Source organism: Mirounga leonina, unplaced genomic scaffold, assembly GCF_011800145.1.
Source record: "Mirounga leonina isolate KUSES-001 unplaced genomic scaffold, KU_Mleo_1.0 Mir_53, whole genome shotgun sequence".
Taxonomy (NCBI): Eukaryota; Metazoa; Chordata; class Mammalia; order Carnivora; family Phocidae; genus Mirounga; species Mirounga leonina.
Window position 1 is genome coordinate 17140313 of NW_023270807.1, and position 72089 is coordinate 17212401.

Consider the following 72089-nt stretch of genomic DNA (forward strand, 5'->3'; position numbering starts at 1 on the left):
TGTGTGTGCAAAGACATGAATGCCAGGTTACCATTTGATTAGGACAGGCAAATAAAAATAGAAAAGGGCACAATGGAAATTAAATCACAGGAATAACTTCTTAGAAGTTGTTTTTCCCTTGCAATTAGCTGCCCACACCTCAGGATTTCTTGAGGGGTCACTGTGGGCTTGAAGAGTAAATATTCCTTGGCAGTTGCTTTGTATTTTCTCCTACATGAGTTGTTTTTAATGGTTAAAGCAGTAGAGTGCAGCCCATATATAGAGAAAGTGACAGGTGCCAGTTTTGTTATTAAATCCCAGCAGCAGAGCCTCTGAATTTCAAATGAGGACCCTTATTGGCTGCATGTGTGAGGGGTCAGGGGATGGGAAAGCGTGACCGAAGCAGAATGGGTTTCACTTCACTGAGCTACTCCAAAGTCTTCATTAAACATGGACATAACATTTGCACTTGTTTTGTTTGTTCTAGACAGTTTGGATAATTACCCTCTGAAATGGTGTGCACCCATGTAGATTTGTGTATTTATCAAGGGGAGGGGGTGTTGAGACACGGGGAGAAGGAGGACGAAGGTTCATTGCACTATTTATTTTAACCCTTCAGTGATGATGATTGCATTTCTCAACCTCCATACAGAACCTCATCATTCGCTCCTTAAAACTGCTAGTTCAGGTCATTCAATTGAAATTTTATTTGATTTGATTTAGCTTTTTCCAGTTCTAATTCCTTCTTCTCCTCCCCCCTCCTCCCGGCGGGTCTGAGGACCCCCATTGACTTGGGAAGGAACTCTGCTCTCTACCAGAAAAAAATGAAGGGAAGAACTCAACCTTAAAGAAAAAAGGACAACCAGCTTGTGAACCCCTCTCCCCCAAATAAAACAGGCTGGGCAGAGATGGGAGGAGGGAGCAGAGACCATTGTCATCATGTTGTTCTCCTTAAAAGAGTGGATTAGGAAGGTCAGCAATTCTGAGAAAGCCATTTCTAATGGTCTGTACACAGGAGTCAAGATCAAGCACATCTTGGTAGCATGTCTTAACATTTCTTCATCAGCTTTGCTGTATTTATGCACTCGATTCACAGATCATTAGCTCCCTTCCTACCTGAGAAGGTAGATAATCTTGATATTTCTGTACAGTGAAGGCAGAAAGCTGAGGCAGCCAATCCTATAATGCCACCTAACCAAAAATCCTAGTCACCATGACAATTATGCTGAGAACGGGAAGTTATTTCTGCAGAGAGATTTTCTTTGTTAGAACCATGACAGAAGAGAGGATCCCATCATAACACCTTACATTGCAGAGCACTATTAATTCTCTCCTATATATTATCAAAGGTAGATAGATGGATTTAACATTATTAAGAGCTTATTATGTAGCAGATACCATTCTAAGTGCTTGACACCTATTAACTCATTTAATTCTTGTAACAACTGCATGAGGAAAGTATTGTTATTATTGTAATTATTTTTTAAATGATGATTCTAAGACATTGAGAAATTGGGTATTTTGCCTAAGTGACAAAGCTAATAAGTAGCTGAGCTGGGATTTGAGCCCAGAAACAGCATCTGGCACGGTGGGATGCAGTGGGAAACCAAGGGCTTAGCGACATGCCTTCACTGTCCAAGTACTAAAGCTGGACGAAGCGTCCTGACAACTTGCTGTAGATTTCCCCCACTGGTGCCATCTGAGGATTGTATCTCTGGAAAGAGCACCTGAAGAGCCTGTACTCCCAGGTGACTGGGCACAGAGAGCAGTCCTCTTTCGTGGAGCCACCATACGCCATACTTGGGACGTTGAGTGGCATGCACCAAGGGCCTGTGTGTACATCATGCTCTACTAGGTACTGTGCGCAGTCAAACCAAGACACAGTTCTGAACGTAGGGATCTCACAGTCTGCTAGGAAGCCAAGACACGGAACAAATGGGACACAAAAGTTAATGGAGTTTTCTTTATTTCAGGATGTGCCTACCTGGTGATTGAAAAGAAAGATTAACCAACTGATTATTTCATCTCACAACCTGGTGCAACTTTTGAACCTTAAAAAAGGAATTAACTGACCTCATTGTTGAGTGTTGAAAATCTTAGAGTGAAGGGGAGTCAGTATCGATCAACAGTACTTTTTGAGGTCGTGCTTGCCGCCCAGCACTGTGACTGACATGTTAAAATACGAAGACTATTGGAGGCAGATTAGTTAGCGGGTGGTGGGTGCACACTATCTTCCAGAGTGTGGATTGATCCTGTGCCCTCCAGCAATCAGCAGCTTGAGAATATTGTTCAAAGGAGGTGAGAAACTCTACCCACAAATAAATATGGGCACAACTAATAGTAAAAAAAATACTGTGAAGGAGAATTTCATATACATTAGAAGAGAAAGACAAAATGTGCAACTCAGAATTTGAATCAGCACTACAGATGTTCTCTGACCTGAGGTCAGGGGGTAAGACATGTGCCTTTCTTGAGCAGGACACCACGTCTTTTTTCATACAACCCAAGATGATGTTAACTTGTAAGAAGCTCTATATACCCTAGACTAGTTGTTGTCAACTGGCTGGTATTTCCCCCAGGGGACATTTGGCAATGTCTGGCGATATTTTTGGTCACCACCCTTCGTAGGGTACTTGAGACATTTAGAGGGTAGAGGCGTGGGATTCCACTACCCATCCTCCAGTGCACAGGACAGCTCCCACCACAAGGAGTGATCAGTCCTGATTAGCGATAGAGCTGAGGTAGAGAAATCTCGATCTTGACTACAAATATCCTGAAGACAAGCTTCACCTGAACACCAAGGCTAGTAGTAGAAGGAATAAGGGAGTCAGAAAAGTGTTTAATCTACAGTAAGGAGGAAGTCTAAGTGTATAAAGGCCCAAACCCTGGGATAATACTCTTCCCACATTAGTCAGAAGGAAGGCTTTGGCCATATTAGGAAAACAAGTCTGGCAGTAAGTTAGAAAGTCTGTAAGAAAAGCCCTAAAAATGCATAGCCTGGCGACCCACTTCTCTGAGTTTTATAATAAGGGATAATTGGAGTTAAGGGAAAATATTTAGCAATAAGAAATTCTTATTACCACACTGTTTTCATAATATATGTGAAGACCAACCTAAATGTTTAACAACAGGGATGGCTTAAATAATTTATGTTCCATCCACATAATAGAGTATAATGCTATCATTAAAATTATATGGGAATATATTTAATGACATGAAAATATGGCATGCTCACAAAATTCTATTCAATGAAAAAAGAAAACGCATGTGTTTTTGTATGTGGGCACTGGCAGGGAGGGATCTAGGTTAAAAATTTTTGTTTTCATGTTTGCACTTTCTCATTTTTGGTACTAAATAAGTACTGCTGTTTTTAACAAACAGAAATGTTATTTTTAAATATAAGAGTAATCTTAAGAAAAAGAAGGTCTAGAAGACATTGAAGAGAATTTTATGTCACTTTAATAAATAATTAACAAGAGGTATGAATAGACTGAGGAATCTGAGGGGAAAAAAAGCATTTAAAAAGTCTGGGGAAGCAGTAACATTAGGCCAAGAAATAATAATGAGTGCATTTAATTACCCAAACTTAGATGGACAGAATATAATAAGAGTTGGAGATGAGATTTTCACAAAGGACAAAGGACTGTTTCCTAGAATAGGCAGTTCACAAGCAAAAAGAAATGCACTCTTTTGACTATTGCATTAAAGAGCTGATTCAGAAGGTAATGGTAAATGAGTCTGAAACTAATTAAAAAGAATCTTTTCTGAAAGGGAAACCAATCTGATTGTTGTTAGGACTTATAAGTATTTAAATAGCATTGAGAAGAGGAATAAATTCAAGAGTTAAAAAAAAAAAAGAAACCAACACAAAATGTGACCCACTGCAGGATCCTCTGCCTAGAATCCTTTGAATTGCAAAGGGTCATCTCTGGTTTTCTGAGCTTCCCTCAGTATCCAAGTGGCTAACTGCAATGTTTAGACCAACCAGCTAAGAAGTGTATGGGGGCGGCTGGCTGGCTCAGTGGGTGGAACATGGGACTCTTGATCTTGAGATCTTGGGTTCAAATGCCACATTGGGGGTAGAGATTACTTAAAATCAAATAAAAAAGAGTGTGTGGATCTGTGCATATAGGCAAGACATGACAAGAAGAGCACGAAGGCTGTATAATGCATTAACTGATGATCCTGTGCTATTAGTTACAACTCAGGGAAGAATCGAGATCTTACTATAAACATATTTCTATAGCAAAGGGGACCATCCAAAGGTTGGCAGACAAGAGGGACTATTCAAATGTCATCTTCCTTTTGCTTGACTGCGTGAGGTCTCTGCAGCTTGCACTCTTTGTGCCGTTCCAGTGTTGGAACTTCTAGAGAGGCCTGTTGAAGTTAGGAAAAAATCCAGAGGAAGCCTACAAAGTGGATTGGAGGCAGAGTCACAAGGAGCAAGGAGTATAGGAAAGGAGGAAGAAAGGGAGCAAGAGTGGATGCTAATAATGTTAGTTTTCCTTCCAGGTAACAGAAACTGTGCTGGGCCTTTTCAGAGGATACCTTATTTTATCTTCATAGCTCACTTATTTGGCAAGATAAACTTGATACATTAATCCAGTTTTTGTCATTCTCAATTCATTGCAAGACTATAGTGTATCTTTGTCCCTCACTTTCTAGCTGTGTGACTTCAGGGGAGTGATTTAACTTCCCTATGTCTGGTTTCCTAATCTGTATAGCAGGTCTGATGAGCTGCATACAAGGAGTTGTTGATATCTGTGGCCTTGTTTGCTAAAACCTGGCTACTCTAGAATGAGGTGGCCATTTGAAACTTGAATTTTGGCCTAGCCTTCCTCCCTCCCTAAAAAAGACTACTTCTCGTGGTGTCTCTTGGACATGACATGGAGGGGCAGCCTGAGTTATGTTTCCCATGTTCCTGTGTTTGTACACGTGAGACAGTCTGTTAGGCTCTGGCGGGGGGGGGGGGGGGGGGCGGGGGGGGGGGGAAGTCTTCCTCTGTCTGAGCCAGGAGCTGACACAAAGGTGAGAATGGAGCTAAATTATTGTTCCCATCAGCATTTGTTTTTAAATTGAAGGGAGTGGCAAACTCAGAGAACCTTGGCTGAGGCACACTTAGAGGCTTATCGTTGCAGCCTCAAAATACGTAATTTTATTAAAAGAAAATATGAACCTAATGTCTTCAAATGTTTCAATTATTTATCCACCACTGTTTCAACTTGTCCTCTGATGTTGGCCGTGAATCAGATGCAGATTTAAGCAGTGTTTTAGTGATTATTATGCCAGCATTAGCTTTTCTTCCATATTACAAACCAAATCGAAAGACATTTTTTTCTTGTTTTTAATTTATTTTTGTTATATGACAGGGTTGAAAAAAATAATGTTTAATGAAGGAAAATAAAAGCCTAACATAGCTCAATTAAAGGGGGTTCAGAATGAGCCTCCCCAAAATGTGTCACATTGGCCCATGGGTTATTTTGAGCTGAAGGCAGTCAGGGCTCAAAAGACTCAGGAGGAGCTTCTTACCTCCTCCTTCAGGGCTTCTGAGAACTTAGATGGAGGGCCTGGTCTTGTAGGAGGGCTCTCCAGAGATAGCTTGTTACAGAGAGTAGAGGCTAGGTGTGGTAAGCTGGAGGAAGCTCAGCAGGGCCTGGAGCTCAAATTCCTCTGTGTGTCCCATGTCTCCACATGGTATAGCAAACACTTGTTTACTAAACATTTGTTCTTCCTATTTTCCTGTGAACTGTCTTTCTTCCCTTTGAAGCCCCAGGCCCCTATCCTATTCCTTAGCTCAGGAGGCATAGAAACCTCAACTGCCAGACTTGGCCCTTGAGACTCCTATCTTTGGGGCTCCTGTACATACAAAATTAAATTTGTTTTTTTCTGTTAGTCTGTCTTGTGTCAATTTGATTATTAGACCAGCCGAAGAACCAAGAAGGAAGAAGGAAAAAATTTTCCATCCCTACATATGCATCCCTGTCAACGAAGTTACAGAAAAGAAAAAAAGAAAAAAAAAAAAAATATATATATATATTTGCACTCCAGAAATGTAGGCTTCAGAGACAAAACCTGTTTGGAAGGAGGCAAGCCTCAGTGGGCCAAAGAGGTTGAATTCCTGCCTCAGAGACTGACTTCAGCTAATTTTTTTCAGCTATTCTATGCCTGAGTTTCCTTATCAGAAACAGGGTATACAAAATTCTGTTGTACCTTACATACTATTCTCTTTAATTAGATTTAAATGATTGTGTTTTGAGGCTTTAAAGTATGATTAGCACTTTGATGGAGCTGCACTAATCCATAATAATGTTTTAAAGTACTAGACAGAATTACCTGCTAAATAGAGAGGCAATTAAAATCTTTTGCCTTCTTGTACTTGAACTAAGGATTTAATATGGATACTTCCTCTTCCATCTTTAATTCTACTCCTCTCTTGAGGATGCAAATGTAGCAGAATTGGTGGCATTATTTGATATGTGGAATAGGAGAATCTCCTTTTTTTGGCTAGAGAATTGTAGACTCTGAAGGTTGGAAGAGGCCATAGAAGTCAGGTAATGCAACCATGGGACCTTCCATTTAGACAGTGAAAACTGACTTACAGTTCTAGGGAGGAAGGCCAAGTTGGCCTAGCCTGCATCTTCACAACTTTTAAAGCAAATAGTTCTTTGAAAACTGTTTTAAATAGAGCACGCTTATTTAAATGATTATCTACTGCTGCATAAATTATAGTATTTTAACCATAAACTCATCTGCAAGCTAAATTAGGTAAATGATGATAAAAGCCCTGAAGGAAATATTTATTGTACTTTAAATCTTAGTTAATCGAGATAGAGGAAAATCTCCTAAGAAATCAGTAATTTAAGAAAAAAGCAATGAAAGGCATTGACCCTTTTGATAAATCAATAAAATGTCAATTAAATGCCTCCTGGGTCAAAGCATAGTACTGGCTGCTTCTGAGAAACAGATGCAGTGTGATGCATACTTTGTCTCCAGGAAGATTTTCCCAGGCATTTTCAGACAGTATTTTCAGAAACCAAGGCCTTTTTGTAAAAAGTGGAGGAGTCACTTCTGGGGCCAAACGATATATCCAAGAAGGCACCAGGCGCCTTGTTACCTGCCCTGATCCAAGAACTTTTAGGGGGAGAAAGGGTCTTCCCACTCTATCATTTGAAAAAGATTGCACTCTTTAAATATAAGTTTGAAGATTATATAATGCCTTTATTTCAGAATACTAAAATATGTAATAAAATATTATCACCCTATATACATACTTTTTTGCATTTCTTTTCACTGTTTCCTTTTTACGCAAGGTCATCATAAATTCCTCAGAAGGAAAAAATTTTGTTTGCTTAACAGAATTTTAAAAAGCCGCAAGTTATGGCCATTCCCCCGCCCCCTTGGACAGTTTGGTGAAGAAACCAACATACTGTTTCTCTTTTTAGGATTTATTTTGGATTGGAAATCCAAGAAATTTAAATTTCTCTTTGCTAATTAAAATTAAATTTCTTTCAACTGACAAGGATTTACTAAATGTCTAGAATGGATTCAGAACTGAAGTTTATAGCCAAACATAGATAGGGCAAGGTAAGCACATACAATAAATTTGAAACATAGCCCTGCTCATAAGGAGTTTAGAGTCTAGTTGGGCAGGCAAGAGGAAAACCCAAGAAGTCACAGTGAGTAAGAAGGAGTTTCTTTATGGAAAAATGCCCTTTCTCCAGCTAACGTCTTGAGGTAAGGATGATTAAATAGAGTATAGAATGAGTAAGCAATCAGAAGAAATAAGTCTTCTGGAAGAGAAATAAAAGCATTAGCTTATAAGGGTTTTCCCCACATCACAAATAAAATGTTAACTAAAGAGAAAAACTAGTATCTTCCAAAGACTTGGCTGCCAAGGGGCTTGGCATTTCCATAATGGTACGGAAGGAGAGACATATCTGATTTCCATAGTACTTTGTAATTAATTTGGTGCTCTTATGGAAAATTAATTGGTTTTTGGATAATGAAATAGAAAGAAATATTCAGACTCTGGCATATTAAAAGAAATTCTCTTTAATAGACACAATGTCAGCCTGATAATGTGGTCTTGCTCCCTCAGGTGCTCAGATGCCGTTTCAGGGTAGCCCGAGAGAGCCTCGGTGGCTTAACAGTTAAGCAAGCTTCTCCCTTGCAACTAAAGCTAAGCAGATTAATTAAAACTTAAAAGCATTATGATTTAGTTATGAATAACAGTTTGCGGTGACAGAGCTCCCCGTCTATAATTCACCATAACAAAATGACACTTGGGCTCGCTGCTGCTATAATTAGCTTTTGATATACTATTTCTTGGAAATTTCTCTCCAGCCACAGCCTGTGTGTGTTTCCAGATGTCCTGCACATACTTAAAAATGGTAAACATTAATTTATAGGGATGACAGCTGTGGGTCAAGTTTGAGGTTGATTGATAATTCCTTATTCAAATGTGTGCCTCTGCTGCTTCATCTGTCATCCCCTATTGAAACAGAAAGCCATTCTACCACATTCCTAGTTAATATTTCATCTTTTTTCATAAATTACCTGTAAAGGCAAAAGCAATAGAATTTAGACCTTTCTCTACCATATGGCGTGGAATATTAATGGAGCTGAGGGTTTTTAAAAATGATTTTGCAGCCAGGAGGGTGGTGATTTGTTAACCTGACACATTTGTGTTTGCACAGTGCTAAGCACACAGTAGGCACTCAATAAATGCTGCCCAGTGGCTGTGAGGGAGCTCAGAACACTTTCTAGATGATGGACCCTCATTCCTCCAAGCAGCCTTCCCATTTTGTAAACTAAGAGACAGCAGAGAAGTTTTTCTAAGGAGGTGATAAAGGGATTCATCTCTAGGTCACACTCAACTTGAGAGCACAGAAAATGACCCGTGCTCCCAGAAAATCTGTTCTTTCTGATTTATTTATTTGGTTCGACTCCAAGTACGCATTTTGCCACACCTCCTTTCCCTCGGACTCCCCATATGGAGTCCGAATAGATTCCTGAAACATAAAGGAAATGTCAGTCAGTTAGCAAACAGTTTTGTCTATAAGGCACAAAGCTGGTTGACTGACCTTGCCACCCAACTGGCTGATGTTTTTCCAGTTTTGAAAGGACGATTTTGCAGGATTCAGGTACTTTGGGTACGTAGCCATGATCAGGATGCCTGAATCCCTGCTATGAAGGTGTAGGCTGCAATGCCAGGACAACAGAAGATCTCATCAGTGCATTACAATATGCAGTGCACCTGGTTATTGGGTCTTACCCAGACTGCATATCTGGAAGATGACCAGTTTTGACCAACTCTAAGTGTTATGGCACTGCATAGCCAGCCGCTTAGCCTGTATTACATTAGCCCAATTGCATGAGTAACTCTTACTCCAGCTCAAATAAACAAGGGACCAGGCCCTCTTATTGTGCTACCAGAAAAAAAATTGAGCTTTAAAAAGATATATGGCTTCCTGGAAACGAGGAATGCTTGCCATTTACACTTCATAGTCACTTAATTATGAATATGTTATTCTACAAAGCAGCCCTCTAAACCAGAAAATGTTATTTTAGCGGATCCATATGCAAAATGAGGAAATTAAGATGCAAAGAATTTTGGTGACTTGCCTAAGGTCAAGCGTAAATTTGCAAGTGAACAAAAAATAAAATTCAGTGAGTTTTTCTAAAGGTTGAATTGCATGATTTCCAACAAAAGTATTGACATTATTAAGTTTTTATCCTCTCTGAGCTAAATGCTCACAGAACTCTGATTTTTTGACCAAGGCACCTAATCACAATGGGTATTCATTCGATTTTGGGTGGACAAGTGAGTAGAACAGGTAAATTCATAAGGTAAAAGTTTTTTGTTTGTCTTGTTTTTGTGTTTTGGGGAGTTTATAGACTCTGCTCAGATGGTTGGAGAAATTGGCATGTATGGTTGTCATGGAGTTGATAGTGGGACCAACTGAGTATCTCTCAGGCTGTGTGTGATGCAACCCTGGGACAAAAGGACAAGAACTTTTTAATAGTTATAGTGTGTAATATGCAACATTGGGTAATAATCATGGCATTTTATTTTTAAAATATTCAAGATTCATAAAAGAATCGGTGATAAATTTCCAATGCAAATCAAAATTTTAAAATGTAGAAGCCCGTTCTAGAATGGTCAAGTAAAAACAGAAATTTATAAACATTTCAATATTACAACTATAATCATTTTGATAAAAATATTAGTTGCTAAAATTTAATAAAAATAAATCATATAAAATAAGTGGATCACAAAATAAAAAATGTATCTTCAAAATGAAAAATAGAGTAACACTTGACCTTTTAAATTAAATATTGCAATCCCATAAAAAAGGCATTACCGATATTTTTAGGTTGTTGTTTTTTGAGAAAAACTTTCCATCTGTAGAAGCAGTTTTTCATTTAACACTCGTTATAACTACATTAGTAATAAGCTAAATACTTTAAACTTCAGATAATTTCATCTCTTTGTCATCTGTGAGAATTTTCTGAACAATTTGTTTTTGAGGGGGAGGACTAAGGACAACAATTTTAAAAAAATAATATCCTTTTATTTTGTTTTCAGTTAAAACTGTCAGTTGTCTTCTTTAGTCTTAATGTTCAGCTCTGTGTTTAGTTTTAGTATTTATCTTTTTCTAAAGCTCTGTTACTTACAACAATTTCAGCAGTCCTGTTGTTCATTGTCTAGTTTGGGGGAAGTCTTTGAGCTGGAATAAGAGTTACTCATGCAGGGTGCCTGGGTGGCTCAGTTGGTTAAGCGACTGCCTTCGGCTCAGGTCATGATCCTGGAATCCCGGGATCGAGTCCTGCATCGCTTCTCCCTCTGACCCTCCTCCCTCTTATGCTCTCTGTCTCTCATTCTCTCTGTCTCAAATAAATAAATAAAATCTTTAAAAAAAAAAAAAAGAGTTACTCATGCAATAGGAGTTTCTCTTTGTCGATTCTCTTTTTCCTTTCTCCTCTTAAGAATTATGGAGTTAAAGAACACTTTCTAAATGAGGGAAACATTATCTGATGCAAAATGTTAATTTTGAATGTGTGTGTGGGTGGGTGGGTGTGTGCACGTACAAAGAGAGTAAGAGAGAGGGAAACCTCATGTTGTACGTGATTCAGATTTTGGAGTTTTTCTGTCCCTTCAAAACCGATAAAAATCTCTGGTGTCTCATACTGAAAAACCAAACTCTGCCAGGTAACTGAATATTGTGGAGAATACTGTCTGCTACTCCACACAATGTCCTTTTTTGTGGACTCAAGAAGGATGTTCTAACTTAACACTGGGAGAAGCTTTCTGCTTCCTAGCAGCTGCTGAAATGCTACTAATATTTTGGAAACTTTGAATTATGCCTCCTTTATCTTTGGCCATTAGTGAACTCAGAGTTCATTTGCCATCCATTCTTATATACAAGAGTTTCTGACGTACACCTTGGTTTACTAATTTTATCCCATTTCAGTTACTTTTCTACCCTAAATTTCCCTTTGCCTCTTGGCATTTTTTTTTCCCTATGATACAATGTCCATTTGCTAGAGGCCTCTGTTTTTGTTTTTTATTTTGAAAGAGAAAGCAAAATAGAGAACAAAAAGATGAAAGAACTAAAGGAACTACAGAGGGAGGAAAATTACAAAAAGGAAAGTCTAAAATGAGCTAAACAGTTATGTAGTTAATTTGGACTGTATAAAGAGCTAAGCAAATGGTTGACACACCACCACTGCTTTCTTAGCAAATCAAATCTTGGGATTCTTTTTCAATGTTCTTTTTTGCTACCTCTTATGAACTTATTCTGATACGAGTTCCTGGTTGGCAAGCACAGCATCTCATTCATCTTTGAATATCCCTAGCCCTCCCTGATGTCTAGCACTTTGTCTAGAACATAATAGAAACTTTGTAGGTAGGCTCTGAGGGAAACACATTATTGCAGTACCCAGATTTTCAGGATGGTGTGAAATATTTTGGTACTTACTTAACTTGAGTTATTTTACTTATTCCACCAGAAACACAATAATCAGGAGAAAAAGAAACATCTAGTGCCTACGGTGGGGGTAGAAGAGGATTATGTCGATGATTTTTCTTCTGCATGAAAAGGACACAGCTCTTTCAAATTCAGCAGCTGAGTGGATCCATATGCCTTCCAGGCAGAATGTAGCCGGGGTAATGCTACAGATAATGTAATTAATTAACCCTTTTGTAGTCTTAGGATTTCAAACTTCTAGGTAATGGCATTTGTATAGTAATTTCCCTTGGTTCTATATAAGATCTTTAGTAGAATCACAAAATAAGATTTGCATTTAAATATAAATGGTGGAAGTAAGGCAGTGAAAGTTATTAAAATGAACACTTGATAAATTTGGATAAAAGTGGCTTAGTACAATAAACTATATCTTACATGATCATTTGTATTCTGGAAATCATTGGTGAATGCCCACGGTTGTTTAATCTTTGCTTTGTCACTTCTGTTCTGGTTTGGTTTGATAATCAGCATTTCTTTTTAAATGAATGATGATTTCAAGCTCTTGGAGAGAAATAACTGTATTTCACAGAAGTCAGTAAGTTTAAAATGATTTAATCACTCTAGAATGTGCTCAGAGTACATCTGTAACAGGATATGTGTGCATAGAGAGACCCAGTGAATGAGTGACTTGTTGAAACGAAGGTCATCTAGTCAGCCTGTCCCTTAATGAGACTCCAGAGTGGAGTGTCTTCTGTAGGCATGGCAGAGCACAGTGCTAAATGCATAAAGGAAATGCAGGGGCCCCAAGCAGAAAACGGTGAAAAACCAATCTATGCAAATTTGTTAATTTATAGATATTCTTAAAGTGTGTTAGTCTTGAAAGCTGACCACGAAGTTTGATATATACCACTGAGAAATATCACATAATAAAAAGATCCCCATATTTGAAAATCACAACAAATTGTTCCTACGCTCCGTCTCTCCTTTTCCCCATCCTCTCTCCCTCTTGGCTTCTTCCTCCCTGCTTCTCTTCCATTTCCATTCATTCAACTCTCTAATCTTGAATAGAACATATATTTAAATAATTCTCTTGCTTTTAGATTACAATTCTACCCCGTCTGAGACAGTTTTCTTCCTTTTTCCCTTACAAGAGGATTTTTTTTTAACCCCTACTCTTCTCTCAATTATGGAAATCAGTAGTATCATTGTGTCCAGTATTCATCTGTATTGATGAAATTAATAGTAGCTGTTTAATTTTGAGCCTTTAAACAGATACATTAGAGAATTTGCAATACAGTTTTCCCCAAATGTCATTGCAATGCCAATTAAAAAAAAAAAGGATGGATAGACTGAAGACAATAGTAAATAAAACCCTGCTATTTCACTTCTGGGACTATACTCTTTTCTCAGCCTCAGGTCTTTTGCTGAAAATGAGATTGGTTGCCCCAGTTTAGTTTTAGAAGATAATTTATAACAAAAAAGTTGATGATAGGTGCATTAGTAAACAAGGACAAAGAGGATGTAGTGGATGGAAATGCTGGAATGACGCAGTGGCAGAAGGTGTGCAAGGCGAAAGGGGAGGGATGTTCTATCAAAAGGTGCACTAGATGCTTCGTTCTAGGAGAATTTAGTACATGGAGCAAGTTGATTTCAGCTTTACACTAGTATCAGATACATTCTTAGATGTAAATGTATTTTTTCTTTATCAGTGAAACTTTCAAGTTCGGTCATAGAACAAGATTGTGAGTCTGACAAGAAACAGAAACAATTCTCATGCATTTGACAATGGAAGGCACAACTGTCAAGATACACAGAAATAGGAAATTTGGGGCTTTCGAAAAATATGGCCCAGGTACAGACTTTGTGAGATAATGGTCTACTTGAGCTAGCCTTTGTAATCACTTCTGATTGTGTAACCTCCTTATATCCTGTAAGTTTAGGATTTGGGCTAGCTAGGGGTAAGCTGTTATAAATAGAAAAGAACATTGCTTTATAACATAAATTTTCACATGGATTTACTTGGGTTGAGTCATACTCCATGACTCCTTATATAAACATATATGCTATTTATATTAAATCCTATCTTTAAAGCTAGAGATATCTCTGCAGATACAGATAGAAGTGAAATGTTTCCATTCTTGTTCTTTTGTACTTTCCTTTGGGCATCCTGTTGTACTTGGTCTTTGTCAGATTGGAAGCTCTGAAAGCATGTGGTCCAAGTGGGAGGTATGTCTCCACTCTCCTCCCCAAGAGGCTGGTATCAAGCCACATGCCCAGGGGACATCCAGTAAACAGAAGTTTACTGCTACAATGGCAACCACCAGATACAAAGATCGATAGGATAAAAAACTAGTCCCACGCCAGGCACTATGGTAATTTTGTTTTAATAAAACCCCAGGGCCAGTAAGGTGGGTTGTATGAGCAGGAAAGACTGGAGGAGAAGGAAAATATACCTGGTTTCTTATATGGATGAAACTTGTTGGATGTGGAAAAGCTCTCCTCAGCACCTTTTGTGGACTAAGCACAAAAGACTGAGAGAAGTAGATTACATTTCTCTTCAAATACACAGATTGGTCAAACTCCTTGCTCTTACAGCACCCGAGAAAACAGATGCGGTGTACTGCCTAGCCCCGAACATGGCCAATTACATGACCCTGGTCCCGAGTCTGAGTCGGTAGAAATGCTTTTCCACTCCAAGGATGACTTAAACAGTTTGCAACTTGTGATCCAAGCTCCTTGGCTCTACTTATCCATTTTCTTTTACTTTACTTTTACTTTATTTTTGAACTGTTACTCAATTTGCATTTAGAAATCAGAGGCCTGGGGCGCCTGGGTGGCTCAGTCAGTTAAACATCTGCCTGGATCGAGCCCCGCATCGGGCTCCCTGCTCAGCGGGAAGCCTGCTTCTCCCTCTCACTCTGCCCTCCCCCCGCTTGTGCTTGTGCTCTTTCTCTGTCAAATAAATGAAAATAAAACCTTTTAAAAAAAGAGAAAGAAAATATTTGGTTTAAAAAAAAAAGAAATCAGAGGCCTCTTTTATCAAGGGGAACAGAGGCATGGCGGTTGGTTATTGTCCTTCACATTCTCCAACTAAATGTAATTTCAGCACGTGTTTTGTTTTACATTTTAACACATACACATTTTGTATAGGGGAATCTAGCTGATTTATAAACCCCTTTGGGGTTTTTTAACACTTAATTCTGTAAGAAAAGCTTGTTAGTGGTTTTAGGGTAGAATTAAAAAAAAAAAAAAAAGAAGTGGGGACATCAATGATAGGTCTCTCCTGCACTTCTGAAGGATTTTAGAGCCATACCTAGTTTTCAGATCTGTGAACTTCTAATGTTCTCTAGACCTGCCTTGAATGTGTGCAGAATAATAGCATTCAAGCTACTGATGCCATGGCTTGCCGGTCTGTCCTAAGGAATTTTTTCTTAATACCTAGGAACTCTGTGGACCATCAGAAATTTTCTAGTCAGTACTTGTTTTTTTAATTATAAATTTGTCAAACTGTAAGGCCTTCAAAAAAGAGGTCTCTGTCACATTTTTCTAGTTTCCCTTTCCTTCCTTACATTTCACTGTACCAATATTGTGTTTTCTTTACCTTTCTTTCATTCTTTACCAATCCTTCTTTATATTTCCTTCCCCAAACTTCTCCAACTCAATGTATCTTGTGAAACAAGGCTACAGATAAGCACTTTAATAAATAGAACTAAACAGAAATATTCAGAAATGTGGCTGATGATAAAGTATAATATGTATCATAACAAAATCATAATTTAACTAGACAAATTGTATTATACCCCAAAATGTGATATTATGCTGCTACTGATATAATGATTATAAAGAGTTTACTCTATAGAGGCAAATGTTCATTACATAATAAATTGTTATAGCAACTATGAAACTATGGATAAATATAATTTCAATTACATACAAAAATACATATATAGAAAAAAGGAATGGAAGATAGTGCACCAAAATATGCAAAGATTATCTCTGACTGTTGGTATTATTTTATAAATATTCTGCCAGGAGCATGGATTTCTAGCATAAATTACTGACACTGATTTACTTAGAACCTACTGGGCACTTGGTACTGTGCTAGGTATGCGGAGTTATTATGACATTTAATCCTCGGCACACCCTATAAAGTAGATATTAATCTCATTTTACATAGAAAAGCCCAATCTCAGAAATGTTGAGTAAATTATATTAGGTCACATACCTAGCAATAATAATTATTATCCTCATTTTACAGGTGAAAACACCCAGGCTCAGAGAGATGAATTAAGTTGCTCAAGGTCATCTTGCAAATAAATAGCAGGACAAGTTTGAACCCAGATCTTTTTGACTCCACATGTCATGGTGTTTCCAGTATATCACTGTGCTCTCTAAAACCAGACAAACAATGACAATGACAACAAAAAAAGTACATTAAGAAGTGTAATAAAAAAAGAAAAGGATATCTAGTAGGAAAGAAAAGGAGTATTTTGTCTCTGATTTCTCAGCTAATTAGTTCTTGCTGAGCCCTCTGACCCTTGTCGGGAGATCCGGATCTGTGCAATATGTGTGAAAACACATAGTAACCTTTCATAGTGTCTACCTTCCAAGAGTTTCAGAATTCACATAGCAAATGTTTTCTGGTGTCTCACTTAGTAAATGTCTTGTTGTTGTTGTTCTACTTAGTAATAATCCTCCTTTGACACAAGTTACAATGCAAGCAGAGAGAGTTGAAAAGTTTGTATCTCTTGTCAGTCTGCAAGTAATGCATGCCATGAGATTATATTTGTATAATGTTTTTTCTTGGCTCATTGTTTCCTGTCTGTCGTTGGGCTCAGAAAATGCATATAAAAAGTGCAAACATTACTGGCATAAATATGGTATGTCACCAAAAACTGCTGTGGAAACTCAAAAGATAGATAAGAAATAATGAGGTTTATAGATTCATTAGCATTTGAATGATGAAAACATGTATATGTGTTAGTCCTTTGATCAATATTGCCCTGGAGGGAAAGTACTGTATTTAATTGTCTTTCCCAGACCTTCCACTGTGGACATCTGGTTGCTATGCAGTCCTGTAGCAGGACATTTCATTGCCTCGGTGTTGTAGAATTCAAGTTCCTATTTTATTACCAGTGATGGCATAAGTTACAAGGAAATGTGTGAAAAGTCTTGGTCAGAATGCTAGAAACATTTTCAGGAGGGCATCTCTTCTGTTCTGTCTGCATTGGCCCGACTTGACTAGCATGCATGTCCTATCATTCTAGGTAGTTGTTAAATTTGAGTGATTTTATTAGATATGTTATATACGTATGCGAGCTGTTTCATTAGATGAGTTTCCCTGCACTATGAGTGCTTCCTTTTTGTAGATACTGTTCATTATGCAATTACCCAAACCATTTGCAAACGTTGCTTGTACATAGAAGGCCAAAGCAATGTTTTATTGTGGAAAAAATCAAGTGCATTAGAGTCAGACTGACCTGGCATCAAATGCTGATGTCATTGTTTTCTAGCTGTGATATTCAAGCAGTTATTCAATTCATGTATGCCTCAGTTTCCTCATCTGTGAAATGGGGACATTAATACCTAGCTCATGGAATCTTGAAGAAAATTAAATGAGTAACACAAATAAAAAAGCTTGACTCATTATAGAAATTCTTTTCTTTTTTTTTTTTTTACCTCTTCTCAATGATCTGTACTAACAAAATGGTTAGAGTGAACTAGTATATGTAGTAGTAATCTAAAACAAGATTTGCTACAAAAACATTATTTTTAAACTAGAAATATAGTATATGACTTTTGTGGGGAAGGGGCAGAGTTTTGCCCATTTTAAGCTTGTACTAAAATTATTTCCCCAAATGCTGGCCAATTGATGGAGGAGAGTGTGCTATAGAAACATACACAAGACTTATGGCAGCCTGTGGCGAGTGTGGGATATTACATATGCCCTGCACAAAATATAAAGTGCATATTCTATAAGTGGATAATTGAGAATATCTTATATTCGGTTTCCTTGCTTATGACCTGGTGGCACACATGAAGGATGGGGTAATCCAGGAGTTAATGGAGGGCAAATTTTAAAATGCCCGGAAACATATCTTCCTATAGAGAAGGATGCCAGTGTCTACCAGGTTTCTGCTTGTTAATTTCTGTGGTTGCTGCTACTGGGGAAATTGTCCTCATTTGCATTGTCTTTCAGTGACCTACCTGGAGGCAAACACCTGCAGACACTTTATGTTCACAGAAGTATCACTTGGGACAGAGACCCACATCCATTCAGTGCAACCAACTATGTTAAAATAACATTATGGGCAAATATTTCAAAGCTTAACATTTCAAACGATCGCTTCAATATCTATTTTACCCCCTCTTATTGCTCATGAGTAATATATATTGCTGCCAACATAACTTCTTGGCCTCTCCTTTGCCCTGTGTGTTTTTAACTTTGCGGATGGAATTCTTACAGTTTTAATTGTAGGAATTCAATTACTACATTCACTTTTTTTTTTTTTACAAGAGAGAGGAAAGAGTCCCTGGTGAAAGAATGATTTGATTTCAGTTGAAAATAAAGAATGAATAAGAAATAATAAAAAGGAAATGCATTTGGAAATATGAATAGGTACATGTTACTTATAAATTATGCATGTGTGCATGATTACATATTAAAGAGAATCTGTTAGTCATAAAAATTATCATTTGCATATTGTTTCATATATAAATGTGTTTATTCTCAATACAAGTATATATGTCTATGTAATGAAAAATATATATTGTCCCCATAATTGTAATTTATAAATTTTACTTTTTAAGAAAAGTGGTCTGGAAAGGAAAATTCTGAATGTGTATCAGTGTCTTGTTTTTTTTTTTTTTTTTTTAAGGTGTAAGTTCCTTTTTAAAAACTTGGACTGCTTATAGCATTCTCCAAAATAGTGGTTTGGAGTCGAAATGTTTCCTTTCTTGAATTAATGTTCAAAGTCTCTTTTTATTTTGTTTATTTATTTCTATTTGTATGTATGTGTGTGTGTGCTTAATAGTTATAGCAAAATAGATTCAGCTGGTTTGAGGTTACAAGAGATTTTTTAAAACACTCCCTCCCTCTGTATTGTTAAGATACTGTTTGCATTGAAGCTATAAACTTTGTTTGGAGTAGTTACGTAGAACCCACTGAAGGAGGAAAATCAAGCCATATTTAAAGAAGTGAGGTTAAGAATTTTCAAAGTGATCATGACTTACATTAACATGTTGAGCACAAATGCCATAGAAATGTAGTTGGCTATTATCACTATTTTTTTGAATCACTGAAACAATTAATAAGTCTGCCTTAAAGACTTTTTTCCCTTAGGCAGCCATACTTAAAGATTCTTGTGTTTAGGTTTCAGCTTTTCATTTGGATCTTTCTCAACCATGGGAATAAAGAATAAAATTGTGAGTAATCTATCTCAGGTGACACTCACCAATTAATCTTTTTATTGGTATTGAGAAGCATCAGGTAAATCCTTTAACAACTATTGGTAGATATTAGATTTATCTGTATATTGATGAGGAACTTGGGACATAGAAAGGAAGTGTTTTGCTACCTACATGTGCAGAGACAGGATGTGGTCAAAAATATATCCTACTTAATGACCCTGGGACTCACATGACAGGAGCAACCAACAGATGACTTACCATCTCCAGTAAGTCTACAAACCCTCGGGCCAGGACACTTTCTTCATTCGTGATGTTAACTTATTTATTGCCATGGAATAGTTATCATTCCGATTATGAATGTGTCTTCTCTCCTCCACTAGACTGCAACTTTAAGAGGATTTATTCTTTCTTCTTACCTTCTGAGTCTACTCCGTCCAACATTATACTTTCAGTAAGGATCAAGATATATTAAATATTTGGTTGAAAAAAATTCCTGTGGGTATTGTAGTGCAAGTAGAATGTTTTACTTTATAGAGTTGAAATATTTAAAGAAATATAGGTATAAGTGAGATATAGAAGTAGGTTCTATATCTTTAAGTAGATAAGGAAGTGAGTGAGACTTTTTAGAAATAATTCTTTATTTCTCTTGATGTCGTCCATACATCTCAGGACTGAGTATGGCTTATTGTGGCTTTTAATAAAGGTCATTTTCCGTTTTATTCTAGGAAGCCATCAGATGTGCCCCGGGCCCACACTATCCTTCTCTTCATGAGCAGAATTGGAGATTTCCTAATCTCACAGGCTGTAGCTGTCACGCGGGGAAGGTGAGGCATTTCCACTCCTCAGATGGGGCAAAATAAACGGTAGCTTTAAGGAAAGAGTCCTTTGGTTTTGTTTGGATCTGAATTACCCATCCCAAAGAACTATAACAATCACATGTTGAGTACATTTGCTCTTCTTTTCATTTCACTCGCATTAGAATCACCCAGCAAGAGAGTTCAGAGTAAGAAATTGGAAATGCATGGAGCTGCTAGGACAACATTTGCCCCAATCCCCGTTAGAATATGAGACCAGCTCCACAGTGAGTGGACAGACATGATCCCTCCCTCTGATGGAATTAATATTAATTCTGAAAATCCAACACCAGCGACTCAGCATCCCCCTGAGAGGGTGTATCCGAAGTAAGGGGGCAGAGAAGAGGGCAAATGTGCTTGCACCGCCTATCTCTCCCACAGCCCATTGGCGGGGAGTGGAATTAGAAGTTTCGAGGATAAATTTCTCCCCGAGCAATCTCTCTTCCTAGTTTTTCCACGAAGAAACCTCGCACAAATCTGAAAATATTAATAGACTAATTACCAGTGCCTTCATTTGCAAGTCCGATTCGTTTCTCCTTCTCACCCTCCCGGCCCACCTCCTCTCTTCCTTCATATATTTCAGCAAGGGAAGAGAGGATCAAGGAGCGGGGACAGTGAACTTAGCCACAAAATAAGTCAAGGGAGAAATGAAGTACTAATTAAGAAAGCCGGGGTGTTATGCAAATGGCTCATGCACCGAAGGCAGCCTAATGAATGTGCCCGGAGTGGATGGGGCGTCTTCACGGCGCCGACAGCTGGCTCCCAGGAAGGTCAGGCGCAGGCGGGCGCGCGGGAGCATAATCCTTCAGATTGGCAGCTCTGCCCCCTGGTCACCGTTTGATTATCTCCCAAATTGCTGTATTTCACAGAGATAATGATTTTTTATGGTCACAGATTTGAAGACAACTGCTGTATCCTCAGGGTTGTCGTTCTGCAAGGAGATGCTGCTGCTTCTTTCCGGAGAGGGAGAGAGGGGGGAAGAGACAGTTTCTTCTCCTTTTCTCTGCCTCGCAACTTACTTCCTGGAATGGTTTATTATCATAACGAAAGCAATATATATTATGACGGGAATCACCCCAGTTCTGATCCATCCCAGTCTTCTCCCCGTTCCTTAGCTGTGGTTTGTGTCTGAAAGTCCCTTTCTCTGGTTTTCCAAGCGTTCCAGTACTTTCTCATGCTCACAAGAAGGAGGTGGTTCTCTCTGCAAAAACCCAAAATAGTTTGGACTTCAAAGGAGGAGAGGAAGGTGCATCTAGTGGCTTGCAAGAAGTGTGTGTGTGTGTGTGTGAACATGCACACGCGTGTGCGTGCTCGCACCATGTTTGCCAGGCGTCATTACTTAGGGCCTATCCTCTGAGAGCTGAAGACTGTGCAGGCGGGAAGCCTGCAGTTCACCTCCTCTGACCCCAGTTGGAGCTTGCCCAGGGTGGGGAATGAGGCTCTGACTCATGGTCTCTTTTAAGTTCTTTTAAAAGCCTTCAAGGTGGGAACCTTTGGCTGGAGCTCCCAAGTGGGATTTTCATTTAATTTGAATGTAAAAGCAATCAGGAAGAAAAGGAAAGTTTAACCATATGATTACTCCACTTGAAGACTGGTTTATTTAGCATTAGTTATATGATTACTTGTGAGCTCAGGGCTTACAAGAACATACTTATTTTTCTTTAAGAGGGTGACACTGAAGCTCTGGTATGAACTTGATTTTCTGTTTATACTGGGGACATTACTGTAGTAATTTGGACCCATTTTCTGCAAGGATGCTCTTCTGAGCTGATAAGGGAAATCAAGATTTTCCAACTGGAAGAACCGCAACTTGAAAATTATTTGTGTTTTAGTTCAGCCTTAATTATTCCAACATTGCTGGTATTTTAATATTTATGAAGAAAGAGATTGCCTGGAATTCATATTTTAAATCACTTCTCTCCTCTTAATTGAAGAAAAAGGTAAATAGTGTAAATGAAGCCCACTTGGCTTGAGGTCTTGCTGGTGCTTATCTAGAAACCATGAATTCAAAGGTGGCTTGACATATCCTGTTTCCTATCAAATATTAATTTCTTCATATTTTTCATTGTTTCTACTATATTTAGTTAACATGCATTTATTTTTTTTAAAAAAATAGACAAGTTATTTGTATGTGGGGTTCTGTGTGTTTATCTACAGAGCTATCTTTCAGAACAAAAAGAAATGTTCTATCATTTATTTTCCTGTGTCTGTAGCTAAAAAAAGATACAAAACAGAGTGCTTCTGCAGGCCAATTACCTACACATCATTAGGTCCTAGCCATTTCTTTTTTAACCTGAAAGGCCTGTCTCTATTCCCAGGTGAGTTTACATTGAGAAATGTTTCCAGCCTCACTAAGAGATAAGATGCTTCTCTGGCATTTTCGCGCATGTTCATATTATGAGTAACAAGGCCTTATTATTTTTTTAGACATTATATCATTCCTTTAACAGTTTCAATGATTCTGACCAGGTATTGCTCTAGGAGTAAAGAAAAAAAATCTGGCAAAGTAAAGGGGCAGGGTGAAGGGGTTGGAATTACTGTTTTTGATGGGATGGCCGGTCCTGTTGAGCAGTTGATATTGAGCTGAGACCAGGAGAATCCATGTGCATATCAAATGGAAGAAATGGCAAGTTGTAAGGCTATGAGGTGAGATCATGCATGCCTTGTTTGAGGAATAGCAAGGACAGTGTGTTGGGAATGGAATTAAGCAAGAAGAAAAGAGTGGGAGATGAGATCTGAGCATGGTCTTGGAGTCAGGGCATAGAACTTTTACAGATGATGGGAAGGAGCATGGATTCTATTTTAAGTGGAATAGACAGCTTTAAGCAATCTTCTGCAAATGGACATTGAAGATTCCCATTGATCACAATTATAAAGACACTGAAGTGAACATCCTCATGGATAAACCTTTGCATACTTGTTTATTTGTTCATTCATTCATTAAATAAATATTATTGCGTGCCTACTCTGTGCCAACTGCTATGCTTGACACTGGGGATCCAGCTGTGGAGAGATCAGACATGGTCTTTCCCCCCATGGAGCTTACAGTATGTGGGGTATATGATCTCCCATATTTATCCTCAGGATCTATTTTAATTATTTCTTGAAGAAATAGTCTTAGAAGTGGAATTATTCCGTCAAAAAGAATGCACATTTCAAATCATACACACATGAATTATATATTAAAAAATAAATATACATCTGCCCTCCAGAAAAGTTGTTTGTACCCATGCACATACCGACTACCAGTGGATAAAAGTGACTATTTCCTCTCCTCCACAGAGGATGCCCCCAAAAGGATACGCTGGTAAGAGAAAAGAAAAAAAGTGTATTCCTTCCTCTTTTCAGTTTGTGTTTTCCCAATTATTAAATTAGTTGAATATCGTCACATTTTATATTTCCATTGTCTTACTAAATTACAAGTGGGTTCATTTGTTGCTAATTATCAACACACAGCCTAGATATTACTTATGATTTATTCATAATAATAACAACTTACAAGCACAGAAACTAACACTTACAAAGTGCATGTTTAGTGCCGGCACGGTGCTAAGCTCTTAAACACATCATTTCATCTAATCCTCACCAAACCCAGGGAAAAAGCACTGTGGTTTTTCATTTCAACCCCTTGGATTTTAAGCTCTTGGAGGCAAGGACCACATGGATTTTGCTCACTACTATTTATCTCTGAGTCTGGCACAGGAACTGGCCTGGTAAAAAGTCATACACATTTGCCCCATATTATGTTTATATATGTAATGTTGAAGCACGGTGATTTTAAAAAACAAAACTATGTAGCTCACAAATGGTGAAGCTGGGGTTTGATCCTGACCAGTCTTTTTTTTTTTTTTTTTAAAGATTTTATTTATTTATTTGAGACAGAGAGAATGAGAGAGAGAGAGCACATGAGAGGGGGGAGGGTCAGAGGGAGAAGCAGGCTCCCTGCCGAGCAGGGAGCCCGATGCAGGACTCGATCCAGGGACTCCAGGATCAAGACCTGAGCCGAAGGCAGTCGCTTAACCAACTGAGCCACCCAGGCGTCCCTGATCCTGACCAGTCTTAGTTGAGAAAATGTACTCTTAGCCTGGGTGATTTTGTTTATTCATTAACAAAATTTTCTGCAACCACAGAGGTAAGCACATCACCATTTCTGGCCTTCCCGGTGCTTGAAGTCTGATTAGCTGTGCTTCAGTTGTACTTTCTTAGATTTTTTGAAGGGATGTGCTGATTTTATGTAACTCTGTTCTTTTCAATAGAGGCAATGTGACATATAATCCATAATTTGCCTCCTAGCCCTGTCTGCCCCCTAAGCTCCAGAGTTTTCTGTTTACCTGCCTGCTTAATTACCTGTGTGTTTGAATTTTTTTAATTTACTTATTTGAGGGAAAGAGAGAGAGAGCTCAGGCATGGGGAGGAGCAGAGGGAGAGGGACAAGCAGACTCCATGCTGAGCATGGAGACTGACGCTGGGCTGGATCCAACAACCCTGAGATCATGACCTGAGCCGAAATCAAGAGCTGGACTCTTAACCAACTGAGCCACCCAGGCACCCCTCTACCTGTGTTTAGAAAGCATCTCAAACTTAACATACCCAATACAGAAGAACTCTATTCTAACCCCACTGTCCCAACCTGCTTTCCAACTAAACTCACCAATCCCAGTAAAGGGTACAAATACTCATTCACGTGTTCAGGTCAAAAACAGAGCAGCCATCTTTGATTGCTAGTCTTCCCTCACACTTCACCGCACATTCTAGAGAGAGTCTACTTTTGAAATATGTCCCGGATCTGGCTGTGTTCATTCCAACATCTGCTCTCACTTTAGTCCAGGCCATCGTCCTTTCTTGTCTCACCTATTGAAATAGCCTCCTCCTAGATTTCCCCCTTCTACTTTTGCATGCTTGTGGCCTGTTGCTAGAATGATCCTCAGAAGCATAAGTAGATTGCCTGCTCAGAACCTTCAGTGATTTCTCATCGTATTTGGGATGTTTGGCATCTCCAGTCCTTCCAACTCTGCTCCCTGCCTTCCTCTTCTAACTTATCTCTGTCCTGGCCTCTGCACTCTACCTGTAGGGCTTCTTGCTGATACCTGAGCCCATCAAACTGATTTCACACTCCAGCCTTTATTGGCTGTTCTTTCTGGCCAGAATGCCTCCCTCCTCCACTTCAGTCAGCTGTCTGCCCAAATGTCTTCTCCTCAGAGAGGCTGTCTCTGACCATTCAACCCAGAATAGTGTCTCCCCCACCCCTGACTCTCCTTCACTATTATCTATCTTCTCCATTAAAATTTGCTTTCTCTAAGGGCAGAGACTCTGACCTGTTCGACACTAGAATAGCCCTTGGCATATACTGGGCAATCAGTAAATATATTTAAATAAATAGATGAATGAATGTAACTGAATTTTATGCCTTTGTTAGCAAATAAATAAATAAACAAATGGCGCAGCTAAAAACAAACAAAAAAAAATCAAACCATGTGATCCAGTTTACTTTGGAAAATATGATCATCATTCTTTTTTTTATTTGTTTATTATTTTTTTTTATTATGTTATGTTAATCACCATACATTGCATCAGTAGTTTTTGATGTAGTGTTCCATGATTCATTGTTTGCGTATAACACCTAGGGCTCCATTCAATACGTGCCCTCTTTATTTTTTTTTAAAGATTTTATTTATTTATTTGAGAGAGAGAGAGAGAGAAACAGCATGAGAGGGGATAGGGTCAGAGGGAGAAGCAGGCTCCCCGCTGAGCCGGAAGCCTGAAGCGGGACTCGATCCCAGGACTCCAGGATCATGACCTGAGCCGAAGGCAGTCGCTTAACCAACTGAGCCACCCAGGCGCCCAGAACGTGCCCTCTTTAATACCCATCACCAGGCTAACCCATCCCCCACCCTCACCCCCCCTGTAGAACCCTCAGTTTGTTTCTCAGAGTCCATAGTCTCTCATGGTTCATATGACCGTCATTCTTGTAGTGTGAGGCAAAATAATGGATGCTCAGTATCTGCTATTTGAAAATCTTAGGTTAACCAAATTTTGTTTTAATGATTCCAACCAGTGTTTGGATAGTAATAGTGAAATCTTGAGCTCAGAATGGTCCCATTCAGTCTACTAATGATCTGAGATGCCTTTGTTGTGCCTAGATGTGATGAATTCCGCTCATGTACCTCATGTGGTCATGTATTTCTGGGTGGTAAATTCTAGGAAGAAGTCAGAAAAGTGGCCATTTATGGCTGGTGTGTGTGTGTGTGTGTGCACGCATGCACATTATGCCTTAGAAGGAATATTAGGATAGACAAACACACTACCTTAGGTCCTCTAAGCTCAGTGCTTTCCTAGACTTTGGCGCTTGCTGAGTTAGGAGAAGCTGGTTGGAGCTTTGTCTCAGGTAAGGACACATTCAGACAGCACTGTTTCCCCGATTCTGGACATTGCCTCTTCTCCACATCTCAGGACGATAGTGCCCTCACCTCCTGCCCATTATGGACATATCTTACTTTGTATGTGTACAGGTTTCCTGCTAACGAGTCAAATAAAGGCCTAGTCCAAAACTCAAGTAAGGTGAAGCAAGGTTAAAACCAGGCTAAAAGAGGTGATATCTCTGAGATGTAGGCTATACCATATCACAGAGTTAAGTAAAAGAAAAGCTGTTTGTTTTAAATTGTATTATTTTCTCAAAATGTTTCAAAATGGAAATGGCATAAAAGGGTATACAATGAAAAGGACCCCCCACCCCCATCTTTCTGTCTTTTCAACACTTGGTTTCCTTCATCAGGCAATCAATGATATCAGTTTCTCATATGTTTTTCCAGTAATAGTTTATATAATAAGGAAATATATGGCATATGTGTATATGTGTGTGCATCCGATGTCATTTTTATGCATTTAAATAATATGAACCGTAGAAAATTATATTATTCTGCATCTTGCTTTTTTTTGTTGTTGTTGGAAAAGCAGTCTAATATACTTCTTTTTTAAAAAAGATTTTATTTATTTATTTGACAGAGAGATAGTGACAGCAGGAACACAAGCAGGGGGAGTGAGAGACGAAGAAGCAAGCCTCCCGGCGAGCAGGGAGCCCAATGCGGGGCTCGATCCCAGGACCCTGGGATCATTACCTGAGCCGAAGGCAGACGCTTAACGACTGAGCCACCCAGCGCCCTAATATACTTCTTTTAAAAGCAAAGACTGGGGGTGCCTGGGTGGCTCAGTTGGCTAAGCATCTGCCTTTGGCTCAGGTCATGATCCCAGGATCCTCGGATTGAGCCCTGCATCGGGCTCCCTGCTCAGTGGGGAACCTGCTTCTCCCTCTCCCTCTGCCACTCCCCCTGCTTGTGCTCTCTCTCTCTCTCTCAAATAAATAAACAAAACCTTTAAAAAAAAAAAAAAGGAAAGACTGGAGCTAGCCTGACTGACTTGAAATTTGGCTCTGCTCAAATATTAGCTGAGTGATCTCAGACAAGTTTGTTAACCTCTCTGTTGTGGGAAATGAGATAGTTTGTATCTTATAGGGTTGTTGTGGGTAAATCACCATGCACATAAAACAGCACAATTTCTGTCACATGGTAATCATCCAGTGTTGCTAGCTCTTGTTACTGTTATTATAATTATTTTTGGATCTTGTAGATCATTCCCATTTTAGTACATGAAGAGGTCCTTCATTTTTATACCTTCACAATATCGCAGTGTATGGCTATTCTTAATATATTAACCGTACCTTATTTAGGATGCCCCCCCCCAATATTTTGATGCTGCAGGGAATGCTATAATAAAAACTTTTCATGTTGATCATTCTAGATTATATCGAGCATATCTGCAGCATAAATTCCTCAGAGCAGGGTTTCTGGGTCTCATGGTGTGTTCATTTATGCCTTTTTTTTTTTTTTTTTTTTAGATATTGCCAAACTTCCCTCCATGGAAGCTGTACTAAGTTATGCTCTCACCAGCAGTGTGTTCAAGTGGTGTTCACATAAATGCACCTCCTCCTTGAGAGGCAGGGTTTACATTTGCATTTCCCTGATTAGGAATGACTTTGAGCATAGTTTCATGTTTAGGAGCCATTTGTAGTTCTTTTTTTTCTGTGAATTCTCTGTGAATGCATTTTCCCTATTTGTTTTTATTGGGTTGTTGGCATATTTATTATTTATTTATGTAAGTCCCTTGCATTTTGAAGAAGTATGTGTTACAAGTATTTTCCCCAGTTAGTATTTTTTTTTTCTTTTGGCTTTTCTTAATGGAAGTTTTTGCCACGCACAAAATTTTTTATTTTATATAATTGAATTTTTTAATCTTTTCTTTTATGAGTTTGATGTTTTGTCTTCTAAGGAAAAGTTTAAATGAGTTGTAGTTAAAGGCTATAGATTTGTAAGATTGCAATTTGAGTTTATAATTATGTCTGGCTTTCTCTCTTCCTTATTTGAATTTAAGTTGTTTGAGGGCAGAATTTGTGTGAATTAACTCACATAAATTGCTTTATATGAATTAATCCACTTAATCTCCATAACATCCCAAAGAAGTCAGGACAACTATTACTCTCATTTTACAGGGGGTACCCTGAGCTCAGAGAGGTTGAGTCATCTGCTTAATATTACACAGCTACCAAGTTAAAGTGTTAGGATTCCAGCTCATGTGCTTGCCTGCATAGGAGGCATAGTCAATAAAAGTTAATGGATTTTTCTATGGAACAGACTCCGTTGTCGCAATTTGTGACCAAAGGACACCAGGTCTTACCATAATCACCTTTATCTAGACCTCAACTTCACCCCGACAGAGATGAACTATTCTGGGACAGCTTTGCAAAAATATATTTTTTTTCAAATCACATGTAAAGAAGTCTAAAGCTGAGCTTATTCAGCAATGTTTCTCTTTCTGATACAGTAATGTAAAAAAAAAAAGAGAGAGAGAGAGAATGTGTCCCCTTCCCTTCGCTATACCAAGAGAAGATTGCAGGCCAAGCCTTCTAAACTTATGTGTAGAATTGAGCTTAAGCCATAAGTCAAGCAGAAACCTAATGATCACCTAGAACCAGACAGCAGCAGGCTTGAGTAACACCAAGAAGCATGAGACACTGTGGGTCTTTAAGGTCTAATGTGCTACCCCATTTGGAATTGCAAAAGAATGCCTGGGTGCTACATTTGATGGGCAACAACATCTGTGCAGACAGAGAAACCAAAAGGAATCTTCAAAGAAGCAACATGTGGGCACTATCCTCTTAAACTGGGTTTCTGGTTAACAAATTGATCAATTGGGCAATGTCATTCCAACCAAATATTCATATGAAACAAAACTAAAAATACTACCTCTGTACATTTTGACACAATAAATTTATCTTGGAAGTTCATCTTTGTAGCAGCCTGTATGTTTCTATCCAAAGGAAGGTCATTAATCATTTCATTCAGTGTTGGTTATGTTTATCATTTTTTCACCCCAGAAACTTTTTTCATTATTTTTAAGTGAGTAATTCCAGCTTAAGCACTAAAATAAAATCATTCTGCCTTCTTCTGACTCTGGACTTGATTTTTCTATGTGTAAGGATCTGCTCTCCTATGTACTGTACCACTGATAAAAATACAGGAAATTAACCCAGATTTATTCAACATATATTCAGTGTAGACCTGTCACTTGTGAAAAAAATCTGAACACTTGAACTGTAGCATTCAGAGGGTTTTGGCAAACATCACACAGAATTTTTGTAACTTACTTGCATCGTGAGATGTTCATTAGGAAGAACTGGAAGAGGGATGGAGGAATATAAGATAGAAATTAGAATCATGTTTTATATAATCATGCTCTAGACCTAAAATGTGGAGTTGGATTGAAGATTGATCTTTCACATAGAGATACATTTCTATTACTCTAAAGGTTTTTGATGAGTCAACTTGTGATATAGTTTTTAAAACAACTTTATTGAGAAATAGTGCACATGCGTACAATTCAGTCATTTAAAGCATACCATTCATTGGTTTTTAGTATATTCAGATATGTGTAACCATCACTACAGTCAATTTTAGAACTTTTTAATTACTTTCAGAAGTAACCTGGTACACTTTAACTGTCACTCCCCACACTCCAGCCCCTTCCCCCAAGCCCTGGGCAACCACTAACCTATTTTCTGTCTGTATAACTTTCCCTGTTATGGACATTTCATATGAATGGAATCATATAATATGTGATTTTTTTGCGACTAGCTTCTTTCACTTAGCATAATGTTTTCAAAGTTCATCTGTATTGTAGCATATGTTCATTCTTCTTATGGCCAAATAATATTCCATCATATGGATATACCATATTTGTTTATCCTTCCATTATTTGATGGACATTTGGGTTGTTTCCACCTTTGGGCTATTATAAATAATGCTACTATAAACATTTGTGTATAAGTTTCTGTGTAAACATATGTCTTAATTTTTCTTTCGATATATATGTAAGAGTAGAATTTCTGGGTCATATGGTAACTTCATGTTCAGTCCTTTAAGGAACTGCCAGAATGGTTTTCCAAAGGAGCTTAAACATTTTACATTCCCACCTGTGGTATAGGAGGGTTCTGGCTTGTCCACATTCTCCCTGATAGTTGTTATTATCTGGCTTTTTGATTCTAGCCAACCCAGTGACTGTAGAGTGGTATGTCAGGTGTGTCATTGTCGTTTTGATTTACTTTTCCCTGATGGCTAATGATTTTGAGCATTATTTCATGTGCTTATTGGCTATTTGTGTATCCTTCTTGAAGAAATGTTAGTTCATATTCTTTGTCCATTTTGTAATTGGGTTGTCTTTTTATTATTGAGTTAGAAAAGTTCTTTATATATCCTGGATACAAGTCCCTTATCAGATATACAATGTGTAAATATTTTCTCCCATTCTGTGGGTTTTCTTCTCACTTTCTTAATGGTGCTTTTTGAAGAACAAAAGTTTTAAATTTTGATGAAGTACAATTTCCCCTTTTCCTTTTTTTTTCCCCCTGCTTATGCCTTTGATGTCATGTCTAAGAATCCTTTGCCAAATCCAAGGACATAAAGTTTTACCCCTAAATTTTCTTCTAAGATTTTATAGTTTTATTTTAAATCTTTGATCCATTTTGAGTTAATTTTTGTATATAGTGTCAGGTGGGGTCCAAATTAATTCTGCATGTGGCTTTCCAGTTGTCCCAGAATCATTTGTTGAAAAGGCACTATCCTCTTAACCTGGGTTTCTGGTTAACAGATTGATCAGTTGGTCTGTGTCATTCCAACCGAATATTCATATGAAACAAAACTAAAATTACTACCTTTGTACATTTTGTATAAGTGCCCCCATGGCAAAACCCTGCAACCTTTGTCCAAAAACAGTTAAACCATAGATGTGTGTATTTATTTCTGGACTTTCAATTCTGTCCATTGATTTATATGTACTACACTGTCTTGATTACTATTACTTTGTAGTAAGTTTTAAAATCAGGAAGTGTGAGTCCTCCTGTTTTTTTCTTTTTTTTCAAAATTATTTTGGGTACTCTGGGTCCCTTGTAATTTCAGATGAATTTTTTTTATTTTAATTTAATTTTATTTTTAAAGAGAGAGAGAGCATGAGTGTGTGTATGGGGGAGGGGCAGAGAGAGAGAGAGAGAGAGAGAATCCCAAGCAGGCTCCGTGCTCAGTATGGAGCCCAATGTGGGGCTCGATCTCACGACCCTAAGATCATGACCTCAGCTGAAATCAAGAGTTGAGCACTTAACTGACTGAGCCACCCAGGTGCCCCCAGATGAATTTTAAAATTAGCTTTAACTTCTACAAAGAAATCATATGAGATTCTGATATGGATTGTGCTGCATCTGTATATCAGTTTGGGGAATATTATAATTTTAACAATGTTAAACCTTCCTATTCATGAACATGGGCTCTTTTTTGTGATGTACTTACAAAAGTATTCATCCATTCAACAAGTATTTATTGAGCAACTAGAGTGTGCTATGTATGTGGGATATACCGATGTGTCAGTCAGGCCTTCTTCTATGTAGGGTCTTTCCTCTGGATGCTTTTCCCTGAATATCCCCTGACCTCCTTCAGATCTTTCTTCAAACGCACCCTTTCAGTGAGGCCGTCCCTGGTCACATACCCCATCCATTACCTGCACCTGCTGTCTCTTTGCCCGACATTATTTTACTTCTTAACAATTGTCAGTATTTATTATATATTTTGATTTTTTAATTTTTTTAAGTTCTAAGAATATGGCAATGGACAGAAATCCTTGACTTCATGGAGTTTACACTCTAGCAGGAAATACAGATTAGAAAAAAAGAAAAATATGTAAAATGTATAGAATGACAGTAATAAATACTCTCTGAAAACTAAAGTTGAGAAAAAGATGGACTTGGAATTGCAGTTTTAGACAAGATGGCCAAAGGCCAAGGGCTAGCTAGCCAGGAGGTAGGCAGTTATTTAAGGAAAGAGCATTCAAGGCAGAAGGAACTGTGTGTGCAAAGGCCTGGAGGCGGGAGCAGACGTGGATACTTGGAGGAACAACTGGGAAACCCGGGTGGCTGCCGCACAGTGAGACTCAACTGGGGAAGTAGGAAGAGACTTTGTAATGGACTTCAGTGTTCAAGAAGATTAAGGATTATGTCTAAGGGGACACGATCTGTATGAGGCATTGTGCTCCCAAGCATACATGATGAGAATGAAGGCAGAGAAAGCGTAAGTGAGGTAGTAAGAGCTCCAACTCCAAAGCAACATGCTGTAAACTCTCTGGATATTTAATGAGTTGCATAATTGCCTCAGTTATCAACTGTGTATACACAGACTCTCACCAGCCTTCTAAATTAATGTTATAGAATATCTTAGCATTCTGGGATGCCTGGGCACCTCAGTTGGCTAAGCGTCTGCCTTTGGCTCAAGTCATTATCCTGAGGTCCCAGGATGGAGCCCCCTTTCAGGGAGCCTGCTTCTCCCTGTTTGTGCTCTTTCTCTCTCTCTGACAAATGGATAAAGAAAATCTTAAAAAAAAAAGAATATTTTAGCATGCTAGCTTTCTCCCTTCCTCTTTTGGCCTGGAAGAACTTTACTTGGTTTACCTCTCAAGCCTGCTGTGAGACCCACTGTTGGTGTGTTTGGTGGGGAACACTTCAGATATCTCTGGACTATCATAATTTAACACTAGTGATTTATATCACTGTGTTGTTGTGCCTGGGGACCTCACTGAAAGAGGCACATTGTGAATATAGTAAGTAAATTAATTAAGAAAGAAACAGCAAACCGAACCAAGTGCATTTTTGATTGGTGAGAATCTCTAATTAGCCTGAAGTTCCTCTGATCTGGTGATAAAAGGGAGCTGTTTTGAGCAATTCCATGGTACTTGCACCAGTTTAGATGTCCCCAGGACAGGAACAATCAATTCAAGTCGTTTATAAACAATGGAGAACGGCAGGGCTAGTGGCTAAACTGGAGACTATGCGCCTCACCTATAGGCACTCAAATTCAGGTTTTTAAAAAACGCTGCACTGGCTAAACAAAAGATGTCTGTCAGCTTTTGAATGCTTAAACAAGGGTGGCAGTCTGCTAAAATCATTATGTGAATTAGAATAATTAACTCATAATAAATTATATGAGGTGGGTGCTCCTATCGTCCTCATTTTGCTGCTGAGAAAACTAAGGCTCAGCAAAGAAGTAAATTACTAGTAAGAAGGAGAGTCAGAATGTGGAAGCGGGCACTCTGGTTTCAAAATCTGTGATCTTAATCACAATAATAGGAAAAACTTACGTGTAGATAAGTAACCAGCAATTAAGTCCACTATGGATTATGAAGTACGTAACATTTGGAAACATCTAGAGGGGCATTATCCTGTAGATATAATTTGCAAGCCACATATGTAATTTTAAATTTCCTTGTAGCCCCATTTAAAAACAGAAACAGATGATATTAATTTCAATAATATGTTTTATTTAATTCAGTATATCCAAAATATCATTACAACATGTAATCAATGTGAAAAAGTATTAATGAGATAGTTTTCATTCTCTGTCTTGGGAATTGGGTGCCTATTTTACATTTAAATCGCATCTCCATAAAGAGTATCCATGTTCCGGAGGCGCCGGGGTGGCTCAGTTGATTGGGCATCTGACTCTTGGTTTTTGGCTCACATCATGGTGTCAGGGTCCTGAGATGGAACATGGAGCCCTGCTTCGGATTCCACGCTCAATGCAGAGTCAGCTTGAGACTCTCTCTCCTTTTCCCTCTGTCCCTCCGCCTGCTCTCTCCCTCTCTCTCTCTCTCAAATGAATAAATCTTAAAAAATATTTAAAGGGTAGCCACATTTCAGGTGTTCAGTAGCCACATTTGGATTATTGCCACCATATTGGAGGGTAAAGATTCAGATGACTGGCTGAATTTTTCACTGTTAATTTTTCCTTGGTATCATATAGAGCTGTAATTTAATTAGGCTCCATTTCCTTGTAGCTAAAGCGGGAACTCTACCAATATAATAATTACAAAGGAGGAGGTACCAGCAGGTGCTTTTCTTCTGCTCTCATTAACAAGTTTGTATGAACTTCTCAGCACAAAGAGTTTGAGATCCTGTGAATTTATGGCCCAAGTTATATGGGGTTTACACATATGTACTGATGTTACCTAAAATATCCCTTCTTATAATGTTTTCTTTATGAACCGGTTTGGTGGATGGAATATTTATATGCTTTTGCTATGAACATAAGCATTATAAAGAAACTATGCTTTGTGCTGCTGACTTAAATGGGTTTGGAAAGCAAAGTGGAAAAACTATAACTTTATGATAAACGTTACCACCTCCCTTTAATGCATTAATATATTTTATAGTTAAAATAGAATGGAGCATTGAGGCACTTGTGCAGAATATATAAAAGCACAGAGGCAGTGAAAGAGACCAAAAGTTACATTTGAGCTTATTAATTTATGAAAAAAACAAAATACTCTCAGACAGCTGCATCATCAACTCAGGTGAAAAATATCCTAACATGTCAGCAAACTCCACCCCATAATCCTGCCAGGATGAAATTAAACAAAACAATCTCTCCAAATTATTAAATTCTAAGTCTGTAGGGGAATGCCCTATATTATACCTTAATTTACTAAACTGTAGGCACAACTATGTAGCCACATGTCTCTACTTCTGTGCTCCATAATTGTATACAGATGTACCCAGTGTTATGCAATAGACTTACTCCTTAAAAAGTGGAGTGCAAATTCAATATTAAAAATCCTTTAAAGGCACTAAGGGAGCTTGCTATTTAAAAGGTTCTTTTATAATAAGATTAATCACCCCCTAATTCCTCTCTTTGGCAAAGTAAAGTTTTAATATAGGATTTTTGTAGTTTTTTAAAAATAATGTTTTAGACGTATGGAGAAGAGAGAGAGAAAAAAACTATTATTACATGTACAGCCTAGGACGTCACCCTTGCACTGAATTCTGTTCCATCTTATCAATGCAAAGATCTCACTCACCGAATTTTTTTTTGGTCTACTGGATATCCCTGTTAGCATGCAAGCACACTAAGTTTTCCCATCTTTCCCCCTTTTTCCTCCTGGATAACAAAATGCCTTGAAAGGGTTGTCTACGTGGTATGTCCAGTTTTCTTTACTTACAGCTAGTAAGTTCTGTACTCTGTAAGTTTGTGAAAAATCTTCTAAGATTATTGTCAGTAGTTTTCTATAAAAAGAATAGGAGCAAAATGATCAAAAGTATTTCCCATGGTAAGGAAAACAGGCATACACATGCATTCAGACATTCATCTCCCCCACCAAAAATAACTTATTCATGACTGTATTCGTTTGCTAGGGCCTGCCATAACAAGGTACCACAAACTGGATGGTTTAAAAACAGAAATTTACTCCCCTCGTTCTGGAGGCCAAAGTCATGGTGTTGGCAGGGCCATGTTCCCCTCAGGGTAATAGGGAAGGATCTGTACCACACCTTTTTCCTCAGATGTTTCTTGTCTTGTGATGACTGTCTTTCCCCTGTTATCCCTTCATTCGTCTGTATCCCAGTTTCTGGCCCTTTTTATAAGGACACCAATCATACTGAATTCAGGCTCACCCTGAAGAGCTCATTTTAATTTGATTACCTCTGTAAAGAAACTATTTCCAAGTAAGATCCCCTTTTGAGGTACTGAAAGTTAGGACTTCAACATATCTTTTTGGCAGGGGGTGGGGGACAGAAATCAACTAACTAACAGCTAAAGTCGAAAATTTAGTTTTCCTTCGACCCGCCTATAAGGATGTGATCTCAAATGTGTTGGAGAAGTTTGTGCTAGTCTTCACAAGAGAGTCTGTAAAATATGTGGACTCTACCTGGGTAAAATGTTTGTTCAGCAGCTCCTTTGAGATTGACCCGACTGTCCCTTAAGAAATGCATGGATTCTGTAGAATATATTTATCCATCTGTCCAACCATCCATCCATCCATCCATCCAGTAAACAGTAAATTTCTGTTTTAAACCATCCAGTTTGTAGTACCACCTCCCGCCCTTTCTATCTCCCTCCAAATCCATTGTTATTTTCACAAAAATTACTCAATACTTCCTGGGAATTTAGTATTTTGCAAAGCTCTTGGGGGTGGAGACATATAATGGCAAACTTCAGTAGTCTTTGCTTTTAGGGAAGTATAATGTAGATGATAAGACAAAGCATGAGATGTAAATACTAAGTGAACTGAACTTACAGAGATGCCATATGTCATTTTGGAGGTTAAGTCATTAATTGCTGAATATTCTGAGGAGGATATCACTGAATCAAGATGATAGCAAAATCCTTCAGAAAGGTATGGCCAGGATTGGCTCAATATCAGCTTTCTTAAGTTCTTGAATTCTGCTTATAATAATCTTTTTTTTTTTTTTAAATTGACACCCTAGCTTTGAAACCCTTGCAGTAGCTTGATCAGGCCTCACAGTATTCTGAAACTTCACATTTCCTCTGTCTCCTTGTGGATGATGGTGGGGCAATCACAGTGCCATGTATAGGCTCACCCCAGCCTGAGTTCTGAGGCCAATTCTCCTGTGAGCAGTGCCAAGTCACTCAAGGTCTAGATTGTCTCTGAATGCCTGTGACATTTTCATCAACTGGCTTGTTGCTTCCTACTTATAGCACTTCTTGCAGGAAATACAGACAACCTAGAAAGTGTAGGATCAGCCTCCTCTATATGGTTTCTGGGATCCCAGTGGTCTGTGCACATATGGGAAGATCTACTGTTTCACCCACTTTAGAGAGTTTCCCACCATCCTTTTAGTCAGTGTTTTTCTACTGATGCCTACCGGGATCTCTGATACCCTACACTCCCATCCTGGTCTAGCATTCATCCTTTCTGTTAAGATATGTTTACAGTATCCTTAAAATAATACCCTGGACGCTCCTCCTAGGTGCATCCCCTGCCAGTTCTTTCAGGCCCAACATCTCTCATTTTTTCTGTCTTTATGTCATCAATTATTTTGTGTCAGTTAATTTTACCTTTCCTATCTCCTCTTTCACTCTTGTGACCCCAGCTGGCTAATTGCATCTGCTAATTGCATTACCCTTACCTGTATCTTCATCCTCTCAACCCTAACCCAACACTAGACCTCAGAATCATCTGGAAGAAATCCAGCCCTCATCTACTTAATCTGAATTTTTGGCAATGGGGCCCAGTGGAGGGGCCATATATTTTTATTAGCTCCTCAAATCAGTTTGTTCATAGCCATTTAGAATATACCACCTCAGATCCTGGTTTCTTTCTCAATAGTCTCCCCCTCTGTTTTCATTTAGAGTTCTAAATACTCAGCCTTGATTGCCAACACCCAGGATCATTCCAGAACCAAGAGATTTGGACTTTTATTCTCTCCAAAGAAGAAATGGATTCTGTTCTGTTTTATGACACCACTGACAAGTTCAGATCCTCATGGGATGGAGCCAAATAGAATAACCAGAGTTGTATGGGCTTTTATAGGCTCAGGAATGACCTCTGTCTCTGTATTAGAAACCTATCCTCAGTTTGAGACACACAAATCAAATTTTTTTTTATGTATCAGATTCTTAATACCCTTTCATATCACAATCCTTCATAGCAATACCAACATGTAATAGTATGTCCATTTTATAATTATTTATTATACATTTATCTTTTCCATTACAGATTGATGAAAACAGGGTTTTTTGTTTATTTGTTTGTTTGTTTGTTTGTTTGTATAATGCACAGAACAGTGCCTGGCATATAGTAGTCATTCAATAAATATATGATGAATAAGTGAATAAATACATATCTCCACCTAGATCTTTCTTAGACACCTCCAATATAACATATCTAAAAATGAATTTATTATCTTTTCCCCAAATTTATCATCTGTGTAGGTTGTCTTTTTATTTAAATAAACTTTCTATTTAAGAATAATTTTAGGTTTATAGAGCCATCAATCTGTTTACCATCAGTATAGTTTTGCCTCTTCCAGAATGTCATACAAATAAAGTTATATGGAATATGGTTTTTCAGGCTGGCTTCTTTCACTCACTGATAGACATCCACGTTTTTACGTGGCTTATTAGTTCATTCCTTTTTGTCATTAAATACCACATTGTGTGGTCGTACCAGTTTGTTTACTCTTCACCTGTTGGAGGATGGCTTGGTTGCTTCCAGATTGTGGTGATTGTGAATAAACTGTTCTCAACATTCATGTGTATGTTTTGTATAAACCCAAGGTTTCAAGCCAGTTGGAATAAATATCTAAGAGTGCAGTTGCTTCCTAAGACTGGTTAGCTCCTGAAGAAATTGCCAAACTGTTGTCCAAAGTGACTACCATTTCATGTTCCTACCAGCGATAAATGAGAGTTTCTGGTGCTCCTCATTCTCACCAGCAACTGGTATTGTCAATTTTCAAAATTTTAGTCATTCTCATATATGTGCAGTGGTGGCTGTGTTGTTGCGATCTTCATTTCACTAATAGCAAATGATTTTGAGTGTTGGTTTGTCTTTTTGAGTGTTTGACACATATGTTGTACACCCCCCACCCTTTACCACCTGCTGTCCCCCCACTGTCTCACACACAAACTGTCTTTAAGGGAAGAGACTTGAAGTATATTATTTAGCTCTGTATTTCCAGTTCCCAAACAGTGCCTGACACAGAGCTAATTGACCATCTTGAAATCAAAGGTACAGATGGACAGATGTGTTCTTCAGAATAGAAGTAGTACCAGGAGTGCTTGGGTGGCTCAGTCGGCTAAGCATCCAACTCTTGATTCCAGCTCAGGTTGTGATCTCAGGGTGGTGAGATGGAGCCCCACATTGGGCTCTGTGCTCAGTGGGGAGTCTGCTTGAGACTCTCTCTCTCCTTCTGTCCCTGCCCCTGCTTGTGTGCACATAACACTCTCTCTCATAAATAAATAAATCTTAAAAAAATGGAAGTGGTGTCATATTTTGCCTGTTCAAGGCTTCATTAAGACATTGGTCATAGTATCCTGGTATACTTGCAGATATCAACTATGAAAAGCCAAAAATAAATATAAACCCCATTCATTCATTTATTCTCTACTGTTTACCAAACACTGTAGACTCAATGCTCCCACTTCAATCTCTCATGCTAGGGGTTAAAATTTGAGCTGCAGAATGTTTGCTTGCTTATTTGGTCTAACATGAGACTATGTATATTTTCGAAAATGACATGAGAATGAAACTCATCTCTTTCTTCATTAACAGACTCCACGTTGGGTCTCAGTGGAATACTGTTTATTGCTGTCTCCAAATTTAATGATAATCTCTGTGAAGATTGTATTCTGTTCTAGAATGTGAGTCCATAAGAGCAGGATAGTGAGTTTTCAGAAAGAAACACAAGGGCAGGAAAAAAAGATTCATCCAAAAAGCACACACTGAAACTATGCCAGACATCCATGCACATGCTCACAAATCCAATGATTTGCTCTGCCAAAAGTCACATGTGGACTCATATGCCTTCACGTAATTTCTTGACTACAGTATTACACAGGAGGAGACATGCAGAGAAACATACACACAGAGACCCTCAACACTCTTCTCTTTTAAAATCCCCAAAAGACTACCAGATCTGTGTTGGAGAATGTTAAATAACCTTGGAGGAGGGAGGAGGTACAGAGCATGTGAGTGCATTTTAACTGCCAAGCAGATTACACATTATGAAGCACGGAGACCCTGGTGAACAGCGACCAGGGGTTTTAAGATCTCCATCTTAGAGGACACACTGTGAGCCAAGCTCAGTGCTCCAGTGCAGTGGAACTTTGGCTCTTGGTTCATGTCCACAATTACCACCCTTACACTTTTACTATGTCTTAAGATTTTATCCCTGTAAGAGAAGAATTACCATGACATATTTGTCCTTTTCTGGAATGAGATGCTTCTGAGAGAACATATCAAAGGACTGCAAGGTGTCCATTAGTCCATCAGATGACTGAAGTTTCAAAGAGAGGTACAGGGAAGGGAGAAAAGTGGGAGAACGTGAAGGATTCCGTTTATAGGTGTAGCTTTGCTTCACCAAGACAGCCCTCATGTATCACATGACTCCATTTAAGATGGTTCCTTGTGAATAACTTTAATATTTCTTTGATTTGTTGGTAATCGTGATAATGTAAACTCCAATAATTTGTTCTTTTTATTTAAACTCATACCGGATCCAGAAACCTCTCTATCTGCTGGTTGCCCTAACTCTTATAAATCATCCTGAGGTGGCATAAGTGAGTTGTGGTCTCATGAAAAAAAGTCTTGTATGAATGGAATGGATTTTGGCACATTCTCTTTCTGTTCACCGCCTTTGCAGTCCTCCTCCTTTTAAGCCCGTGAGCTTTCTGTGCTGTTTTCCTGTCACGCTGTTACCATAAGCTCTCACTTGCGCATATCCTCATATGCTCAACACTTTCCTCCTTCTTCCCTTTGTTTACCTGTTCTTCCACCTGGAACGCTCTCCCTCCCTGTTTTTGAATGTACTGATTTAGCTTTTGGTTCTTACTGGATGAAGGCTCTTTTACCTCTAGGCAAGCTTAGTGTTTAGTGGTAGTGAAATCAGGCATTGGTCCTTGCCAAGGCACACTCATCTTTTATGGTCCTTAATCATTTCTATATTATTTTATGCTTGTATTTCTTGCTTCTCCCTGCTCCCATTAGATGTGTATTGTGTATGATTCATCATCTGCCAGAGCTCTTATCCTATATTCTGTGCTCCCTTAATATCTGTTGGATGAATGTAGGAATGAATGAACATACGTACAAATGAATGTATGAATGTTTATCCTGTGCCTTCTCCGGATCCAGTTCTCCCTTTCTACTCTTTATAGGTGACCGCAGAAGAGAGAAAATTCTCCCTATACTCATTACCCGGTTTGTCCAAGGTGACTCATACACCACTGAGTTACACCATCCAGTCACTTTTGAAACCAGGCTCCCATATTTATTTTTACTTTTGGAAAATCACTGTGCTCCTTCTCTTTCCCACAAATAGCTCCAGAACACAAAAAGACTGTCCTTGAGGCCTTAATGAATTAGGCATGTTAGGGAAGCCCATGTGTCAAGGAATTGCAGCTGGCCTCTAGGAACTGTGGACAGCCTGTAAAACCTGCGGTTGGCCTCTAGCCAACAGTCAGAAAAAAAACTGGAACCCTCAGGCATACAAATGCAAGGAAATGAGTTCTGCCCATGTTGTGAATGAGCTTAGATGTAGATTCTCCTTCAGTTGAGACTCCAGCTGAAAATGTGTCCTGACCAAAGTCTTGATTATAGCCTTGTGAGACCCTGAGCAGAAGATCCACCTATGTCATACCTAGAATTTTGATTCATGAAAACAGGTAATGAATGTGTGTTGTATTAAGCTGCAAAGTTTGGGGGGAATTTGTCATATAGCAATAGAAAATGAACAAAGTATTTTTGGTCAACCACATGATCTAGTAGCTGTTAACTTCAGACTTCTGTTTCATGACTAACAAGATCCTAAATGATACCTTTCCCCAAGGATTATATAGTATCCCACGACAATGGACTGTATCTTCTCATGTGTCTCTTCTTCAAGAAAAAAGTTTTCCAGAGTTACCTCTCCCTAGCTAGCAGTAGCTAATAATCTCCATCTCATGGGCCAGAATTGTGTCTCATATTCATTCCCAAGTTGACCACTGATATAGGGAATGTGGACATCATGATGATCAGCTTGGACTAATCCAAATTTATGTTCTGAGCCAAGAGAAAGCCCAGCCTCTTCTGTTACATGTAGTCACCTAGGAGTTGAACACAACTGACGTTTTGGTGGCAGGAAAGAAGGGGTAGATAACGATGCTTGACGGATAGTAACAGTGTAAGCCTCAGCAAGAACAATGGGGCTTCAGTTTTCCCATTTGTAAAAGTAGGGATCTGGACTAGTTCAAGGTCTATAGGAAGATCTGAACATTGATAGTTGCTTCCTGGAGTGTTGTGTTGAGAAGAATTTTGTGGCCATGCCTGGGCCATGTAGGGATAGATTACCAGTGTCTGTTGTGAATGGAGAAAGGAGAAATTATGCACAATTGTGATTCTAATATTTAAGGGCAACCATGATGAAAAAATAAAATTTATTATTTCAGGATGCAGATTACAGAATCAGACTGTATTCATATCTGGGCTTTACCACTCAAATGGTCACCAGCATTTTAGTTTCTCAGTGCTTTAGTTTTCTCAACTGTAAAATAAGGGTTAAAAATAGTAAGTGAGGATTAAATGAGATAATGCATGTAAAATTCTCAGCCCTGAGGTAAAATGTATGTGAGCTATGAGCACAGTACTTAATAAATCTTATCCACGGGCGCCTGGGTGGCTCAGTCGGTTAAGCGACTGCCTTCGGCTCAGGTCATGATCCTGGAGTCCTGGGATCGAGTCCCGCATTGGGCTCCCTGCTCGGCAGGGAATCTGCTTCTCCCTCTCCCACTCCCCCTGCTTGTGTTCCCTCTCTCGCTGTGTCTTTCTCTGTCAAATAAATAAATAAAATCTTTAAAAAAAAATTAAATAAAAAAAATAAATAAATCTTATCCACTATTCTTAGAGGCATAATGACCACCATGTTGATGATTTAAAAGAAAGATTTCTTGCACCAAGGTAAGATTTGCCGCAAATTGGTAAAAAACATTCCACTCAGGGCAGTTTCACTGTTGATAATACATTATTGATAGGCTTAGTTTACCTGGGACAGTCCGGTTTTGCCTAGTGTTCTGGTGTAATTATAATATTCCCTCTTTCACTTTCGAAAGTGTCCTGGTTTGGATAATGGACTTAGAGTGGCACTGGCTATTGTTCTTGCTAAGGTTTTAAGTCAGAAGAACTTTCCTAGGAATAGTTTCCTGTTGAAAACATTTCCATTTCTGGACTGTTTCCATGTTAATTCCACGGTCTGGTCATCAGGTGGAGACTGCTATGTAGAATTTAGTGCTTTATTTGATTATTTTCTTAGGTGGAATATTATGGCCAGGTAGAAAACTTCATTGTCTGTTTTAATCTTCACTAGTACTTGCAGTCTCACACTTAGACATTCATTCTTTGGCTTTTTCCCCCCCAAATTAAAATGCAGATACTCCTTCCCCAGAAGTGATTCATTAGAATTAAAACTGAGTAGGATGGGAACCTCATGTCAGACCTACTAAATCAAGAATGGTTTCCTATTCTGAGATATTTACCATCTTTTCTCAATTATGAAACAGTGTATATGGGGTATGAGCCATTCATGGGAGTGAAGTCTTTCATGAAATTCAAGAAAATCCCATATCATCGATACAAATGATATGATATCAAATGGAAGTATATCAAAGCGAATGTGAAGTATTATTGCAGGTGTAAATGCAAAGAAAGTGATTTGTCATCTTCCCACAAATAAATTGTGCTAAAACTGGCCATACATTAACCTAGATAGTATCTTACATTTCCTGAGATTGACATCAACTAAGGTTTCCTTGATCACTGCATATAAGAAAGGAAATAGGAAAGCCACATTTGAATAAGACACGAGCCTATATGGAGACTGTTCATTTTACACTAGAATATAGCGTAACCTCCAAAGCACTGAAGCAGGTAACTAGTAGTTCTACCAATTCACCTTTAGGTAACTGCCTTACACATTATATATATGAACATAAGTTTCGTCCTCCTCTTCTTAATTATATTTTATCATAATTATATCATGATGCCTATAAACTTGGAAAATTATTAGATTCCAGAAATGATTTAACAGCACATTTCATGCTCCTAATAAGCACACACTCTTAATCATCTCAATAAGAGAGATGTTAAATTCTACCCTTGCTCTGAATTTCCTACTGTCTCTCAAAGAAAAATGCCATCTCTTTGTCTCCAACTCTCCATGCACCTCAAAATTATTCATGGAATAGAAGGTGGACATTGGGGGGAAACCATGGGATATATAATTTGCCATCAATTTTCCTTAACCCTTAATAGACTTTACTTTCTCAGTCTTAATTTTAAGATGTAAAAACATATCATCTTCTGCTATTAAAGTATTAAACTTAACATTTTTCCTTAAAGAGATATCTCAAACATAGAGTAATCCAGTGTTTTTAAAAATATTAGGCCTTCCTTTTTGTGTAAATGCCACAGGCAGTGTGGGATCCTATGCTGGCTATGCATCCTATGTATTTTCTGAGTAAACATCTAGAGTTTGATATTCTGTCATCAGCATGTAGCTCATCACCTTAAAGGCATGATTAAACTAGGGAATCACAAAAACCATTGGTACAAAATACAGGCATATAAGCACAATAAAGGGAAATTTTCTGTCAAAGCAGTGCCAAATTAATTTGCCCCTCCATACTTAATCATGCATGATAGGTTTTATTGCTGCTTCTATAATCTTACTTTTATTAAGACTGCTATCAAACTCAGAATCCAAGGATTTTATTAGCACAGGTGCCTAGCAAATAAAAAACAAAACATATATATGCATAGAAATTGAGAGTCATAGCTAATGAGTTAATTTTTATTTTTGCCATTAAAGTTAGTCTACATATGTAGGAAATTCTTACGGTGAATACCTTAATTTCTTTACAATGGAAATATTATTAATTTTGGTATGTGTGTTCCTACTCCTTTTCTGCCCCACAATAACTCTTTAAAGAAAAATGCCCAAAAACCTCATTTGATGTAATTCCCTGAGAACCACCTGTGTGAAAAAATAAGGACCACACATGGTACATGCACTTGAAATGACAATAATTAGAACATTAAAATGACTATGATCAAAACCAAACAGAGCAGATACTAAAGACAGAGAACAGTGCTTAAATTTTCCCTTTGTGTTTAGAAACCCAGTACCTGGCTGGCGAGTGAATCAGACAAGTGAAGTGCTGAGGTGTCTTGGAAGAATTATTCCCCACCAACGTGATCCTCCTCCGCACTGCCCCTAAGTTACCCCAAATAAGTCAATGCAAGGACTATGCCCCTTGTGCAATAGCATCCTAAGACAAGATCTCAGAGATCAAACCATGAAACACTTAAGGATAACATAAGTAAGAAAAGCTCAGAAAATGTACAAATGGGATAAGGATGGAACAAATGGAAAAATATACCTATAGTCTTCAGTGGGAAGACAAATGTCATAGAAAAGTTCTAATGCATGTGCATTCCATGTAATTACAATTAGAATCTAAGCTTTGAGAGAGTTGAATAAAATGATTTAAAGAAAAAGTAAATGTGTGACAGTAGTCAAAAATGGTGTGAAAAGCAGCAAAGTGAGGGAAGACGTGCTTTAGGCAACATCACAGGGCACATTAGATAAATGTGGTAACAGCGTAACACTAGATGCACAGATCGGTAGAAGAGAGTAAAAATACAGGAAAAAATACTACTTTTATATAAACATTTACTCTATTTAAAAAAAACCCCAATAATCAATCGAGAGAGAAAAGATAGGTTACTTAATAAATAGGGTTGGCACAAATGGCTACCACACTGGATATCCAAAATTAATATTCACGTGAATTAATAGCTTTAGTATTTTTAAAGTGAAATAATAAATATTTTAGAATAAAATTATAGAAGACCACATATCCAGTCTAGAGGAAAGGGAAAATTTTTTAACCAAGACCAGATTGATTTTAAATAGCACAATGGCAAACAACATTATGGCACATCCGTACCATGAGATTTTATGTAGCTATTAAAAAGAATGAACTAGAGTTTTACCTGTTGGTTTGGAGGAATTTTTATGAGTATATGGCAAATAACAGAACAAGATGCAGATAGTAATATTATGCCATATAGGCAAAACACACAGACACACACACATATATATGTGTATGTGTTGGTAAGTGATCATAAGGGCTTGGTGAAAAATGTTAAAAAGAAACAAATTGCAATTTTAACACAGGTATAGATACTTGGCGGGGCCTGTCATAGAGGTGGGAGTAATATGGATGGGGGCAGGGAGGAGGAGGAGAAGAGGAAGGGGCAAAGCATCAGAAGTAGAAGAGCCAGCACAGGGGGAAAAAAAAAAAAAGCGACCAGCATGTGTTCTATGATGCCATTTAAGAATATATCTATATATATATATACATTGGGAAAAAGGGGTATTGTTTTTCATTTGGAAAATAGAGTTTTCTAATCATTACTTCCAGTGATATTTCCTTCCATAGGTCAGTCCTATACTGGCTTTCTGGAACCCCCACTCCTCACTGTACAGCCTCACCACAGATTCTGTATTTATCCTAATCTATGAAGCCTCCCATCATACCTCCAAAGGATGTTTTATGCACTAAGAATTACACTTGCAGCAGAAAGACTGCCCAAGGTTATGCTAACCCAACTTTCAATGTGCCAGTTAGAAACATATACATCATTTTTTCAACTAGCACATATTGAGTTCTGTCTTGTACATCACACAACTTTGTTCCAAATGCTCTGGGAACTACTAAGAAAAGTCATTTGGGGCAACCGTGTCAATCCCACCCTTTTATCAGCACTCATGCCCATCTCCCTCTCGGGGAGCCCCATCTCAGCTAGTGATTACTTATAATCTCACTTGGAAATGAAGCAAAAACACATAAAATATTGTAAGCAACATTAGAGTCAAAGAATAATATTAGATTCCTCAAAAAATTAAAAACAAAACTATCATATGATCCAGCAATTCCACTTCTGGTAATTTATCTGAAAGAAATGAAAACACCATGTCAAAGAGATATTTGCACCCCCGTGTTCATAGCATCATTATTTTCAATAGCCAAGACATGGAAGCAACCTCAGTGTCCATCGAAGGATGAACAGATAAAGATGTGGTATATATATGCAATGGAATATTATTCATCCATAAAAATGAAGGAAATCCTGACATTTGTGACAACATGGTTGGACCTTGAGGACGTTATGTGAAGTGAAATAAGTCAGACAGAGAAAGACAAATATTGGATGACCTCACTTGTATGTGGAATATGAAAACAAAAACAAAAAACAAAACTCATAGAAAAAAGAGATCAGATTTGTGGTTCTTGGAAGTGGGATATGGGGATGGGGAAATTGGATGAAGCTGGTCAAAGGTACAAACTTCCAGTTATAAGATACGTTAAGTACTGGGGATGTAATGTACAGCATGATGACTAGAGTTAGCACTGCTGTTGGTAGATTTGAAAGTTGTTTAGAGCGTAGATCCTGAGAGTTCTCATTAGAAGGGAAAAACATTTTGTTTTTTGTATCTGTATGAAATGACAGATGTTAACTAAACTCACTGTGATAATCATTTCACAATACATGTAGGTCAGGTCATTATGCTGTACGCTGTAAACTTATACAGTGTTGTGTGTCAATTACAGTGTTAGACAAACTTAGTGCAAACCTCTGTCTTCTCCATGGACCACCGTAATAACCTCCTAACCTGTCTTCCAGCTTCCAGTGTTGTCAGTGACCCTGGACTCCGATCTTCCTTCTATACATCTGAGTGATTCTTCGAAAATGTGTATTATATCATCTCTTTTTCCTGCTTTCGATCCTCCAATGGGTTACCTTTACTTCTAGAGGAAAATCTAGCGGTTGTACCTGCTTTTCCCTCTGCCTCTTTTTCTTACTTTATTTCCTGCTCTTCTCCCTAGCCCTTGCTGGACTTCAGCCACACTAACTTCCTTTATGTTACTTGAGCATACTATGCATGTAGACATCTCAGGACTTTTCTCTCTCATTTGAACATTCTTTGCTCATTTATTCACATGGTTTGACTTTACTTGGGTCTGGGCTCAATTGGTACTTCATTATAGAGGCCTTCCCTGATCATTGTACTAAAAGGATCATCTCTCTCCATAAATCTTTGTGCCTTTCTTCAGTTTTCTTTTTTTCCTGACATTTATAAATATCTCTGTATTTACCATCTGCTTCTTTTATTAGACCCTCAGTTCCTTCCAGGAAGGTAGGGATTTTGTCTTACTTATTGATGTTTCTTCAAAATCTAGAACACTGTCTGGAATAGAGTAAGTACTCAATAAATATTGATTGAATAATAGCAAAAGCCACCATGTACCTAAGTGTGGAATGAGCAGTGCTAGCCCATAGGCAGTCACTGCATGCTTGGAATTTCCAGAGAAGTCTCCAAGGAAGAATTTTTTTTTTTTTTTTTTTGACAGAGAGAGACACAGTGAGAGAGGGAACACAAGCAGAGGCAGAGGGAGAGGGAGAAGCAGGCTTCCTGCCGAGCAGAGAGCCCGATGCGGGACTCGATCCCAGGACCCTGGGATCATGACCTGAGCCGAAGGCAGACGCTTAATGACTGAGCCACCCAGGCGCCCCTCCAAGGAAGAATTTATACTTAAAGTTGGATGGGAAGAATGGGTGGGTAACCTTTTACTGATCAATTTACCTCCAAAAACAAATCAATACCCTGAAGTCCTAGGACATTACTGGAATGGCAAATCTTTAGATATGTCCTAAACAACCCTTTAAAGGGTTTTACACCCTAGCATCTGTTTTGACCAATTCAGGCCCAAACGCACAAGTAAACAAAGCAAAACTAAATGAATACTAAGGGATACATGATGCCTTCACTATATAAATCCTTCACTGGCTGGAGCCACGGATAGTTAAGCTTAGACATGAGGGTGCTGGCGGCATAGTAGGCCTCATTTGAAATGTTTTAGGGGACCGGTCCTGGCAAAACAAAGCCTGTGGTAGGGGCAAGTATAGTTTCTTTGAATAACAAGATTAGAAGAAACTTGGATTACTTCTTAAAGCAGTTCTAACACCAACCAACCTGGAAAGGGCCCATGATGCCCCTTGGCTTCTTTATGGGAGGGCTGGAGAGCTGCCCTGGCGTCCGCGGACAATGTCTTCAGGGATGTGTCAGGGTGGGTCCCTTGGAAGTCATGCTACAGTGGATTGTGTTTGTATTCTGCACTTCCCATTCTCTCTAATTGTAGAAATCAAGTTTCCAATTCTGCTGCAGTCATAACAGGGATATGTGCTTTCATTATGTTTAAATACCCCCACTGCGAACACATATTTTTGGAGAAATGTTCATTGAATTTGGGAGATAGAAGGATATAATGGAAAGTGCATGGATGCCAGAGTTCGACTGTCCTGTCCTTATGCCTCAACACAATGTAATAACAGTGTGTTCTTGGGGAGGTTACTTAACTTTTGGTAGCCTCACTTCTTTTTCATTAAAACAGGAATGATTTTAAAGATAGAATACCTAGCATAGTATTTGGCCCATGGCAGGAATTCATTAAATGTAGTAGTAAAATAATAATAGCTATTATTTATTAAGCATTTATTATGAACTAGAAATCAAAAAATATTTTACATTCATTTTATCCATCAATCCTCAAAAAATACTATGAAACGAGTATAGTTATTATCTTCACTTAACAGACTTAACTAGTCTGGAAACTGAGATTCCAAAAAATTTAAATAGCTTTTTCAAGCTCACAAGCAAGAAAGTGGTAAAGCCTGGGATTAAATCCAACAAGTATGACTGAGCTTAAATCAAAGCTTGCAGTCACTCACGCTTCCTCTCCAAGTAATACGAAATTTTTATTAACAATAATAATTAAAGTGGTATATTACTATTATGCATCAAGCACATTGGTTTGACCACATAGAAAAATGGAAGGAAAATAATTAACCAAATGGCCAGAGTTTATTGAGTTACTCCTATGTTCCAGGTACTGTCCTTTATATATATTTTCTCACTTAATCTTCACAATAACTCTGAGGTGGATATTATTTTTATGCATTTTACAAATGATGAAATTGAGACTGAGAGAGGTTAAAGCACTTGCTTACAGTCATTGTACAACTAAGAGCCAAGGTTGGAACCTCATGCCCATGTGAACGAGAGGGAAGGAAGAATTATGGCTGAAAGAGGTGGAGGGGATGACTAGAATTGTGGCGGGAGAAGTTAGGGCCAGTGTGGTCAAGGGCATTGTGTGCCTTGCTATGGAGCTTAGTCTTTATTCTGAGTAATAGTTTGAAAACAGAATTAACATGATCAACTAAGATAGATTTTTAAAAGATCTCTGAGATCAAAGTAGCAGATCGACTTGGATAGTGCAGTGTAGCATAGAACTATTAGTGGGCTGTCTAGATCCCAGTAATCCCATTTCCTCCTCCTGGGAGCAAAGGAGGACTGCATTTCCTAACTTTCCTTGCAGTTATGTTGGGTCCATGTGACTGAACTCCAGTATAAGTGATGTACGCTCTTTCCAGGTTTGACTATGAATCTCCCTGGACAATCCTCCCCACTCTTGTTTCCCCTTTCCCCGATGACAATGGTGGTCATATACAGAAGATGGACTCCTGACTTATCAAGGAAGAGCTTTCCAGCAGAACCACTGACCTTCATTGCTCTATGCAACATTAATTAAAAGAAGCCACTGAAATCAGGAATTTTGTTTGTTACAGTCAATCCTTTACCTTTCTAGCCTATCTTGACTAAGTAATATTCTGTATTGTCTTCACAGGAGGGAAAGTACTTCCTAGGGAATGCATGAGCAATGGAGTTGGGGAATGAGAAAGGATTGTTTCCCTTAGAAACCTAAGATTGATAAGGCACACAGTCTTGATCACATTTTTTCTGCTGAGTAGGCAGGATTGTTGTTTCTAGGACTTGTTAAGATGCTTTCTAAGAGCAAAGTGTTTTGATTCTGTTGATGTGATAGTCAGCCCCCAAGACGGCCCCCAATAATCCTTGCTTTCTGATACTCATGCTTTTGGGTAGTCCTCTTTACATTGAATCAGGGTTGACCTATGTGACAAATGGAATACTGTGGAAATGATAGTATTTGGCTTTAGGTCATAAGATGTATTACAGCTTCTACTCCGACCTCTTAGATTATTCACTCTAGAAGAAGCCACATGCCATCCCAGGAAGACACTATGCAACCCCATGGAGAAGCCCATATAGAGAGGAACTGAGGTCTTCTGTCAATATCCAGCACTGACTTGTTAGCCACATGAGTGAGCCACATTAGAAGTGGATCCTCCAGCCCCAGTCAAGCCCTCAGATGATTGCAGCCCCCAGACTCTTGAGTTGTCTAGCTGAGGTCCCAGATATTGTGAAACAGACAGGCCATCCTCACTGTGCCCTTACTGAATTCATGATCTACAGAAACTGTGAGAAATGTTAACTGATTATTACTGTTTAAAATCAGCAGATTTTAGGGCAATTGGTTATATTGCTGTATACTAATACAGCCACCAGAGCAGCTCAGGATAGTATCAAAGATGACCCAAGCAGGATTCCCATGCACAAAGTGACTATGGAGGCCTGATTCTGGGGTAGTAAGCCTGTCTGCCTCTGGTGTGAACTTCGGGCTTCTGGGGTAGTTCTTCAGCAGTGCTGAAGTGGGGGCCACCTTTCCTCTAATGATACTGCCGAGTCTAGGAGTTCCTATTCCAGGACCCACTACACCAGATAATGCTTTGTTCTCTGTAACTGGAGAAAGAACCTGGGGCACCTTCTCCCTTTGAATGATGAGATTTTTAAGTGGAATGGCAAGACATTTCTTTTAAGGTGTGATGCTGTCATTTTATTCCCAATTTGAATTATCTTCAAAGTCAAATGTAATTAGAAGGAGAATGTTAGCTTGTTTTAGAGACATGTTTAGAGACTTTGGCCAATCCATCGTCTTTCTTACACAAATTGCATTTGGGTGGTCATGCAGTCTTATGGTGAAAATGCCACTGGATTGAAAGTCAAATGACTTTGTCTCAAGCCTTGACCATAGCTAGATAATCTTCAACAAGCTACTAAATATTTCCCTGTCTACAAGGTTCAAGAGATGCTGATGATACCTATATATAAGGAATAAGCTTATTGGGAGAGTGAGTGTAGACAGTATAGTAGGACTATGTGGTAAAATAGAAAAGGTGTTATCAATATTTCGTTCAAAGGATATATACTAAGAGTGTATTATGGCTCAGGCACTATGCTAGGCTTTGGAAATGAGCAGTAGACATCAAATGTTATGCCTTCATAGAGACTATACTATATTTCAGGTAAAGTATATAATTTTTTTTTTTTGCTGTCAAAACAAATGACCACAAACTCTGTTGCTTAAAACAATGGAAATATATTATCTTACAGTTCTGTACGTGTGAGAGGTCCCACACAGGTCTCACTGGCTAAAATCAAGGTGGAAAAAAAGCTGCCTCCTTTTCTGGAGGCTCTATGGGAGAATCATTGAATTGCCTTTTCCAGTGTCTAAGAGGCTCCCTACACTCCTTGGTTCATGGCCTCTTATCCATATTTAAAAGTAACATCATAGCACCTTTCTGACCAGTCTTCTGTAGTCATATCTCTGTCTCTGCCTCCCTTTTCCTAATTACAGTGAGCCCACCTGAATAATCCAGGATAATCTTCCCATCTCAGGGTCCTCAAATTAATTATATTTGCCAATTCACAGGCTCTAGAGATTAAGATGTGGATGTCTTTGGGCGCTATTATTCTGTTTACCCATAAAGCACAGTTTAGTTGAGTTAGAAATGCTCTTCAGTTTATGTTAATATAATGAAAACCATGCAACACGGCTATGATTTTATTGTTGTTGTTTTGTTTTGCACCCTAAACTTATGCCTGACTTCCAAGGAGAATTATATTTTGATTAAGAAATTATTCCTTCCCAATTCTATCTAGAATTTTGCAGTTGTGTTTTCTTTCTTTACACTATTGGGAGGTTGGGGTGAAAAAAAGAACCTGATAGCCAGAGGAGCAAACCCAAATCCACTTATTATTTCTATGTAAAGCCTGGGTGCATGATATCTTATTCATTGACCTGGATCAGAACCAGTGTTGAAATCTCATTGCTGAGATGCGATGCTGTGACCCTGAGGAATGAATTTAGTTCAGCACAGACAAGACCATCAGTGACAGTCACTGTCTATTTCTGGCATATTAAATCAAGATTTTTAGAGTGTCAGAATCTGTTATAACTTGGATTGAAATATGACAACCTGTCAAAAAATTTCCACAACTGATAACATCCCCTTGAGGTTAATAGACAAAATTATATAATGGCATAATTTGTGTAATATAATTCATAAATTCCTTGTTACCAAGTCTCAGGGGTGGGATTTTATAACTATGTAGTCAGTGTTACTGCACCACTCTGTAATACTTGATCCCTTATGCTCGAAACATACTTACAAAATATAGTGAGACACATTTCAAATCAAGTCAGCGTGATCCAGGCTTGAAGGTAATGGACAAAGCACGACACGCATCGCCAGGTGTTGTGGTGGGTACATTAGAGGCATAAATGATGGCTCCTGCTCTCGGAGAGCTTGAAAGCTTATTGCTGTAATGATGTAAACACAGAAAACAGCTGAAGAACATTACAGGTTAATATACTCAAGCCTGCTGTAGACCAATGAACTACGGAAGCGCAGTGGGTTCTGAGTGATGTGGGAAAGTCTAAAGGGATGTTTAGACTTGACATAGGATTTGAAAATGGGGAGTGGGACACTCAAGTGGAAGGGACTTTATGAGCAGAGTCCCCAAGATCAAAATAAGAATTTGATGTACAAAGTAATTTAAGATTATCAACCTGGAAGAAAGGAGAGGGAGCTGTGAGATACAAGACTGGATAGCGTTTGGACTTTTCTCTTTGTGCCCGTGTTCGTGTGTGTCTGTGTGTGCATACTTGTGTTGTCTGCATGACATCGACTCAGAGCTCAGTGCTGTGGCACAGCCAAAGGAAGGACATGATGCTAACAAAGACAGTGGTAATAGATAGTTTCATTGAATGTGTGCTAGGCATTTACATGCATTATCTCAGTTAATTGTCAGAACAACCATACGAGGTAAGCATTACTAATATCTTAGGTTTGCATATTAAAAAAAAAAACAACTGAGGCTCAGAGAAATTAAGTCGTGAGCTCATGGCACACAAGTAGCAAGTGACAGAGCAGCGCTTCTAATTCACTTTATTGGTCTTAGGGGAATCCATTTCCTTGAAATAGTGCTAATTATTAGCAAAACAGTCTGTTCTGCTGCAATGCATTTTTGGTTCATATGCTATCAGTAGAAGGGAATAATATCAGTATGCTGAGAAAATCATGTTGGTTCTTACATGATTTTCCTCTGTGTGTTTATAGTTTGAAACAATTAGGAGCAACCTTTCTCATACTTTAAAGAGACAGCATTGGCTGTATATGATTTCAGAAAAAAAGTTGAAAATCCTGCAGAGGTGCCTTCCCTGAGAGCAACGAGTGTCTGGTTTACTGGGTTACTTGACTTCACTTTTTACTTAAATAATCTTAAATAAAAGATAACATAGTAGATCCTCTTTTGCACCTTGATTTTTTCCTTCACTTTATCATGTATCTTGGAAATCACAACATATCAGTTCACAGAGATCTTCAATTTTTTTCTTTTTTTGGTACAGGGACATAGTGCTCCACTGTGTAAATGTATCATAGTTGTTTCTAATCAGTCTCACATTTTTGGACATTGAGTTTGTACCCAGATCATACTATTTAAAACAATGACGTGGGGCACCTGGGTGGCTCAGTCATTAAGCGTCTGCCTTCAGCTCAGGTCATGATCCCAGGGTCCTGGGATCGAGCCCCACATCGGGCTTCCTGCTCTGCGGGGAGCCTGCTTCTCCCTCTCCCACTCCCCCTGCTTGTGTTCCTGCTCTCGCTGTCTCTCTCTCTGTCGAATAAATAAATAAAATGTTTAAAAAAAATAAAAAATGACATAATCAATAACCCTTTGCACGTGTATTTTAAAAATATTTTTGGAGATGTATCATTAGTGTAATTTCCTAGTTTTGCTAGATATGCCAGCTTCTCCTCAACAGGGTTGTACCCATTCACATTTCTATTTATCCCCATACATAAGATTGCCTGGTTCCCTACCTGCCAACAAATTATGTTGTCAAGTTTTCAAAATTTTTGATGGGTGAAGTAACTCAGAGTAGCTTTATGTTGCATTTCTTACTAAGAGTGAAGTTGAATTTTTTTCTGTATATTTAGGACCTAAGTTTTACTTTTTTTGGTGATTTGTCTATTCATATCTTTTGCCCATGATTTGGGTCCTTGTTTCCTCAATTTTTAAGATTACACATGCACATATAGACATATATTGGGATACACACACACACACACACACACACAGTGTTTCCTTTTTCTCTGTCATATATTTTGCAAATATTTTTTACTAGTTCACCATTGGCTTTAGCTTTGTTTATTGTGTTTTGTGCTGTGCAAAGTTGTTTTATGTTTATATAGTGAAATTATTACTCTTTACTTTTTATTGGCTCTGTATTTAAAACCAAAAGAAACCCCTCCCCTCTCCTGACTATATCCAATTTATAAAGGAATTTCCTCTATACGTGGTGTCGGACCTACAGTTAGATCTCAGACCACTTGGAATGTATTCTTGTTCATCATACAAGATATCCATCTAATTTACCGCTATTTCCAAATAGTTATTCCATTGTTACAGCACAATCTTTGTGATTTGAGACGCCACTTCCATTATATTCTACGTTCCCATAGGTACCTGTCTGTTTCTGGACTTTGACTCCTCTCCACTGTTCTATCTGACTACTCATGGGCCACTACTACATGGTTTTAATCATAAATGTTTAATTTGTATTTAAAGACAGGTTGAGGTAGTGCCCCACTCGGTTTTTTTTTCACAGTGTTTTCTTAGCTATTCTTGCATGGTTATTTTTCCATATAAATTTTTGCATCAACAAAATATCTGGCTTCATAATAAAGATGGTCTGGTTTCAGAATTAAGATTTTCTAGTTTCGGGGCACCTGGGTGGGTCAGTCGGTTAAGCGTTTGCCTTCGGCTCAGGTCATGATCCCCGGGTCCTGGGATCGAGTCCTGCATCGGGCTCCCTGCTCTGCAGGAAGCCTGCTTCTCCCTCTCCCACTCCCACTGCCTGTGTTCCCTCTCTCACTGTCTCTCTCTGTCAAATAAATGAATAAAATCTTTAAAAAATAAAAATAAAAAAATAAAATAAATTTCTAGTTTCATAACAAAGGTTGTTTATATTCTTACATTAAATTTATGTGTATCAAATTTATAAGTTAACTCAGGAAGAATTAATATTTTAATGCTGTGGAGTCATCCTACATAAGATAAAGAAATATCTTTGTAGTTCTGTTTCTGTTATGACTTTCAGGAATATTTTAAAGTTTTCATCACATAGGTTTTACACATCTCTTTTTAAGGATGTTCCTAAATAATAAAAAATGTATTTTTTCTGCCAGAATGTCCTCTCTCTTACTGTATATGCAGGCTGTTAATTTCTGGGTGTGACCTTTATATCCTGCTACCTGACTGAATTATTTCACTGTTTGAGTAGTTTTATCATTTGATATTCTAGGCTTTTCAAATTACTATCATATCATCCTCAAAAAATGGCACTTTCCACCACACTAATTTCTGTGTCTCTAGTTGAATTTTTTTGTGTATGTGTATTGACGAATGCCTTCTATACAATAAACAGCAGCATAGATGGTGGGCATCCTTGCTTTGTTGGCTAATTTTGATGGAAATGCCTTTATTTCCCCCTTAAGTAAGATGCTGGCTTTAGGACTAAGAGGTGTGTGTGTATGCATATATATATACTTTTTCCTTTTGTGTTTTTTTTGTTTTTTGTAAGAGAGAGAGAGAAAGTGAGGGGAGGTGCAAAGGAGAGGGAGAGAGAGAATATTAAGTAGATTCCACACTCAGCACAGACCCTGACACAGGGCTCGATCTCACGACCTTGAGATCATGACCTGAGCCAAAATCAAGTCAGACACTTAACCGATTGAGCCACCCAGGTGCCCCTGTTTTTTATTGAGATGAAGGATGAATTTTATCAAAAGCTTTTTCAGGATCTGTGAATTATTATCATTTGTTTTTCCTTGTGCTAGTATTTTTACTCAGATTATTATTTTGTTGTTGTTGCTTGGGCTCAATTACAAAGTTTTGTACTTTTAAGTGGTCTGTCCCAATCTCATTTTTTTTCCTATCACCCTCTGTGTTTTTAATGCATGCCTTTGCAGAGTGCTATATTTTTCTACAGGAGCCTACAGTTGATTCAGGGAAATTTCATAGAGCATAGAGGTATAGTCAGTCTTAACTTTCAAATCTTAAATAAATATGAGAACACTAGTTTTGTTTTGCTTCTTGCCAAGGAATTCATTTTCCCAGGTTGATAGCAATCAGAGAGTTTGGTTTTATAACTCTTCCTCCAAAAAATTTATTTCCATTTATATTCATTAAATTAACCCAGGGCTCAACTTATTAACTAAAATGGTAATACTTTGCCAGGTGATATTCTACACAGTGAGACACAGAGAGAGAGATTGAGATGGAGAGAGAGAGAAACGGATGGAGATGAAGATGAGGAGGGTGTGGGAGGGAGAGAGAGAAGCAAAGGTGTTTAAAATATGATGTAACATAAAAAGTTCCTGACTACTAATCTTTGAATGGATTGGAACCAATGTGACACTATGGGTGTGAGTTGCTTTTCAGTGTGACCTATAAATACTTCCTGATATCTATTAGCAAGCTTTGTCCATGTACTGGGAGACATGCAGTGCCCTGATGTTTCATTCATTTTTATCTACAATGAAATTACTTCTCTTCACTCTTGGCCCATGAGCAAACATCATCTCTCCCTCTCAAAGAAGTGGGAAGCACAGATGTCCCCGAACGTGGTAGCCCAGCGTTGTCAACTTCTCTCAGGTCCTGGAAACCAGCCCTGCTCTCTTCCTCTGGACAGGTGATGGATCTGCCCATCAGAATCTGGGGAGGCCCCCTCCTTCCTGGCACCACGAGAGCTTTTCTCTTTTTCACTTTCACTAGTGCTTTTCACTTTTGTCATGATGCAAAGAATGGAAAATGCATCAGAGGACCTAGAAATTATAATAATTTATGTGTGTAGCATGTTTTACAGGCCACCAAGTGCTTACAAACATGTTATCTCATCGGACAAATTGCTTCAACAATCTGTGAGGCAGGCAGGACAGGTAGTTTCATTTATATTTCAGAAAATAAGTAGCTGAATCTTAAAGAGGTGAAGGACAGAGGGAGGATTAGAAACCCGGTCAAATTATTAAACTTGTTTTTTCTTTTCACTAATCATTTCTGTCTCTCTGAGGCCTTCGCAAGACATTTAACTTCAGTTTTTAATCAACAAAGTTGATGGTGGGAGGGAGGGAAGGAAGGATTAGATGATTTATAGTGTAGCTTCCAGTTCTAAAAAACTGTTTCCCACTACAGCACACACACACACACACACACACACTTCTCATAAATGCACCATCCTCCTTATTTATACCATCATCCCTGAGTTCAAACCCTCATAATCTCTCACTGGAAATATGATAACAGTCTCTCAGTTAACCCCTTCACCTCCACTTTGGTCCCCTACAACCCATCTTCTATGTTTACAGCCATGATAATTCTTTTTTTTTTTTTAATTTTGTTATGTTATGTTAGTCACCATATAGTACATCATTAGTTTTTAATGCAGTGATCCATGATCCGTTGTTTTCGTATAACACTCAGTGCTCCATGCAATACGTGCCCTCCTTAATACCCATCACCGGGCTAACCCATCCCCTCTCCCCCCTCCCCTCTAGAACCCTGTTTGTTTCTCAGAGTCCGTAGTCTCTCATGGTTCATCTCTCCCTCCGATTCCCCCCCCTTCATTTTTCCCTTCCTTCTCCTAATGTCCTCCATGTTATTCCTTATGTTCCACAAATAAGTGAAACCATATGATAATTGACTTTTTCTGCTTGACTTATTTCACTTAGCATAATCTCCTCCAGTCCCATCCATATTGATGTAAAAGTTGGGTATTCATCCTTTCTGATGGCGGAGTAATATTCCATTGAATATATGGACCACATCTTCTTTATCCGTTCGTCTGTTGAAGGGCATCTCGGCTCTTTCCACAGTTTGGCTATTGCGGACATTGCTGCTAGGAAATTGGGGTGCATATGGCCCTTCTTTTCACTACATCTGTGTCTTTGGGGTAAATACCCAGGAGTGCAATTGCTGGGTCATAGGGTAGCTCAATTTTTAAATTTTTGAGGCACCTCCACACTGTTTTCCAAAGAGCCATGATAATTCTAAAGCATAGTCCTGACCCTGTTGTTCTGAATCCTCAGACTCAAGCGATCCTTGTTTGTCTTCAGAGCCAACTCAAGCCTTTAGCCTGGTGAACAAGACTGTCTTCTTACTTCTCCTCTTACACTGTGTTCTAATTCTAGACATACTGATGGTTTACTTAATGGGACTGCATATGGTGCAATGCCCCCATGCCTCTGCCGTGCTGCTCACTGTTCCTGGCACACAACTGACAATCAAAAAAAATGTTCTTGGAATAAATCCAGCTTTTGTTTCCTGGTTCACCTCTGTATCAAAGGTAGGCAGTTCTGAATGCATTTGCCAGAACAAGGAATGAAATATGTAGCTTTGGAATGAGAAAGACGGTTGGGCCATGCAGGGTTTGAGCTCCTGATGACTCTGGCCTCATTACACCCTCAAGAATAACATCTTCTGATTAGCTCATGGGCACTACAGTGTCCAGGAGTGTGTTAAATGGTAGGCTTAACTCTATAGTCACGAATATTGTTTGAGTTGTGGAAATAATAATGGCAAAAAGTTATATACTGATTACTAAATGCCAGACATTTTTCTTAGCACTTTACATAGTTTGACTCATGTAATCCTTGTAACAAAGGCATGGTTTAGAGGCTATTGTTATACCCATTTTATGGACAAGGAAAATGAAGCACAGAGAAGTTAAGTGCCCTGCCTGAGGTCACACAGTTAGTGGAAGGCAGAGCTGAGACTTAAAACCAGATGGTCAGGCTCCACAGAGTCTATGCCTTCCCTGCTACATTCAACTGCCTTTCTAGTAGGCTGTGTACACCAAGGGCAAATAATGACAATTGTATCACAGGGTCCTGAGGATCAAATAAGACACTACTTGTGTAAATTCCAGTACAGTGCTTGGCATACTGTAGGTCCTCAGTAAACTGCTGATGAATTTAAAGAAAGACAATAAATTCACAGTTCTGCTTATCAATAATAAATATAACCATGATGCATATTCTTACCCCAGGTTTCATTTTTAAAACTAATAACAGCATCTAATAATGGGATTTTAAATTCCCTAACTCTAGCTCGTGTGAATGAAGAGCATGCACTAAAGGTTGTCGCTTCACCTCTGTGAGATGTGGAGTTGAGGGCCTTAGCAGAGTAATTCCAACCCCCACACACAGGTTCATCTCAGGACACATCTACCGAAAGTGGACTAACGTACTTCAGCATAGCAGTTCTCAAACTTGTTTCTCCCAGGACCCCTTTACAATCTTGCAAATTTCTTTTAATGTCTAATCCTGTACTCAACTGTTGGATATCACATGTTGTGCAGATTCTTGAAAATTCTGCTCTATGCTTGTGAGAGAGAATTAAAAAAAAATCTTGGTAATTCTTATAAAAATGTGTGACTTTGCCAGTACTCTAAAAGGGTCTTCGGGACACTTAAGGGTCCCTGGATCCCACTTTGAGAATCATGGTTTAGCTGATAGTAAATGTTTCACAAATTCATATTTAATACAGCAAGTTGACACATTCTACCTTATATATAGCATGATATCATTCCTTGAGCACACATTCCATCCAGTGCTCACAAACTTCTAGAAAATACATACTATTAGACCTCCTTTCCCATTTGAATAATTACACTCACCATACACACATCTGTATGGATGAAGAAACGGAGGATCGATAAGGTTAGATAACTTGCCCAAGTCACATAGATAAGTTGAATAGACAAGATTTATTCTCAAAATTTTCAATTTAGACTTAATTTCAAGCCTAGAATTCTTTCGAGAAGGAGTTTAAATGCCACCCCAACAACCCTGAGGTTTGGATCTACATACACCATTCATATCACAGCTTCAACTGAATGCTAATTGGTTTAGTTAAACATTTACTGGATTTATGGATTTGTCAGATCAGTTCAAACAAATAAAAGCTGATTTTGCCCCAAGACACACCCTCAACCTTCATTTTTAATTATTTTCTGTATTTGAGATCCATTGGTGTTTAGCAGGAGCAAAGCAAGGGTAAATATGCAGTGAGACTAGGAAGAAGTTTGAGGGCAGTAAAAACCCAAATAGTAGATGAACAAAGTGTGCTAAGCGTTAACTCTAGCCCATCATCACCCAAACCAAGAGGAATGGATGCTGGAAGGAAGATGGCTCGTGTATCAACCCAGCAATTTCATGGATCACCGTCACTAGTCCTTCCATCACAACTGGATGGCCCCCCAGTCAAAGAGTCAACCCAGTTGGCATGTGGCAGAATGACAGATGCTGCTGATGAATTTAAAGAAAGACAATAAATTCACAGTTTATTGGTTTGCTTATATTTCCAAATTTTGGGATCATATAGAATCTTTTTGGTTTGATCTGAAATCACTGTTTGGGGAATTCAGAGGAAAAAGAAACCATTTTTGCTTATCCATTCTGCAATTGAAATAAGTGATAAAGGGAGGAAAGAAAAATCAGGGAGGTTTCCCTTCCTCACCCTGGGCGCAGGTTTACTGAAAAATTTATCTCTGACTATGAGCCAGCACTATAGATTCCCTTGTGGGAGATGCCTTCAACTCATTTAAATTTGTCAGACTGAAGAATTGTGGCACTTTTATAGTTGGGGAGGAAAAACAATGGATCTTTATTTGTCTGCTACTCTTAAGTATGGTTATATATGGAAAGAAACAGATTTGGGAGGGGGAAGGCCAAAGAGTATGACTTTTACTTAGTTATTTAGAACAGAGCACATATACTCTAAGAGAAAATAGGGTATCAACTTTAGAGGGTGTGTGTGTGTGTGTGTGTGTGTGTGTGTGTAAACAGTCATTAACTTTGTGGACAAAAAGTAGGACTTTACTTGAATGCTGTTAGAAATGATTCATAGGTGCCTGCTTAGCATATTTTCTTGGAAAATCGAATTAGGAGGAACATTAGGATTTTATTTGTTAAAATCAAGATGCTTAAAAATAAGAAAGACTTTATTTCATCACTTTGACACACGCTTTGCCTGCGTGAGGCTATCCTCATCTTTGTTTCGTCCTTGATAGTTTTTGGCACTCATGACTTTTTTCTACTACTTTCCATTAGAACCAATTCCACAGCCCAATAGACTGTTAAGAAAGTTTGAGGGTTTTTGTTTTTTTATATACTGATTCTTTCCCTGAAATTATTCTTTTTTTAAATTTAGTATTTCTCCATCCAGTTATATCTCCCTTTAGTTATGCTTTAGTTATGCCTAAATAATTCTTTCTCCACTTTAGTTTTCATACCCTTAGGATATTTTAAACAATCACTATGTCTCTCATCAACTATGCTTTTAAGCTGGAAAGGGCAGCCTTATTTACCGATGATGCTATTTGAAAGCCAGTGTTTGTAAATAGAAGTTCAGGATTGGAGGACTTAGAGCATTGGGAATAAAATTGTTTGTTTATTTGTTAATTTGAAAATTTATTTTCATTTACTTCTTTGTGGTGCCAAAGGGGAAAAAAGACAGAAAAAGGTATTTGCTCTGAAAACTGCAGAAGAAAGTGTTTGGCTCACTGCATTCTTTGTAATTCTATGGACATTTTCTCAGAGTGGAAGAATCAAGCTTCATAATATTTCTTTATGAAAAGTTATCCTATATGTTTTCTGTAAGAACTAAAAAGACTGCAGAACAGGTTGGAACTGATTTACAAAGAGCTCTTAGTGCATCTGAGAGGTGAGGAATTAAAAAAGAAACAACTATATATATATATATTTCTGAAAAGTTGCTTCAGGTAATATGTAGTTTATTAATTACTTCACTAATACAACAATATTTGAGTTCCTTATATGTGGTAAGTACTGGAGTAAGAAACAATAAGAAAGTCAGGGATTCTGCCCTTGAGAAGGGCATTGTGTAGTAAGGAATGAAAACAGGTAAACAGATAATAAAAATGCAAATGTAATAAGTGCTAAAATAAATGAGCAAGGACAATTTGGAATTTTAAAAGTCCATTATTCTGTAGGTAAAGTGAAAAATTCCAAAGAAATAGAATTATTACCAATTCCTCCCATCTATTTTCTAAATTTGGAGATCTACATACTAGATGTTCTTAAAGGGGAGGGTAATGAAATGGTTTACAAGGTATTCAGTTTCGTGTTCTTATTAGAACTGGAGCTTTGTACGTAGGAGTTAACGTAAAAATTACATAAAATAGGAAGAACCATCCTAAATAGACTATTTAAAAATTTGGTTCACAATTCAAAGAAAGTTTAAAAATGTTATTTAAAATGCATCATAGCATCATGGTAGAGAGAACTAGTCTTATTCGCAATATCATATTGCATTAAATTAAGAGTTTGGTGTCATGGCAACCAACTAATCTATATGTAGAGACAACCCATTGGGAACATGGGACAGTACTTAGGATTACGTTCACCATATTCCATTTAGATAATCCTGTTTTTAAAGGCTAGATATTTAAGACACTCATTCCCACTCCAATTACTTTTTTCCATGTCCTGACCAAAATCAGGTTGTTTTGCCTCTGGCTTGAGCAGACCATTTGTAGGTAAATTATTAATTGATTGACTGGATTATCACAAGATGAATAGGACTCAGTATTAAGTTCATTGAAAGTAATAGGGATGAAAAACAGTTGGTATAGTTTCTTTGACATCGAAGCATCTAAATGAAAATAATATTTTAAATAGCAGTATTTAGTCACTATGCTAGTTACTAAATTGAAAAAGTTGCATATTGTTTGATAGAATAAAACTCTGACTTCAGCCCAGGTCAGGCCAAAATAATAGCTAATTTCCAACTTTTGATACATTTATTAAGATATAATAGTGATATTTTCACAGGTTCAGAACACTGTCTAAGACATAGGACTACCATGGAAAAGTTAAATTTGTATTGATCTACCAAAATAATTTAAATTTCTGGGGCAAAGTTAATTAGAGGTCTTTGTGATTAAGAGCTTTTGGAATATGTAAGGGTAAAAAAATAAATTTAACGCTTTGGAAGATGGTGTTTAGCATTAATGAGGATGATTGTTATATTGCGACTGGTTAATATTGTTATCTATATACTCTTTACCATATAGTAAGCAAGTGTTCTAGGGGTAGTTTGGCAAATAGTTTAAAGAGTAGTTTAAATAGGTTTTAGGGTCTGAGCTTTTTCATCTTAAATAATGGGGAATAATCATTCGTGCCTTGCAGGATTGCTCTAAGGATATAATGTATAATATATGACATACACAGAGACTGGTTCATAATGAACTCTCAATAAACAGTGGCTGCATTTCTCGAAAATATCTTTCTCAGGTGCGGGTTAGCCTTTTACTGAGGCCCAGTTTCTTGCCCCAAGTCATAAAATTCAGTGTTATTTAGAAAGCACTTTAAACTCCTATGAGAGGGTAAAGCCTATAGGGGAACTGCTCAGAGGGAGACTCTCCTACTCTCAAAGTTTGAAGTCACCCTCACCCACATCAAAATCCTAGACCGAAGCCGCAAGGATGTGCAGAAACGAGATGGCCGGCACCAGCCAGCTGGTGGCACCGCTCTCCTGGGGTGCACTCCTCTGCCTCCCCACCCCAATCTTTATGGGGCCTCATGCTCAGCTCTCCTGCCATCGCCTGAAGCTCCATGGGAAGGACAAAAGTGTACCGTGGTAGCTAGACCATCACTCAGCTACTGCAGTAATTATTCACCTACAGCAGATTCCAGAATTCTCTGCTCCTGGATTCAGAGGCTGTGTTGTAAGACTCTTTGAGCCTGGAGGCAATTAGCAGGAGACCAGAAAAAAATAAAGATGATCGCAATCAAATTGTAAAAGTTGAAACCAACAAGAAATGTCAATGTAAACTTGGTGTCATTTAGAAGAGGGAAGTAGCTGTCACTTTTTTCTGTCTCCCTAACAAATATGAATAAATGTGCAATAAAAAGTATTAGCTTTCACTAAGCTATTCAGTCCTGTTACAAACTGTAGCCCCATAGCACAATTGTTGGAGTTTCCTATCACCAGATTTCTTGTTTAAAATTGGAACTTTAAAACAAAAGTGCTAATCATCAACTAGTCCTGGAGTTAGATCTCTAGAAAAATGATAATAATAACTTCTACTTGGCTTGGATAGTTTAAATTTTACTGACTTCAATTTCCTCATTGAAAAGAAGATAGACAATAAGACAAAAAGGTTATAATTGAAGAGAGAACATCCTATGTTATTTTTAAATGAAAATGGACAATTTTTACCTATGATTCCATATGAATCCTTCATACCCAATCCCACGTCCCTATTTCTGCAGCAAGAAAAAGGAGTTCTAAATGCAACAGAAAGATGTGCTAATTATCTCACATGGAAAATGGGAGAGAGTAAGCATAACACAGCGCACAACGTAACATAGCACAAAACACATGACAATCTGTACACACACAGAAACCATTAGAAGTCCTGCTGCTTTTGGAAGAGTACCAGTCTAGCGAAGAATAAATAGCGTAGGGCAGGTTTTGCTCTTTGTGGCTATGATTAGAGTCTTAATGCTGTGTTGCCTTAAACCGTGCCAATTTCATTTCTACAGTGAAATACGCTTTAGAGGACAGGAAGAAAACTGATTATTTAATCAAAGGAGGGGAGAAAGCCAAAATAATCCACTGTACCTCATGAAGGGGTAGGGGTTGGGGGTAGGAAAACCTCAGAAAGCATTATAATAACGTACTTCTTTATTTTAAGTAACAAATAAAATAGCAAAACATTTTTTTCCCATCATAAAAACTGACTTTGATCCCCAGTACAGCCATTGAGTGGAAAATTGAACCACAATATAATTGCTTTCCCTGTGACCGATAAAGTGGTGTAACAAATTTTGTGTTTGAATGATAAAATCAGCAATTGGCCCCTAGCATTTCCCTCTGCCATTCCTCCAAGGACACTCAAGTCCCATCAGGCTCCAGGGCAAGACAAAGGGTTGAGGGGAGAACCAACTGTAAATCTACTCCAAGTTGTTGGATTTCTCTCGCTTGCTTGCTTAAAGAAATTAAAAAAATAATAATAAAAATGTCCATATTTGTCTTCTGAATGCCTAATATAAATCACTTCCGAGTGTGGAAAAAAAAATCCACCCTTCATTGAAAACTGATTATGGATATAAAAAAAAAAATCTAAAGCCATCCTGAGAAAAATTATTTTACTCAAGAGTAAAATCTTGTTAGAATGGGGAAATTGTCTTAACAGTCCCAGTGAAAAATGCCCCAGCTGCCTGATGCAGAAGCGGCAGCCAGAAAGACACTCGCCACAGGAAGGAAACCAGGGTCCATTTGTGAGCTCATTAGGACAGGATTTAACTGGAGAAAGACACAGCACTTTCCGTGTGGAGTCATGGCAGAGGCTCACCCATCGCTGCCAGACTTTCGCAGACAGTTCTGGATAACAATCCTAAATGGCAGTGACTATTGTGAAGTTCTGTGTACGTCTCTCAATTCGTTATTGGTTAGTATATACTCCAGAAGAGGGTAAACTCTAAGCCTCTAGAAGAGACACTTAATTATGGTATTGGTGTATCTGGGGGAGGGGGAGGGGGAAGAGGGAGCAAGATCCCAGCAAAGCAAGAGCCCTGCAATAAAAGCTTTAAAGCTTCAATCTGGATGTTGTGTGAAAGCTCTTCTTGCACTTAAATATTTGGTTTGCAAACCTAGACCCAGATTTGGTCTTCTGTAGCTACGCACTGAAGTTTAGTTATACACCAGGAGAATGTGTGTTTTGAGTTGTGCTTCTGTTTTGACCCAGAGGTAGGGGAGCATGGAGAGACCTAAGGAAAAATGTTTTCAAAGAGCAGTTTCTTCAAACTGCACAGCAGCTCTTCATTCTATTTGCTGCACGCAGATTAGAACACAGTCCCCCAAAACAGACAGCAGGTGTCCTGAGCGCTTGGTAGTTGATTTAATGGGGGCAACATTATAAGTAGTTTCATAAAATTATTTAAAAATTTCTCTGTGCTTTCCAGATTTCTACCATGAGCATGTATAGCATTTATCTTATATTTTATATTTCATGTATATTTTGGACTTCTTAAGGTTTTTTTAAACTTTAATGTTAGAAATTTTCAACATGCATAAAAATAGAACCATATAGTGATCCTGAGGCACCCGTCACTTATATCCACAGCTATCAGTGCATGGCTGGTCTTGTTTCAGGAACGCACCCTGCCTCCTCAGATTATTCTGAAGCAAAAGAGAGATACTCTTTCATCTGTATTTCCCTATATATATTTCTAAAGGTAAAGACAAAAATATGACCACAATGCTGTTGCCACACCTAAAATAATTAACAATAATTCCTTGTTTTTATCAGTATCAATTCATGGCATCGTTGGACATGTCCTCTGTCTCTTTCACTTTCTGCAAACTTATAATCATATAATACATCTTATTAACTGTTTGTTTGCCATACATTGCAGTTGCAGTATTTCTCTTCAGTCTTCTTAATCTATAATTTCCTTCTTTATTTTTTATATCTGTAATAACATTCAATCAACTGTCCTTAGAGTTTCCCACCATTTGGAATTTGCTGATTTTATCTCCTTGGTGTTGCTGAACATGCCTTATATTTCCTGTGAGCTGATAATTAGATGTAGAAGCTTGATTATTTTAGACCTGATTTTTTGGCAGGGGGAGCAGGGAGAAGTAACACTACTGGATGGTATTCTATATTTCTATCAGGAGGTACGTAGTCTGGCTGCATCATTTTTGGAAATATTATCAGTTACCAATGATCATCAATTCACTAAGTATTGCTAAGTATGATATTCTAGATATGACCTACCTTGTACCCTCCCATGTTGGAGAGGATCACTCACACTGATAGAGTATTGGTAAGCATAATGGGCAATACTTTTCCCTCTGGGCCCCTACTGAGTTAGCAGTGAACAGCAATCTACATGATAATTGTTTAGGTGAGCAAGTTGGATTTTAAACTGAGTCCAGAGTCAAGTGCAGTCAATGAAATATTCAATTCAATAATGATACTAAATTAGAATTTTAAAAAGGAATTATTGATAATGATGATGTAAGTTAGTGGTTAGAACCCAAACTGTAGCTCATAATAACTCTAGATCTGAATTTTTCAAATTGTAGGACCTTAGAATTCTCAAAAGAGAATTAATGATATCTCTCCCATGGAATACTACTCAAATTCCGTGAGAAATAATGTGTATCAAGCAAGTAGATCAGTGCCTGGTGTTTAGTAAGCACTTCGTAAAAAGTCATTATTATTGGTCTTTATAAAGATCATGTTCTGCATGATGACTCCATGAACATTTTGCTACATAGGTGATTAACCTTGATCTTTTCTAACTGAAACTTTGGTGGGTTTACTATATAGCCTGTCCATTAGAACATTAATAATGACCCTCTTGTGTATGGAAAAGAAAAATTTTATTCTCTCCTCTTACCTAAATCCTGAAATTAGGCTGTCCTACCCAAAAACAAAAGGGCAAATCAAAAGCAGTAGAATCTACTGGAAAGTGTGTGTCATCTCCATGCTCTCACCCTTGTCCCCACCAGACTACTCTACATGACGTACCGGATGATCCTTTAAAACATACCAGGTGAGGTCAAATCCCTGTTTGAAACTTCCGCTGGCTCTCTGTAGGGGGTTGAATAGTGCCCCGCACCCCAAGATATGATTATGTCCTGACTCCAGGAACCCTTGAATATGACTTAATTTGAAAAAAGAGTCTTTGAGGATGTAATTAAGTTAAAGATCTTGAAATGAGATCACCTTAGGTTTAGGGTGGGCCTGAAATCCAGTGACAGTTGTACTTACAAGTGGAGGGTGGAGAAAAAGTTGGGAGCTACAGATGAGAAGGCCGTGTGAAGGCAAAAACAGATATCAGAGTGATGTGTCTACAAGCCAAGGATGCCAAGGATTGCCAACAGCCATCAGGAGCTAGGAAAGAGGCATGGAACAGACCCCTCCCCCCATGTCTTGTAGGGGGAACCAACCCTCATGACACCTTGATTTCAGATTTCTGGCCTCCAGAACTGTGAGAGAAAAATATTCTTTTGTTTTAAGCCACCTGTTTGTAATAATACTTTACCACAGCCACAGGAAGCTAATACACACCCTTCAGATTTTTTCCCACAAGGTCGGTGTGACCGGTCTCCATCCACGTCTGAGATCTTGCTTCTCTCTTGTTCTGCTCCAGTCTCAGTTACCTCCTTGCTGTTCTTTCACCATGCTAGATTCATTGCTGTCTCAAGCCTCTGAAGTTCACCTCTAGAAGGTACTTCTCCCAAATCTTCACCTGACTGGCTTCCCCTTTTCATTCAGATTGTGTTAAATGCTGCCCCTCAGGGAGACCTTCCCTTATCATGCAACCTATAATAGCCACTTTATTATCTCACACAGCATTCTCTATCCATTGGACTGCTTTATTTTTCTTAACGTAGCACTTATCACTACCGACAACATACCAGCATTTCCTTGTTTATTAGTTTATCCTGTTCCACTTTAATTTTAGGTTCCATGGAAGCAGGCTGTTCTCCTCTTGTTCAGTACTCCCATCTTCAACACCTAGAATAGTGTCTGGGCCATAGTCGGCCTGGAATTAATACTTGCTGAATGAGTGGGTTCATATGAAATCTAGAAAAATAGCCATGGATTTACGTGGTAGTATTCTATTTTGTAGGCAATACATTAGTGGCCCGCATCTTAAGGCTTGCATCATCCAAGATCTCAGAACTTCATTGCAATAATTGTCATTGTAAAATAACCTGTCTCCCTGAAATTGGGTTGGGGGCAACCAGTTTTCAAAACCAAAAGAAGGAATCTCTGACAAGTTTGCACCCAGGGAAGGAGAGGCACGGAGAGGCTCTCTGTGAAGCAGAACTTGATTTATTCCATCAGGTACCCACTTGGGCAGTCCTGCAGAACACAGGGTGGCCTGGGATACCTGCCTCCTATGTAGCTCTGTGATTGTCGAAGAGAGGAGTATAGACAAGGTTTGCATTTGGTGTTTGACAACAAGGTGGAGGAAAGAAGATAGGGACTAGGGATAGAGTTAGTTTTTTCCTGTGAGCCAAACAGTGACTTTCTACGATGTCAAATGAAGAACCAGCAGGATGCATTAGCAATTTAATCATCTCTGACTTACGTTGTCAAAAAACATGGTCTTTTAAGAATCACTCTAGAAATCCCATGAAACTTACTTAGAGTGGGGGTAGAGAATAGTGCATGATTTGAGCCAATGCTAAGGTTTTAATCACCAAGAAAAGACAGTGGAAATATTTAGAAATACACTTAATTTTAAAGATGATGAGGACCACTAACAGCAGCTACATTACCTTTTAAGTAATTAGGGACTTGAGCCAAGAAACTGGAGGGGAAGTTAAGGTAAGTGGCAGTGTACCCAGGTGGGTGGAGAACCCCAGAGGACAATGGAGCTAGGTTCAGTGCTATTTAACATTTCTCTTTATGATCCGGTTGAAGGAACTAGGAACACGATCAGGAAATATGCAGATGCTACCAAATTAAGAGGCACTGCGAAGAGAGGGAGGACAGAAATGAGACGAATGGGCAGGCAAAGAGAAAATGAATTTCCATTTGGAAGATCTATAAGAAGAAACACAGATGAAGAGCTGAAAGCAGTAGTGCTGAAAAGGAAGTCCAAGAAGTTATTCGAGAAAGAGGACTCTCATATAAAGCTCTTAAAAGGCTAATGTGGGCCACCAGGAGCTCTAAGTTCCCCATGTACCACGGAATGTGCTCCCCATGTACCACTTGGAACACAAGATAGTGGAGGGAAAAAGAAAATCTCACTCTAGCCCCTTTCCTCCTCCTGCGGGTGAAGGCAGGGAGACTCAGCTGGCTTTTTCCAGGTTCCTAATTCTAAATATTAGGATTTCAGGAGATACGAACTTGTCTGGTGTCAGGTTGGCTGGACTCCAAAGGGTTTGACAAATGCACATTTATCAAATTGTCTCACTGATCAACTCAGATCATGGAACTTTGTACTCTCGAGGTTGAATAAAAATAAAAACAATTTGATTTTTATATTTGTAGACAGAAAGAAAGGGGGAACTGGAGGAATAATAAAGGAAAAAAAGAGCGCAGAGGAATACAAGTGTACAAGCCCTGGATCATGATTTTTCGGATAGTGAATGAAATGATTTGAGAGGCTTTTTTCCTTAGCTGGTAACCAGAGTACCCTAATTTTAACCAGCAGTGGTTTCTCAACCTCAGTACTATTGACACCTTGAGGCATATGATTCTTTGTTTTGAAGGCGTATGTGGGTTCCATGCGCTGTAGGATGTTTTGAGCAGTGTTCTTGGCTTCTACCCTACTTGAGTATCTCTACACATTGCCAAACGGCCCCCTCCAGTTGAGAACCACTGAACTAGATAAATGGAATTGGAAAACCATC